Source organism: Anopheles marshallii, chromosome 3, assembly GCF_943734725.1.
Source record: "Anopheles marshallii chromosome 3, idAnoMarsDA_429_01, whole genome shotgun sequence".
Classification (NCBI taxonomy): domain Eukaryota; kingdom Metazoa; phylum Arthropoda; class Insecta; order Diptera; family Culicidae; genus Anopheles; species Anopheles marshallii.
In genome coordinates, this window is record NC_071327.1 from 25,645,865 (window position 1) to 25,717,953 (window position 72,089).

Genomic DNA, 72,089 nt, shown 5'->3' on the forward strand with positions numbered 1-72,089 from the left:
AAAAGGTTCTGGGTTGCAGGAAGGTGCAAAATTTGTGTTGAGATGAAGAATACCTGATAAAGGTAAAATAAAGCACATACTTGAAATATTTTTTTTATGTATTTTCATCGTAATGTCAGCCCCGTTTAGGCATAAGTGACAATGTTCACAAAAAATGTCCTCCTGGTAACCAGGATCCTGGTCAGTAATTCAATCTTTGTATAACAAATTTTCCACATTGCTAAAAATTCGGATCTATTAGATCTTACTGTGTTTTTGGGCCACTATTGTAAAAGACAATTTCCTTTTGAGTACACATTCAAATCAGAGTACATACCAGCTAAAACCGGAACTATCTCAAGAAAAAGTTAAGTTTTCCCTTCACACAAGACATTCGTGCAAAACAGCCACACATGTTTGCTGCTGAATTAACGAATGTGATGGGTTTTCTCCAACCTGCGCCATGAAAGAAACATACCAGATCGGTGACTACACGAGTGGCCTTGTCGTACGTACATTGTTGTGTTGTTTCCTTCAATTAGTTTGCCTCAGCTCTACACGGAACGGATCTGGCCACCCTAATAAGTTGTTCCATTCTGTTGGCAACACTTCAGCGCCCATCATTCTTCCTTCCACCAGGGAGAAAACCACTTGCGCCAGTGCACGTAAGTGCACGTGCGACCCACTGGAAGACGCTGCACAACGAGCAACGTTTAACAGCAACGGCCCCCAGTTCCCGTCGACCGTTGTGCCGTGGTCGGAAGAGGAATTGCAATTAATGTTTAACCTTATTAGAAAATCACGAATGAGCAAATGCTTGCACGTGGGACAGAGTGTGCGACCCGCGGATGAATACCGCAACGCCTCATCCCGACAGCCAGTTGATTATGTCGCAAAAGAGCGGAACCGTATCGTCGTGGCAAGAGACCTATACCGCGGTCCTCTCCCCAAGCGACGTACGGGTTGCGAACGAGTAACTTTTGATTACCTCGCTCGATGAACACACAGGACCGCTAAGACTTTGAACTTCACACGAGTTAATCGACGGAACCGGTTCGATCGTCCAAGTTTTGGCAGCAACGATGCACACCCGAGATCGATTCTGTTCGATAGAAAATTAATTTATTTCTCATAAACTTCCTCATCCTGCGAACAACGCTCCACAGTGGTGGCATTCGCGTGCAAGTTCTCACAGGTGTCCGAAATCTATGCAACGTGTCGCAGGACCACTTTGAAACCCTCGGACACTTCGTAGCCATTCTTCCATCCGATGATCGTCGAATAGAGACTAACGAAATGCTCGCGTCCCGGATCCCAGATTACTTCTGGGATTGTCGATTTTTTTCCGTGAGCCTGAGGTGCAACCATACTGTCGTGGAGAAAATCTTTGTTTCAAACGAAACACTTTACCCCGTCCCAGCCTTATCAGCCAGTATTGTGAATCTTCCACGGCAACTTCAATCAATGCAATGGTCTCTAAACGTGAAGACATAACAGCACTCAAACGATGTGCTGCACGAGCTGGGAGTGGAATCGGAAAACAAATCGAATCCCCTGCTCACGGCTTGCGGACGTGAGTCCCACGCGTACCACAGCAAACCGTGCAGGACTAATCTCGGGACGAATGTCGCGCTATCAGGAATCGAATCAATTTCGTTCCCATGACGGGCTTCACACGAACGTGCAACAACGGCACGTGACTGACAACGGTGATAAGTGATTTTATCGCACTCACGAAACGCTCCAAAACCGATCGTCCTCGTGGCACAAATTTGTGCCAGTTGCGCTCCCCGGTGTCTTGGTAATCGAGGGGGCGTGGGATACCCCGCGCGGCAAAAGGAGAAACTTTGTTTATCGCAACAAGATGAAACGCAATCAATTTTCTTACACTTTTGCGTCGCGTTTCCTGTCGTTTATATGTTTTAGAACTGCGACGATGCCACAACTGCAACACGAGGGCATTTGTGCATGGGTTCAGTGAAGCAGTGTGAGCCTGAAGCATGTTGCGTAAACGAAAATCTGTCTACGGAACAACCTAAGCAATTTTCTGTTTGAATTTTTTGATTTAGACAATATTTCCCTGAAACAAGAAAGAATAAATTGTTGTAAATAGTACCACGTTACAATATTTAAACTATTTATTTATTTATTTATTTATTTTTTCCAATATGACGACACTTTAATGCCGTTTATTAAGCGTTTCAGTAAGAGATTTGCCCTATTATCTGTTATTGAAACTACTAGATTTATGTCTTAATCCATAACTTAGAAACTGAAGTTGATATCCTTCAAGTTTCTTTTGATGACGAAGGAATTCTTCGTTTATTTACATAGTTAATGAAAATATGTACGACCAAGTACACCCGGGATAAGGTGACCTTTCACTGTTTGGAGAAGAAAATGTCTTCAACGAATGTGAATTGTATATTACATTAAGCTACCTCTTTAGTTGTAAGCAATACGGCCTGGCCCTTCTTGTTGAATAAAAAAAAACAGAAAATATGCGAAATGACAGATGTCTAAGCGATGTCTAGTGAAGTAGTTAATAATTCTCAGATTAACAAAATTCTCTATCTGACATGACTGGAATTAATATCTCAAATAGCCTTAGCAAATTAAGTTCTACGCAGTTTGGATAGTAAAAAAAGAAGAATAAAGATATTCAGACCAAGACCAAGTGATGACTTCCACAATATCCCAGATACTCTACCCTCACGCTTACGCTACGCTTAAGCACCCGAACAACTGCAAATAAAACTATTTAAAAGAAGAATATTAATAGTCATGACAGGTTCAATAAAGCGCAATTTGTTTTCAAACATTTACTTAACTTCACTAGACTGTGAACTACTGTTAACTAGAATAGTGGGCAGTGTGTAACCAAAAGAATATCGGATCTTGTTAAAATTCCTCATTTGGAAAAAAAAACAGTTCACTCAACAAAAAAAAAACATTGATATCATCCAATGAAACAATCGCATCCGTTATGACAAGCGTACCGCTTATAGAGAAAACAGTCATGAACATTCAAGAATGCCATTTTTACGATTCCACTGCCGTCATGCTTTCTGGCAGTGGCAGCTTTTTTGCATAAATGCTTCTACCTTCCTGCATCTCACTTCCGCTAGCGATCATCCATCCCCATCAACGTGGTCCGATTTCAGTAGTTAAGCAAATTGAAAATAACTACTTTTCCATTAACTTCCGGCAAACTTCGCTGGAATTGCTCCGGTCCTACCGACGGAGAACGATGGGCAAACTGTAGCAAACAGCGACAAAAGAACAATCTTCAGAATGACCCAACTTACGAAACGTGTGAAGACAATGTGCTTCTTATATCGCGCGGTCAGTATAATCGCAGAACAACGGCCAACGGTGGCGCCATTTGCAGCAATAGCCGGAAATCGGTGGACGAGCCGAACAGAGGGCCCAGCAGAACACCAGCCGACAGATACCAGCGCACAAATAGGCGAAATTAATCATTCAGATTGAGAAATGAGCATTGCACAACGGGCCAGTGTGGCCTGGTGCTGAATACGAAATGCCAATCTCTTGCCACCAATTAGGGGGCCTGGGCAGAAGTTGAAAAAGCGAATGACCACTTCGCATACCGCACTCCATTCTGTCAATTCTATCCATTCATTCATTCCATGACCAGACATTATAAATATTCAAGCATATCCTTCTTTCGCTGGAAAAATCATGTTTCTTCAAACAAAAGCCAGTGTTTGGCAGAATCGGTTATGCTCCTTCCAGGAAGCACCAGGCCAAAACTTGTGGAAATGTTATTGCCGAACAAACCACGTGCTGGAAGGGTCAAATCGCATATTTTTCCGTAGGTTGTTGGAAATCAAGAAATTTATTTCTTCAATCTCTGTATTTTTTCATATCTGCTTGCAAGAAGTTAATCGCATATACCTGACACAGTTTTAAGGTTCAGACCGTTTGATAGACTTCATAAGGTTTTTTTTCAAGCATAAAAATGTATTTTCAACGTAGAGCCAAAAAAGAAAAAAATAATAATTAATGAGCATCCAAAATCATTTCACAAATAATAACATTGTCAAAACACAAAATTTTGGACCTTTGACAGTTTCATAGCTTTACTTTAACGCGTACAGCTAACGTTTGTCCTTCTGCCAGCAGTGTTGTGTGCAGACAAGATTCACTTCGCTCTGTCTCTCGCTCGCGCGCTAAATTGGATTCGAACACTGATTGCAATCTTCCATATCGGGTTGAAACTCTTCTATCTGCAGTGTTGTTTCGAAAAATCTGTACTTAGCGTGAACCGTTTGGGTGGCCTCCCTCAGCACAAGCTCCGTGTTGGTGGTTGGCTCTGTAATGAAGTGATATTAAATTAAACCAACGAAAACATAAACAAACGGTACGTAAACAGAAGAAATAAAGAGAGGAACAGATTTGTTTGTGATTTGTATGTTAAAAGAATATCATTTGATCGGTAATGAATAACTTAATGCCCACAATAATGTAAAGATAAATAAACTGTTAACATTTTCGATTCATTTCTTGAGAAATAGGAGCTTCACGTATTGAATAACAATCTTTATTATATCCTTAAAATGGAAAACATAAATTTCAAATTAAATTCACAACGTTTTTAAAGGTATTATTAAACCAATGCAATTTCAAGACTATTTAAGGCAAATTTTTAACCGAATATCGAAACATAAAGATTATACATAAAAAACGACTGTGACAACACTTTTATTGTATTACAGCTTACTATTAAGTTAATTATAGTAAAGCTTAACACTAGAACTACCAGACCAGCCGTTTTAACTGATACGCTTTAGTTTAATCACATTAGGTTTTTAGAATAAAAATAATTCTATAATTGATACATGTCCAAATATTTTCTTTAAAACGTTCTCCGAAACATTTTGATACATAACCCAGCTTTTCGACATTGCGCATATTAAAAAAAATCCATTAACAAAAAACGCTCGGTACTTCTAGTGTTAAAAACTAATTTTATTTCACGCTCAATGGAAAACACACCCCCACATTTAATGAACAGTATTTGGTAAGCTAATTTGCAGAACACAAACAAACACAAAAACATAAACTTTCTGGTCGGCAAACCTCGTTTTTGATCGAAGAAATGCCATGCAAAAAACGGGCACAGTAACAAAAAACCCTTTTTTTTGCTACTAGATAGAGCACACAGCACACAATAAGGAACAGACGCGAAATACACAAGATCACACTTTGTTGTTGTTGTTGTTGTTGTTACTTACCGACAGCTAAATGAGCAGCGAGTGCTATCTTGTTGATACTGAGAGCCCAAATGCGCAGATTGTGTACTCTTACGACGCCCTCAATTTGCAGAAACGTTTGCATAACTTCGGTGTAATCGAGATACTTCGGGGTGCCCTCCATAAGAACCTGTGAAGGGGAGTAAATACGGTTTCAGATCAGGCAACAACAAAAAAAGGGGGAAGCTATGATAATAGCGCACTGTGCCCAACGATATCTCTCGTCACAAAACAAGCGTTGGCAAAGGGTGGCACCAGGGGCAGGCATGCCAGGCGGACAAATAAAGTGCGTGAGTAAGTGTGAAGTGTTTTCCGGTGCGGCTTGCATGAATGGAACGCTGCTGCTGCTGATTCCAGAAAGTGGTTAAAAGAATCATTCGTGTATCGCGCACATAAAAGCACGGGAGTGTATGGTTGCAAGGGTAAAAATAAGACCCCACCGACACTGGAGGCCAGTAAAGAAACATAACTAGGGCCGAGCGCGAAAATTGGTGAAAGAAACAGTTCCTCAGAACCGAGCGCGCGATGCTCCGCCATGCTTGTAATCATGCCCCGTGTGGAGGCGCGTGTTTCGAGCGCGTTGGCTCGGGGTAATGGAAATAAAATCAGTAAGTAAGTGTGCAACCTTAAATCGGTTCCCATTTTATTGAGCCTTTCTCCGGACGTTTGCTTTCCGACCGGCGGGCACAGGTAGCAGAAGGATGTGCTAAGGCTAAGGCAAAATTATGAAGCTTGCGAGGAAGCGCGTACGAAAGCCAAGATGGTGGCTTAACTGTTTCAAATTGAAATACAATATTCATTAGGATGGGCTGCTGGGTGTGTGTTAAAGTAATTTCAGACCATCCCTCGCGCTTTGCAGACGGTGCTCACTTCTATCTCAATTCCTGACGGCTTACTAACCGATTGATAAAATCACTCGAAATAATATACCAACCGATCGGAAAAGTTACGAACGAATTAAGAGATACAGTGTAGTGTTCTTTTGTGGCATTCAAGCCACGAAAAAGGTTGAAAGAAAGAAAGAAATAAAAGAGGCTTTTCCATGCGATTTCAATTTCAGTTGATTTTTCCGGTAAATGCTGTTCTAGCCAATTCAATCAGTATTACTGGAAATTGTTATGAATGAAAAATTTACTTAAGCTTTCATTTGGCGCGGATGTTTTTTTTTTGTCTGTTGTTGTTCATTTCAATTTTATGTTATAACATTTAAAACTATACGTCCAATTATTAACTAAAATTTCACTTAGTACTGGTAATCAAAATGAAAAGAATGAAAATAGTAAAAATGTGATAGGTAAAACATATAAATAAAACAAAAAGTGTAATTAAAAGAAGTACCTAACATTTCCTCATGACACGATATTAAATCAATTCTCAAAATGATGGAGGCGCCTGATGGAGAAATCCCGTGAGCCCACCCGTTACTACCGAAAACAAACTTATCGATGGAGACGCCTGGTCATTGATGAAATTCAAAACCACTATCGATAGCAATGTAGACATTAACCTACATAAAATGCTAAACATAGCGTGATTTATGTCTTCTTGCAAAACCATACTTACCACAATTGCATCTCGCATGATGGCAATCGTTGTGGCGAGCACTAGCAGCGAAAACACGAACGTGCAGATCGGATCAATGATGTTCCAGCCGGGCTTGAAATAAATCACCAACGCCGCTATAAACACGCCCAGGCTCTGCACGAAATCACTCAGCACATGGATGAATGCTGCCCGTACGTTGATGTTTTCCTCCTCGTGGTGTCCACCGCCCGCGTGGCTGTGGCCATGGTTGTGTAGCGTTGCGCCCATACTGCAAAAAGCAAAAAAAAGCGAGAAGAAATCCCGCAAAACGTCATCAGACCGGTTCGTCTAGTGAAAACCTTGAATCGTTACGAGGAATTAAGTCCAAAGCAAACTACACGCTGGAACACGTGCACCGAAAGGAAATGAGGTTTGCTTCGCTGCAGAGCAACGCGATCACTGCCGCCTGCATCAACAGGAGATGGTTGTGCTCAAGAAGGCGACCCTTAAGACTGCAGCCTTACTTATAATCTGCTCCAGTGGCAGAGAAGCGTGACAAAGGTTTAGATGTAGAAATGTGGCTAACAATTACCGAAGAAACGGTTTATCCGAAAGGCGAAGATCTCCTTGTCGTCTATACGACCCGATTATCGCGACCTTATTTCCAAACCGGGAAGTTGTGTGTTAGCTCGAAGCGTTAAAGAAAGCACGCCATTGCACCGTAGCCGCTGAGCTCATTACGTAGCTCACATGATATTTGCTACTTAACGACTCCCACACCTCTTTCCAATGTGGATTTTCTCTTCGGATGTGAATGTGGTGCCGTACAGAAGCACAGTCCAAACACGAACCGAATCAATAACTTACCTCTGCGACGGCGAAATTCCTGCGCTAGGAATTACTCTTTTCTCAAACGGATCAGTTCCACGTACACCTCTATTTCAATTCCGGCGGGGTTTCTAACGCTCTGGAGCGCCGCAATTCAATTATCTAGCTGACTACGGTGACCGTTGCCAACGAATTAAGGCAACCTTTTGAAAGCAGCTTAACTGAGTGGAAGAAAACCCGGGGTACCGGTAAGTCATTCAGCGCAATCGGTGTAAAAACCGCCCATAACCAATAAATTCCATTGCTTCTAGTGAAAACTCACTACGCCATTGCTACTATTGCGCCTATCGTCGAAACGAACTCGTGCGCATCAGCGTGGAGAGGAAAACGCTCTGCCTCGGCGAAACTATTTCCTGTCGCCTTTATCTGCAACCCGAGAAACCAGTTGCAGTGCTTCGCGCGGACAGATTGTACCGGCGAAGAAAGAACGCCACTGCGCTGGATTAAGATGGAGAATAATGCCACCCATTAATTCTACGAATGAAGGATTATCTGCCACAATCAAATGACACTGACGCAACATGGGATTACGCGGGTCTCGTCTTTGGCTGCGAGCACTTGCTCACCAATCAGCCGCCGTGCAAGAAGTGTACCACCGTTGCGAAGCACCGCGAATGCACTGTGTGTTCGCAACGTGAGTAAAGTCTTACGATAGAGTAACGCTATCGCGCTATTGCGATGGAGGTGGGAAAAAGGCGATAAAAATCGAAGACCGAGTAACCGCAAGACGCTACGGTGGTAGTCGGCAATGTATCTGTTTCTGATACCGCAAATGATTTAATGTGATTAGCACCAGCAAATTGATATACGATACGATAAGGGAACTAGGATTGCCACGGATTTATGGCGGATTATAGGTCCTATGGTGTATCATAGTTGGTTTTCAATCGCCATGCTTATATGAGTCAACTGAACCGATGTGTTCTTTTGCGTTACTTCATACACGTCAACCTACAAATAGGTTAATAATTTTATTATAATAATCAACAATCTGTTTTAAAAACTGGTGGCAGCCTTAGGGAATAAGATCTGAAGTAAAATTATTTCATTCGAAAGAGTAGAAGAACAAATACAGTTACCTTTACTCAATCAAAACATACATCTTTAGTATAACTCTATGTTTAATTTAATATTTTCAAAATTAGACATACGAGTCAAATTAATAGAGTAAGTGATCCAAATATTACTATATTTTGCCAATTAATTACAAAATGGGATTTATTTTCAGTTCTTAAGTATGACTCCAAAATGAATGAAAATTCTAAACGTTTTATTAAGAACAACACAGCTGGAGATAATCGATGTTGAGAATAAGGTCATAATTCCAGTAAAAGAGTTGTGCAAAATGGGGTGGCCCGGTGGCATGATGGTAGCGGCGCCGGTCTTCACACGAACGGACCGGACCGAAATCCCATGCGGGCCAATCCCCCGTAGCAAGGACTGACTATCCGGCTACGTGGATAGATAAAATAAGTCAGGCCGTTCCAACGAAAAAAAAAAAAAAGTTGTGCAAAACAGTCAGTGAGTTTCAAAGTTCAATCAGCACAGTAACAATCTGACGAGCAATTTTATTACCAATTGCCGATATTTAACTTCTCAAAAATGAATGAAACTATCTACACGTATACTTACACCACACAATTTCCTGCAATTACGGTTTACACAACAAATATAGCACACATATACTTACATCACATTCACCAATATTCCTAGGCCGGACGTTATCAACATTACTTCCCCATCGAGCTCAAAGTCTCTGTTGATTGTTCTCAGCACTGCGAGATAAAACAATATTGCCGTTACGACCCAAATCATCAACACCGATACTAGCGCGCCAATCACTTCCGCTCGATACCAGCCAAAAGATAACCTAAAATTGTACAGCAAATGAAACAAGTTTGGGTTGAAATATACACCGAATGGGTAAATTGTATGGGGAAAATGCTAAAATGTGCATAAACTGTCCAACAACAAAACTGGCAGCATTTGACAACTTTACAGCAAATATTTTATGGACCGATTCGAATCCGGAACTCATAACCCGGGCAAGAGATTTTAACTTTGGTGCAAAACATATTTCAATTTCAAAGTTTTCCTCTGTATAGACAATAAACTTTCGCAGCGTCTGCTTCACTTTATCACTGCCGAGCGGGTTAAATGCATCTCGTCTTGGCCTGTTGTTGTGCCTTTGATGTTGCGGGGAAAAAAAACCTGTAAAACTTCTCGCCGGTTGCATTCACTGGAGGCGCACCACAGTACAGTGCACAACCACCACGATCCGTATCATTGCTTATTACACCCCTGTTCCCAAAAGGCCACGGGAAGACTACTTCACCCTAATTATATTACAACGAGTTTCGGTCACTACGGCAAAATCAACCATGCAAAAAATCTATCACTTGCCCAAGATCATGCTCCGAACTGCGGTGCCTTGGCCGTTGCTATCCGCAGATAATATTCGCTTTGATCCAGCGGAACCGTCCGGTACCGTCAACAAGGCAGTCAACGCACTGGCCAGGCCGACGAAGGTAGCGCAGCGGATGGAAAGTTATTAAAAGTTTTTCCCAACTCCGACAATCTTTGCCCATTTGGGAGTGACGAGTAGACCCCAGCAGCGTTGTCCGGTTGATACAAGAGCCACTTGGGCTAGGAGCGTTTTTCCCCTCGCAGCACGTTGCTCCATGATTTTGCCTGTGCCTGGAAAATTACCATCTACCTACCGCTTGGTCGACGGCCTTGCCGCTATCCATAGGGCAAGCAGGGATATCATAAAGCTGGCCAAGTCCGCCATAAGATGGGCTGCATCTGTCGCGATTGCGAGACTGTTCGAGTAAATACCACCTGAAAATGGAAAACGAATGAGTCCAGTTGTACGGGGCTCAAGTAAAGTTAGACCAGCGTTTGCTGTTAATCAGGATGAAGCCAGAAGTGCATTTTGGAAACCTTTTCCTTTTGCGTCGAAGCTCGACCTCAGCATTGCGTTCGTTCGCAGGCGTATAGCCAGCGTGTTGGACAGAAATTGCGTTCAACAAGTGGAAACAATAAAGCATTTCCGTCGAACACAAACCATCGTCGTCTGTCGATTTGGGGTTTGGCTTGGGTTCGTAGCTGAGCTGTTGCACATTCTCCTTCGCCGCAACGTACATTCTTGCAGTAAAAGACTCCACCGTGTTTGTGCGTGTCGTGCATTGGGGGGGGTATAGTTGGGGTTTCAGCCGAGAGTCCTTTAAAAACGAGCTACACCAACCTAGTTCCTACCTATTATCTCGGCAATCATAAAAATGACGCAAAGCACACTCGCCAGCATGAGCTTCTTCCGTGCTATCTTATCGATCCCTTCCGGCCGTGGTTTGTGACAGTGCGCTGAAACGAGGAAAGGTTAGAACGGCCAGATAAGTGAGGCAAATGATGGTGGTTGTGCAATGATGGGTGAGCAATTAGCAGTGCTGTGCATGTGTTTGACACGGTGAATTAGTACGGATTATAAATCAAAGTTGAACTACTCAAGTATGCATATCGTTGCGATTACCGCTGCTATTACATACTAATTCAAGCTCATCTGTAACATTCGAAAACTTCAGTTCTAGCACAGACATAAATGCGCAAAAACTAATGCTATTTTATTACGCTACTGTACTATGTTATTCATTTCCTGCACCAAAAAAGGGCAGCTCTATTTAAAATCCTTAAAATAAGAGATACGCATCATTAAGCACTCAACTGATAGCCGTTTTTGTTTAGCCATTTAGCCAATTGATAAAATAGAAACAGAGGGACATAAAATTTAATTTTCTACTAAAACCACTTCCACACTGTCCCGGTAATTAAAGCAAAACCATCACATAAAACTTAAATAAGACTTGCAAAAAACTGCGATTTGAAATTTAATTTCCATCTAGCGTCACAGTGGCCTGATAGCCGGTAGAATTATCTCCACAATTCTTCACACCCTGAAACTGAAGGCGAAAATTTCTTTCTTCCACAAAAATGTGCACATTTAACCGCAATCCAAAGCTTCAATCACAGAATCTCGATCGGTTGCTGCATTTCTATTGCACCGTTTGCCCTTGTCATGCCACAGTTTGTGCGAGGGGTACTACTACTCTGCTTGTCTGTCCGTTCGGGGCTTTTGTCGTGTGCTGTGATTTCCACAAAACTGCCATTGCTACCAACTTTTGCTCCATGTCACGCTCGGTGATGGAAAATACTTTTCCGATCGTCTTCCGGCAGCGATTTTCCCCGATCAGTTTTTCTGCTGCTGGGGTTTTTCTTGCGCTATTCGATTTTCATTTGGGTAGATTTTTTTCTCCCTCTCGATCTATTTCCGTACGCTGTGTGTCGTGCGAAATCTCTTCTTGAGGCAAATAACCGTTTTTCCACCCCGGTACAAGTCGACAATATTGGTTCGAATGGAAAGCTCCACCGGTGTAGTTGAAATAGTCAAAGTCGTCGTCTAGCCGACTACCCGTCAGTCTTGGTTAGCCGGTAAAAAAAAGCATTTGACGAGTGGTAAGCAACGATTTTCCGATAGCTCGTTTCGTTTCGATAGTATAGCAACTAACAAAAAGTTGTCTACCAAAAATTGCATCACCATCTCACCGTGTGGCGCGGGAAGGCAACTTTTGCTCTGTTGCACTTTTTTTCGCAAGAAAAAGGAAACCAACAAAACAAAACCCCCCGATGGAAAGAGATAACCAGAAGCAAATTAACACTATTGTTGTCGAGTCAGCAAAGTTTAGTTGCGGAAAGTGTTTTGCCCTCTTGTGTGCTGTGTTTTGTACCACAATGCAGCTTTAAATCAATGCATTTACAGTTCGCCGTGGAAACCATGAAAACTTTCTGAACGTCCCTTTAATCCAATCAACTTGAAAATCTCCGAAAGCCGTGCTCGATAAAACCGTAAGAAGTCCCCATTGCACACAAAAACCGCCACCATAGGAAACCGTTGTATCGGCAGCTGAACTGTTGCAGCTGACAGTAGGACAAACCTGTGCATGCTACGTGCAACGTGGCGTAACGCTAGTATTTGCAACCGTCCGAAAAGATTATGCATGGATTATGTGCTTACACAAACCTTCGGTTCAAGATCTCCGAAGCCATCAAGTGATCTAACCAGCACTCAAACGATGGAGAATTCATTGGGCAAGTCAGCGTGAGAGATTAATCATAAGCTTAGGCTGGGAACCCCCTAGAGGAGCTAATAAACCACTCATTCAGCACAAAATAGGGCTGACTTGGGGGCATGGGATGATGATTATGATGCGGAAAGCGCTGTCCGACAAGTGGACGCTTGACTAAATCGAGAAAGCATCCCAAGAAAGTGGTCTGAGGCTGACAAACATTCTGTGTGCGTAAATATTTGCAAACGGCGTCAGTCTAGGGCTAGCTGACTTGTGCTAGTCTCGCCCATTCGAAGTAAAACCAATTTTCCCCATTAATCGGCCTCGTAGCCGTACAGAGCGATCGTATTCGGTGTACCGTTGTGGGTTTGCGGTTTTGCATCAAGCCAGCAGTGCGGAAAGAAAAGGGAATACTAATAATAAAGCAAATGATAAACTCAACGATGGTCCGGGTGCCTGTTTGCTCATCATGTCCATCACTCTTCCCATCGCGTGACACACCATCTCCTCTCCAACAATGCACGCACTCGACTAACAATAACTGTCCACTCAATACGCTTACGGAACACAGAGTTCGTCCTTCATTCGCACTCCGGCAGACATTTTTCTCTTACCCCAAACAAATCGAACCAAGAAAAGCACGAGAAAAAAGAAAGCTCATAAAACAATGGCCCAGACGCACGGACGCAGCTTGGATTCTGAAGGCAAAATGGACATTGTGGACCAAGAAATAAACAGAGAAACAGAACGCCCTGGTCGGGGACGATGAAAATTCAATTACCGAACGTTTAAGAATGAAATACATTTCAGAAGCATTCACTGCATTCCATCCGTCGGATGAAAGGTCAAATGTTGGCAGTCCACCTGCCCAAAACCATCATCACTCTGAGGATTTCGATTCATTCGCTCTATTCGCTGGAAAAGCTCTGTGCTTTTGTTGCATTACACACAAAGCAATGTGTTGAATTTTTCTAGAGATGTCTGGTGGGAAAACGTTCCTAGTATAGCGAATAAAAGCTATCTTTAAAATCTGTTTCTTTCTTCATTTTTTTTTGTTCTTCAAACTTTACTTCCTTCCAAAACACACACACACACTCACAGAAACACTTGCCAATGCCGATTGTGATTCCGCATTGCATCATGAGCTAAAAAGACAGGTTTCGTAAGGAATGGAAACAATCGTAAGTAGCATAAATACGGTGAGGGATATCAAGCACAATGAACGGCTAAAACCGTAAAGGAAGGTAAGTTAACGGTCAACTCTTACAGTCAATCTTTCTGATGCTGAGCTCGTTTGGCAGCTCACAGCAGGAGTCGGCCAGCTGTCCGTGCACGCAATAGATGATGGACCGCTGAGGTGGCAGCTGCTGCTCCGACGAGCCGGTCGGTTGTGATGCCGCGGGCAAGAACGGTTGCGAGCTGGCAGACGTCCCATAGTTTTTCCGGTACTTGCTGGTGAAAAGTAGAGAAACAGAAGCAGTAGCAGTTAGTTATGACGTTGCGACAATGGCGCCGAGATGCGCTGGCCGCTACGAAACGGGACAGCGAGGACACGGTATCTAGCGAATTAAAATCAAACAAAAAAGCGGTTCGCTTCCTTCCTGCGTTGCCGCGTGTTTTGTGCAAACGGTCTGCGCTCTGCAATAACGTTTGCACGAGGCAAATGGCCAAGACAGTGAAGTCAAACATGCCCCGGTTATAAATTGAAAATGAAGATGGTTGGCCTTACACTCTCGTGCCGTTCGTTGAAGACGCTCACTTTACACTTTGCATCGCCTAGGGAAAGGGGGAGCATATAAAAAAACACACACACACAAAGAACATGCTGGGACAAATGAAATGCGTGCGTAACGCGTAACAGCAAAGCAGCGCACAAAGGAAAATTTTAAACTAAAATCTCAAACAAAAAGCACACCCAAACTGTGCTGAGGCAAATAAACAAAAGCGTTATAATTGAAGCGAAAATATGCTGCATAAGCTGTGCGCCAAATTGGTACGGAATCGGCGTTTATTTATGTTAAGTGCATTATATTCTTTTCGACGGCGATTTCCGTGTTTCACCGAACCATTTTCCTGATTGTGTTGTAATTTTTTTTTTTGTTTTTTCGCTTTCCCCTTTTTTTTGTTTTGGACGTTCCGATGGAAATTTTCTCAAAACCTTCAATATTTTCGAAGTAAAACATTCTGCCAGGAATTTCGGCCCCGAAAACGAACTTTCGTCGGAATGCTTGCCAAAAATGGATTAGAAGAAGGGTTTTTTTTCACTAACGGACAGAGAAAAATTGAAACTATTTCATCGCACAGCGCGGACCTCGCTACAAGCCGATCGTAAATTTTGTAGCACTTTTTTTGCGCACACACAACCCAACCCAGGATGCGGAACCTGCCAACCGGTGCTTCCCCGAGAAAAAAACCGACTTCATCTTCCCGCATCGGATCGGTGGGAGAATGAATGGAAACTGCTATTGGGGTCCCTGCTTTCGTGCAGCTTTTCACTGCTGCCGATGAATTTGAGTGGTACCGGGTTGGGAAATTATGTTGTTATCCGCGCTCCTATGCATGCATGGTTGCTGTGTGGCCCACTCCACCGAATGAGCCACCGCACATGTATATATACACACACACAGCAGAGAACATCCCATGTCCCGCTGGGGGAAAACCCTGAATGCACTGTCCGGAAATGTAATGAATGCAGTTCGGCATACATTCGACAAACGATCCCCAAAACCCATTCCGAGGTGGTCGGATGGACAGTAATTTACTGCAGTGCCCATAAGTTTTCGCCAAATGCTTCGTGACCGTAGACGGGAGAGTGAGGCTACCGACGAAAAAACTCGCCTACCACCCATTCCGGTACGGCGGGCGGGTGTTCGCATACCGGCCTGCACGATCGAGACGTTTCTTTTTAATGAAATGACTTTGGCAGCGGATCCGCACAAAACCCTGGCCACAGCTGTGGTAATAAATGAATGAATTGTAAAAATGGTGCCACTGCTAATGGTATTCCAGTACCAGGGGCCGCTCACTGTAGCTGTAGGCAAAACTGCCTCAATAGCCGAACGGCACCGGGGAGCCCAGGGACATTTTTATTTTCTACGTCTGATTATTCCATCGCAACCCGATGCTGATGACAACGGACATTCCGAGTTTTAATTTCGAGCATCATTCCATTCCACCGTTCCCCGGGCGCGACTGCAATTCACCCAGTCACAGCCACTCAGCAAGCTCCGGGAGCGACGTTTCCGCAACGGACGGCGTGTGGTATCTCATAAATCATTTTAAAACATTAATGAGCACCGGTGTGGCATCGGAAAATGGGCAAAGAAAATCAAATAAATCCAATTACCAAATTCAAACAATCGTTTGAATTTTGATGAACTGCAACACGCAATCACAACAGGCGGATGCAACCCCAATATGTGTGCATTATTTTCCTGATCGTGTTCGTGACACGTTTGACTTGTATCAAGGTTGAGCGTTTGGCCACGAATGACACATTTCTGTCCAGACCGGTACACCGGCACACAAGGATTGAGCGGCTGTCGAGCTGTCAACTGTGTTGAATTCAATTTATTTTTGTATTAATGCAGGCATTTTTTTTTTCATTTCGATTCCAGACACGTTAATTTGCACACATTTATGACTATCTGGCAATCAGAAAAATAGGCTCGAATATACTGGATGAACAGATACACTTATCAAATGTAAACCTGAATGGTTGGTTCTGATTAATGGTGGTTGTAAATTTTACTTCTGAAGTTCCTAAGTGTTTTTTTTTGTTATTATTGTTATGTGAAATTTGAACTCAATACGTTCCTGTCCCTGTTTTATTATTAATTTCAGCCCTTTTTAATGACGATAGGGACATTCCGAATGCTGCCGAGATGTATTTTAAATAGAAGTTTTAAATATTGCATGAATTGGGCCAATCTGAAAGTTCCCCGAACATTTAAACATGTTGATAGTTTTTAATGAATTCTTGTGCTTCTTTTGTAGCGACTGAAAATAAATCAATAGTATTGTTTAATCGAATAGTTTGGTCAATTTTTCTCAAATCGAAGGAAGATGGTCAACTTTTTGCTTCATTTCTTGTAATGTTTTTGTCTTTGCAATGTGTGAACACTGGAAGAAACCAAGCGCATTTAAGCATTGTTTTATTATTTATCATTATATGTTTCCTCCACAATTGATCGGTGTTATTCCTTGCTTGTGTCTTGGTCGGTAAGGTGTTTAATTTTAAGCTCGGTACTACTAGTGGTAAGTCGTTACTATGAGGGAGTGATCTAGATGGGATGTTGTACCAGTTTTGTCAGGTGAAAGATCGGTGCCGCTACCAATCACATTGGGTCCCCAGGATCACCCCAGTGCTAGGACAAATCATTCAGATGTATTGGAGTATAGATGTAAAAAGGTCTGTTTATTCCTGATTAATAAAAGTGTATCAACAAACTCCAAAATGCTTTATTGAACTATTATAATAAATTTATTAAAACCATTACTCTTTACCTTATCAACAAATTCAAAGTTATTCCTTTTTAGCGCTTCCAAAGTTTTCCAAAGTCCGTATCAACTCAAATGAGATTTCTAGATTTCATTGAATTACCATATGCATTCATTGCACAACCCTCCATCCTGCGACTAACAGAACCGACCGAATAGGTACTATCCACATTGCTTCTTCATTTTCCTGCCGGCTTCAGGTGCTACCGTGCTAGATGAAATCTAATGCTCCGGTAATGAGGTTATGAGTCAATCCCATCAGTGTAATGATGCCCGAAACGCAGTGCGAGCACCATTCAAGTGTCGAGTGCGCTAACAAATTACGGCCCTCCGAAGGGTAGCCCCGGGATCAGGGCATCGTAAGTTCCTGCCGACCATAATCAGAAGGACCGGAGCAATATAGCTCGGTAAAATACCGAACCCTCCATAATCAGTGTGAATGTAAAACATCAACCGGCCCTCTGGGGGGCCGTTTGGAAATGGCTTTCAAATGATTCGCCTTGGAAAAAGGTTTGCTCCGCGCCTGATCTGCTACGAATACCTTGTGCCGTGCTGCTGCTACTGCTGCGTCGACCAGACAAAAAAAGGGGCAGCGCTTCGGTTCAACACATCCAGCAAAGGGTACTTCAGGTGGTGGTGGATTCTATGCCCAGTCCAGTGTTTGACCCAGAGTCTTATTAGCATTTGTTTAGGATTATCCGAATTTTATACCCTCCGATGGGTCATAAGCGTGAAGTCCGTGCACTCGTTCGGTTTACTTTCAAAAGAAGGGGTGTCATCGGTGAGAGTAATACACTGATGTCCTTCGTATAAGCGTGTGCAGTCCTTGAGAGCGTTGGAGGATCATATTTTGAAGTGTTTGATAGTGAAACTCGGTTTTACAGATTCATTTCCCTTCATTTGTGTTTTATTCTGCGAAAAGTAGGTAATTAAGCTACCAGTAATACATTTCACTAGAAACTTATAACTCTAAATCACGGACAATCGACAAAATTCCTGTGCACCACCGTAGAAAATGGCGCGCACACTTACAGATGAATAGAAACATTTGCAGATGCTCACGTTTTATGCTAATGTTTACGTAATCTCGTAAAATAGTAACCCATACGTTGTCCCTTTTCTCTAGGTCCTCACACACCGGAACGCATCGAAGCGTCACGTGCACCAAACCTTCCCCCTCCGTGCATCCGCAGAACCTAAATGGATTCGTACGGGCCGACGAAAGAGATTCACATAAGAGGGAGTGATGCAAACTCGGCAGGACTGGGCACAAAAACTCTTCAAAAACTATAAACCTTTTAGTATGATGGGAAGGTATAGATGGCCCTCTCGGGATCGAAAGATACGCCATCGCGTAACGTGTTGACAGCTGGAGGCAACTAAGTCTTGGAGCAGTTGTTTGGAAGAAAAGAAAGGAAGAACTAGAAAGAAAACTATCCTTCAGATGTTGGGCGCAGTACGGTTTACGGTGAAATGATCCATCGATACCATCCGAAGAAACACCCACCGAGGAATCCGACGAATGGACCGTCCAAGAAATCAGCGGTAACACTTACCGTGGGTAGCATATCGGAACCAGCCGGACACAACAGTGTGCTTGGTAAGCAAATTTATGAAAATGTAATCAATTTGTTGTAACACAGTGTAAACCGTGGGCGAAAGAAGATTACACCGAGAGCCCTCCGTTCGAACTCCGTTCGCGAACAGTCAGTAACAGATGGGAACTCACGCAAGTTCGTTGCAAATCGGTTCTGTTGCTCGATGCGCCTCGACCAACATCGGTGGCCATGGTTAGCGATGGAACGTGAGAAGAATGTTAGCAGCGAAGTGAAGAATGACGCGATTTGTTTAGTGCAAACAAATAGTTTACATTTACATTGTACAAGATGCCACTCGACCATCGGTCGGCTTAAATACGTTATCGGTGTTGAATACTGTTCTTATAAAAAGCTTTGATATTTCTAGGAAACAAACATCAATAAAGCTTTCGATTTTAAATGTACGTTTTGATTAAATTGCAACGTTATAATTTTCCACACATTTCACATTAAAAGAAAAGCCAAATAAACGAGCGAATTTACAGGAATTTGATTAACTGAAATTAATTTGAATTAAAATTCAATTGACTAGGATTTTTTATTCTCTGCGGCTGTAATATACTAGATCAAGAATTACCATTAAAATATATTGACGTGTGGCGATAATATCTTATCATTGTTTAGACCGCTAAGCCTTTCTGAACAATCACTACCACAGATCTAAATTTTGATACACACGTTCAGAATTATTTGTTTAACTTTTGGCAACTCTTTAATTTGATATTATTATATTATATTATTATATTATATTTATTATTATTATTATATTATATTATCAATTATTTGAGTTATTAAACCATTCTATCTGTACAAGAATTTTTCCAATTTTATAAAACGTGTGTTCATAGTTATGTTACGAACTGTATCACTTGTATTACCTACGTATGTAGGTGATATGCTTAAAGCATTAACGAAACCAATAAAACCGGATTGATTTAATCATAACAGAGATCAAATAAATTTAAAATGGTAGTAATTAAACTGGTTGCAATGTTCGTGTGACCGTCAATGAATTCCATTCTTATTAAATCTGTGCATAAATGTGCCTTATAGCCATGTTTCATCATACACGCATAGCGAAAATTAAATATCTACTCACTGATTTACCCATCATGTAATTCAATGTCCGTGAACTTCACTCCAATGCTTAATTGCTTTCGACTACGGTCCGATGATGACGATCGCACTTTTCCGCGAATGGAAACAATTCGCATCATTATCTCTACTCTTGGTACATTCAGCTAGTATTGCCGAAGCCACCGCCACAATCTCGGTTTGCAGCGGTACGAACCTGTGCCGAAGGAATGCCATAAACTTTAGCTAGAACAAACACTTCAACCCTCACCGCCAACAACCTTGTACCGTTAGTCAACAACTTCCGGGTGCAAGTCATATGGCCTTTAGCAGCAGTCCCTTTTCGATCGAACTGCTTCGCCAACAGTCTATGCATTCGCGAGCTACCAAAATTCCACGATAACCCGTTGACCACGGAACCACACGCTTGTTTTCGAGGGGATCTTGTCAAAAAAGTCCTCACTCTCAAACAAGTAACAACCACGCTTTAGCTGGCGTTCGTTAAACTTTCAATCCATCCTCGATCCCGAGAGTGTTCCACCAGTCAGCTTCCCCATCAAGTCACCGAAAGAAGTGCAAAAAACACCCCAACAACCTGCCATACCGAATGCGCTGTCATGTTCCGTGCTGCGTTTGTCCTAAATTAAAAATAACTTTGAAAACTTTTGCACGGTTCGGCTTACGCTCCGGCAATCTGCTCTAGCTTCTGCTACCGCGTATCGCTGTGATATCAGAGATCCTTGACGTCGCTAAAAAGGATTCTCCTCTGACCCATACACACACACACACGCACAGAAACACACAACACGGACACAGTGCCAGAGACGCTGACAGTTCGACCGAAAAACCGAAAACCAACCGTCCGCAGCGGTAAACGTTGGATAAACGAAACCGGAAGACGAGATCCGTTGCATTCGAGGTTGGCATTTGCCGCGTTTTGTGCCACCCTCTAAACCTACCCGTGCCGTAGCGTTGCTTTGTTCCCAACGGTGTGAACCGTGAACCGCGCGAAGAAAGCGTGAACCAAGCGAAGAAAGGACGAAAAGTTTCATTTTCATTTACTCATTACATTACTTTGGGAGTTTGGGAGCGAGGAAGAACACAGAAGGAAACTTGAGCGCACAGCGAACCCTGCCCCGAAAGCGGCCCGGGTGCCAACAGCCCCCGGGGCAGCACCAGATGCAGCAAAGTTGATTTTGCTTCGAGTCAAAAGGGAACAGCGCTGCGGAATTAGTTCCATCGAAGTAAGTGTAAGTACAATTTGTTGCTTGTTGGGTCGGTGTTGTACCACCGACCGCAGAACCTCCAAAATGCGCCGAACCGAAAGAAGCTCCTGCTCGTAGAATGATGGGAACGTGCATCGTACGTTCGCTCCATCGATACATCGAATGTGAACGACTAAAATGAGTTCTCGCTGCTTTCCCATTTCCCTTGGAGACTCGAATTCACTCAGCAAAGCTGATGCACTTCGCTGGAAACTGCATTTGCCACTTGGTGCATGAAGGCGCGGCGAATCAACTTTTCCTGCCTGCACGCTCATTCTTTCGGTTTGGCCCGTTTCACATTGCTGGCACAACGGAGGCACAGGCACTTAATGGATACACGAAACTGTCGTAAACCATTGAAAAGGACGTGTTTCGCCTTGGGGAGCAAATGTCCATTATTCGTATTGTTTTTTTACTCTCTCCTCTTATTTTGTGAACCACTCACCCAGTGCAGAAGGTTGCTAACCTACGGATGTTTCTCTGCCTTTTTTAATAACATAAAATTATCCATGTGTAACATGTGCAAAACGCCAAACATGCTAGTTTATGTAGCGATGCATTGTCCATGCCTTATTGTTGTTCGAGCTTCATCAACATTATTTTCTTTGTGTTCAACACTCAACAGAAAAGTCATACTGATTGTAGTTTATGTTTGCATACACACAAAAAAAACGCGCCACGAACAATGAAAGCGAACAATGATATAAAAAAGATTTTAATATGTTTAATAGTAATGTGTGAGAGTTGGATGTTGTTTGCCTAATTAGTAGCTCGGTCTGACAAGCTAGTAATGGATGTAATGAGCAGCTCAAGTGGAGCTTCACCGACTGTAACCGACCAGAATATCCATCCATAAACCACTCAATCAAGTATAAGAAAGCAACAATGCTGTTCATGATATCCAATCCGCAGGTTTTTGTATACAAACAATTAGAAATTTCTTCAACGGACATTTCAATAATTGTATTTATATGGCCTTCATATGGCACTACAACCTCAAGTAATCTAGACCCGCCATCTCTGGCTTTCTTAGAATTTAGTTTATTTATTTGTTAGCTGGGTAATCAGTCCTGTGCAGGGAGGAATTATCCAGATAGGTATTTTTACCCGTTCCTGTCATGCCTATGTGAAGTCCACTTCAACTTATTTTTTTTTTTTTTCGTTAGAACGGCCTGGCCGTATCGACTTATTTTACCACGTAGCCGGAAAGTCAGTCCTTGCTACGGGGGATTGGCCCGCATGGGATTTCGGTCCGGTCCGTTCGTGTGAAGACCGGCGCCGCTACCATCATGCCACCGGGCCGCCCTCACTTCAACTTATTAGAATATCAAGAAATAGTTATAATTTCCCTTACAACCAAGTTACCACCCTGTATTTTCAACTTTATTGAAGTACTGGGCGTCTCCATAGATGTCACATCCATAAAATGGCTATCCCTTCTAGGACTTGATTTCACTTTATGTGAATCCATTTATAGTTATTAATCTACTGTCAAACAACCGAAAAGTCACGTAATATTATAACAAAATAGGCTGAACTAGAAAATGTGAATTATTAATGATATGTCCAGATTGTTTTTTAGGCATTTAAAGTATATTTTCTTTTTTTCTTTCCAAGGGATTTATTTGTTGTTCTCGACCATCACATAAGGGTTATGGATATTATTGGTAATTAATATGAAATTGTTGTCTACTGTATACTGTAAATTCCATGAAATTTTCCACATCTAGAACGATTTACTCCTAGAACTACACAAACATAGAAGCATGTTTCATGAGAGCAGATCAATAAAGTTTACGGATACTTGGTGTACAAATTTTCTTATGATTAAAGTTCAAATACTTCCACCCACTTATAAACCACCGCATTTAAGATCGGTCATCCCTCTGCACAGCCTCTGGCCAGTGACCCGGCCGGGCCGGTCTGGGCAGCGCATAACTTGTGTGACTCCACGCCAAGCCGACACCGAGACCAGCGCGTGATGCGGTAAACCCGACTGCGCCCTGTCGCAGAACATAGTTCACAACTTTAATTAATACCGTACCGTGCGGTGTGGTTGTCGGAAATGTTTGACGCAGCCTTCGATGGCCGGTTCAATAAGTTTTAATGCGCCAAGCACAAAGACGAATATCGACCGGAAAGCGTCGACTGACGGGTTACGCGCGTTCGTTCGCACACCTCGCTCGGTGCGTCTCGGTGTTTGGGCGTGAGCGTGATTTATGTGGTGAGAGACTCGTGGGGTGACTTTCGGAATTGCTCCGTCTATTGTCTATTTGCTTGCTGTGGTCAGCAAAGTTTGAAACCCCGGCCCGGTGGTTTGCGTGCGTAGCCGTGTGTCGTAGTATGCTGAGGTACGCGCCGGTTGGCGCCATTCCTAACCTCAAGAAGAAGCAGCTGATGGAACTACTCACACCACATGGACATACCGGTCATCGACGAATAACAAACTTTCTAATGACTTCTTGGTGTTGTGCAGTGTTTAAAGTGGGTGCCGGTGTCTTTCATCCAAGTGGTTAGACTTAACCCATCCATCGGTAATAGGTGAACAACTAACAACGAGAAAAAGGGCTCGAAAGAACAATAATCTCCATCTACATTGCAGCATAGAATACAACTCAGCAAGGTCAGTCACGTGAATTATGCACAACACTCGCATATCGTTCTTCCCACACCTAGGCGAAACTTCCCGAAAGAAGCAGTTGATGTGCAAAATAAAGTGTGGCAAACAAAAAATAAACCATTTCCCATCTTTTTTTATTTTTCAATTCTCTATTCGACTTAAGGGCGTAGAAGAAAAAAAAACCAAACGCCTCTGGTGGGCGTTGCACCGCAGCCGATAGATTTACGAGTTCAGCTTTTGTTTTCTAACACCACCCTGACATCCTGAAGGTCTGCTGGTTGCTTTGAGAGCATTTTTGATGAACTGGTTTTTACCCGTAGCGCAGTGAGGTTGTTCCCATTCACCGGGTCCCATTCTGCACTAGGTGTTTGAGGAGGTACTCAAGTGCATTTGCCGGCAAGCTCGATAGTGCTGCGGTATTAGTGCCGCAGTACGAAAATCTCCCCCGCAAGGCGTTCCCCGGGCGGGTTTTAATTCTACAGCATAATTACAGCACGCGCATCGACATCGTGTTGAAGTGTTTGGATTTTCTCCGGTGCTCACACTATCGCTCTGCAGTTTTGCAGTAATTAATGCTTTGCTTAGCTCGTTCCAAGACCTTGACAGCGAAGGATAGATCCGGAAGCGGCACGGTGGTGCAATGATGGAGGGGGACGGTCGGAATTTGTTGATTCCCGGTTCCCGGTTGCTAGAGCGAAACGAACGGGCTCTAACTGGGCCGAATGAATGTCTGTCTTTCCCAACTGGAACCGATACACCCTGGGAAATGGTGTTTCCTCTACCAAATGTGCACACGATCCGGCGCTACTTCTACAAAACTATAAAAGACAAGCTGTACGAATGATGTTCCACTACCGGGCTACGTACCATAGGTCGGCACAGAACAACTGGTTTCTTGACTTACACCGATCGACCAAGGTGTATATAATTCGCCCAGTACCATATCACAGGTACGAGCTGTATATCAAAGGCTAATTTACTACGCAAGTCATTAATCACACGTAGAAATCCAAAAGGCGCATCCATAGGTAAAAGTTTTTGCTACGGAGATCACACATTGTAAGATACGGTAACCAAAAAAATACCGCAGTGCTCTACAATTCATCCTTCAGAATTACAACCAATACACGTAGGGCACCACTAAACCCTCACTGGAAACCAAATGCTGCAAAGGTAGAATGCTTCGTTCTTCAAACCGTTTGCGACAACCGTTGAAACAGGGAAACACAGACTGAAGACAAACCTAGCCTGTTTGTTGCCGGGGAAAAAACCCCATCCAGCCAAACCACAACATTGTCCTGGCGGACAGGTTTCCTCCAATGTGCCAGTCTTAACAGCATGGTGTACTGGAGGTTCTGGAAAATGTGATTGAGCGATTGGCCGGTTTCGAATTGGCCGTATTCGATACCGTGCCGTGTCGTATCGTAAACCCGGGAGAGCATCATTGTTTGTGATGCCTCAGGTTTACAACGATTTTCGCACACGATAGAACGCGATGGGGCGCTCTGACTTTTAAAGTGATTGCCTTCGTCTATCGGCATTTCCGTCAAGAATGTTTGATTAATCAATTATCGTTGATAAGGGTCCATTTGGATCGCTCGAATGCGGCCGTGCCAGGTGGAGCTTTTTTCTGTTACCTTTGCCCTTGTTTGCGGATCGTATCCTTGTCGATGTCTTCATTGTTTTTTTTCAAATCTTTAAAGATTTACTTAACGCTGGTCTTTGACGTTAAACACGCCGCTTTGATGGATCTTTTTACAATTGTTTTGTTTTCTCTTTAAGAATATTTGTCTTTCTGGAAAAGACTGCGTTTTGGAATTTCTCAAAAATATGAAATAGAAGGAGTTACATTCAAATAAATCTCTTAGAATACTAGCGAATTGTGCATCAGAATTCTTGCGAAGTAATTTTCAAAATGATAGGTAGAATGTTGTCCAACATCATGAATTGATTCTAACCTCACCATAACTGCTCCGGCTAGAAACTTCACCGCATGTGTTCCAAATTTCGAAGAACAAAACTGTAATTATACGACTTCCATATACTCTTTTCGTTCGTTCCACACTGCATTAGTGACCGTGTCCGGAGTGAATGAAAATTTCAAGGAATTTCTATTTATAAATCATGTTCCCCGAAAGCAACACACTATCTAGTACAACCTGCGCCACCCCCTATGGCCAGGTACACCCGGTTCACAATGTTCTGAACAACCATTAGTGATTGTGCTGGAATGGTAAAATCAAATCATAAACGCTAAGTCCAATAACGGGCAAAATTCCGCGACCCATTCCCATTTCGCCACCGCACCAACACATCCTCCTGTTAGTGCTGCATGATTTCACTCAGCCGCACACTTGGCCGAGCAACCGATCCATGAGCTTCACTTTAATGAAAATCAATCACCAATACCATCGCAACGCGGAACGCGCGAGCAAACGGAAACAATTTTCGCAACTTCATCCATTCGGCAGAGCCTTTCGGCGACCGCGGCGGTGTACACGGAAAACTTTACCGACCATCAAATCTGGAAAATCTACCTGCCGACTTTCGCAGAACCGGCGCGAAGCAAATCGATTGAAAGCCGCCCGTCCGAGTCCGAGCCCTTTGCTGCCTGCTGATCCCTCGCTCTACAAAACGCGCCTGGCGACGAACCCTTTGGGGGGTTTCGGTCTGGTGTAGAGAGCCAAATTTCCGCTTCCGAAAAGCAGCGCGGTCGATCTATCTGGACGCATTTTAACTCTTTATGTGCGTTCCGTGGAAGTGGACCGTTAATTAAAATTTATTTATTTACAACTATTCAAATACCGCTTGCTCTGCCGCGGTCGAACATGGGAAGGATGTGTGGATGAAGGAAACTTACATAACCAACGGTTGCTTCTGCTGGTCCTTGTCCATGCCGGTGTGGTCGGTCTTAGTATGTCCGCCTCTAGCTGATCAACCTTTGCCGGTGCTTTCCTCTAAATTACTCACTCAAGATTGAAGGCCGTAAAACTTTCCGGCGCGCACAGTCACAATCTTAAACTTGTCTCGTTCACACACACGCACACTACATGTATTTCAGTAAAGTCCTAAAAACCGAACGAAAGTTCAAAATTGATATAAATATTAACACATGTAGTTATTTGTGAGCAAGAGAGACCACCAGTAGGGCTTTATGTCGCACAAAGTCTCGTCGATGTTTTTTTTTTCTTTTAGTAATTCCAACTTCCTTGTGATGTTCGATACAAGTTACAGTGAGTTATGCGATCTACTCTGCAGTACAAATATTTTTGCTTTAAAATTTAACAGTTTACAGAGACATTATTCTTTCTTCCTCAAGATATTTCTCAAGAGACATTTAAAACATTCCTCAAGCCTCTTTAATATCACTTACAAAAAATGCTTATTGAATTTCTAAAGATACGTTTGTTTGTATTTTTAAACAACTCTAACACTCGAACAAAAAAAGCTGGCGCCTTTAATACGCCCGTCCACATCTGGTTCCGCATTACACACCTAGATTCAAGCGTTATTTACGGGCCATAAATTGCTAAACAGTAATAAATATTTAAATATCAGAACCGCATAAGTAATGACTGCAAGTGACCCATCCGGTACGCAATTTCTCCAGCTTTTGCACTACTTTTGGACGCAAAACAAAACACAGGAAAGGCAAAAACAAAACACACAACGTTAAGAAAGGAAACGAAGAAAAAAAAATTACACCACATTCACTTAACACACTACGAGCCCCACACCGGTCCGGGACGAATGGTTCACGCTCGTCCACTGAAATTTAGCACTCCGTCTCACTGTTGGTGCAGGTGAGAAAGATAGATCGCGTAATGGGCAAAGAACCCCCGGAGAAAACGATGGCCGGGCGGAAATATATTAGTTTGTCCCTTCTGTGCGCAAAACCTGGACCAACCTTGATAGTGTGTTTTATTGTGTTACTTGGTCTTTCGGAAATATTAATCTATTTTTAATGGCCCCACCCGATATTTCGGTCGCACCGCGTTTCTGCCCACGGCCGTCCTGCGTCCTGCGATGGAGACAGCGCCAAATCTATAACACCGGCACGGACACACGGACACGCGGCATAACTTTTTGCCGCATTTTGCAGACCAAAATCACAAACAAGTTTTACGATTGCTGTGCAAACATCTTTTCAATCCCAATGTGTCACCAGTTGGCAAAACGCACAAAACCCTAAACTTAATTGCTATACAAAAAACAGGGTACTAAAATGGAAACACTTTCGGCATGTCCACTCAGCAATTGTTACTGGTCCAGCACCATACAAAGCAAAACTAAACCTTATAGTGGATACACACAGCTTATCGAATGATTTTGCACCTTTTTTTACGTATGTTATACTTAACGAATTAACACAAACAAACAGGTTTTTATCAAAAAAAACACATGTACACAAGAAGCTGGCAACATTCCACCTCATCAGACGCAACAACAATTCGACCCGGGCGAACACAGTACCGTGACTAAGCCGCTTAAATGATATCGCTCAATCCTGTACACCGACAACGACGAGACGGCAGAACAGCATCCTAACTAACACTAGCGAACCGTTCCGTTCAGACCGTACGTGGGGGAAAGATTAGTAGTCAAATTTCTAAACCTTGTCAATATTTACATGCATCACGTCGTGACGTTGGAGATCGCCCCATCGTCTTACAGTGGCCGTGATTACCCGTTATACCCGCTCTTCCACCACCAAAGTGATCGTTTCTTAGTGTTAAACAATTTTGTAACAATATTATCGTACAGCAAATAAACTTTGCTCTGGAGCTCTGGTCAAAACGTTGACTATGGCGTGTCGTTTACCTTGGGAACATTCTACCGTACTACATCTACCTGACCTCTACGCTAAAGGTACATGTGTAAGCCACAAGGCATACAACCATCGTCACTCAAACTGGGAACGATTTAGCAGCACGCACTTTTACACACGTCCTCCTGCCAGACGCATTTCTCCTTCGGGCGATAGGCAAGCTTGCGCTGGTGACGCGAGAGCAAATATGAAGCGCTATCTGTAGGCTCTCCCGTCGGGTTGGAGGCTGTGGTTGAGCGTTTACGAGTTTTATTATTCAAAAGCGTACACGATAGCTGTTATCTAGAATCGTTTACGGTGCATTCCGGTACGGTACGATCGTAGGCCATCGTCTTACAAGGTGCAGAAAAACACGTACGCTAAACCATCCCCCATAGCAATACAATCATTGTTCGAACAACATTGGTACCGAGTGAATTTACACGCGGTTCCGTCGGAAATATATTCCTAGTGCCATGATATACACTGTCGGTAGCAGTTACAAAGACAAATGAACTATTATTATTATATTATTAATATCAAAATAACTTTACACATAACTTTTTCATGATATAGACAAATCACTTAGAATTGTTATTAGACAATCATAAAGTGTCTAAAATACTTACATTTTACATAACTTGTTTGGCCTTTGAACTCGCGATTGCAGTTGCATGAATACGCAGTGAAAGGTCAGCCAATTGTTTTTGTTTTTTGCATAGCAGGGTTCTAGCAAGAAATTCGATGGCAAGACCAGATGAAGTAGACGAGTAGATGTGGAAAGTCGATCAAGCATGAGATACAATTGAAACTTCTCATCGCTTTCACAACCGGGTCGTTATGTTCAATGACAGTTTGCCGCCGCGGTATGGTAACGGATGGAGACGTAGGAATTGGGGTGAGGTATTATGATATATAATGGCGAAAATGTCTGGCAAGCGGACCAGAACTGAGGAGTACTAAGATAAAGGAAGATTGTGCGATAGCAGGCCGCCTTTCCAACAGGTGCTGATGTAGAAACCTCGCTAAAGATGTAAAAAGTTCTTGTATATTTTCTGTAATATTAACAGCACTAGACAGCTATCGGAATGTTCCTACCATAAATCCATTGCTGTGCACTTTAATTCGTCATCCTTATCTTCGAACTAGAGCGTGATATTTTCGTGAATTTTATCCGATTCTTTATTGTTTCCGGCATTGCAATAGCAAGAGAAGTATAATCTCTTAAACGCCCCGTAACACTTTCGTAACTTTTACTTTACTTTTAGAAATATTTCTGTAAATCTTCACCTGTCACACGGCCAATTTCACGGCATGAATGGTGAACCGCTTTTTCAACGTCCTCATTATCGTCTTCCATCAGTTCCGCCAGGAAGGGAATAGTTTCCGGCAGCAGCGGCGCATAGCTTTCGCCCAGCTTACGCGCTATTTCTGTGCATGCCTCCAGTGCGAACAGTCTGCAATAAGAAAGAAAAAAGAATAAAATAAAGACGGTAAAGACTATTGCCCCACTTTTACGCTACTGTCGTGACGCGGACGAGCGTTCCCTTGCAGATGTGGCTCACCTCACTTGTGCATCGTTGTTACGTGTTTTCATCAACACTTGATAATTTAACTGACGCCACAGCGAATCATCCATCACCGCCACGGCCATTTGAGCGAGACAGTCGATCACCAGGGTGCGAATTTCTGGCTCGTCGATAATAAGTTCATTTGCCAGGTGATCCGTTACCGGCCCGAGCAGCATATCGAACCGTACCGCATTGATGAAGTTCTGGTTGTCGTACAGCACGATGCTGTACAGCGTCTTCAGAACGTAACGGACCAATGTCACGTTTTTCGATTCCACGTCGAAATGCAACTCCGTCACCTCGTTCCCGTCGACCTTGGCGCTGTTGGTTGCATTCAGCAGCTTCACTGCAATCGCTATCAGATCGCTGGCAAACAGCACGAACAGCGACTTTAGCGCTTCCGCTACGTGGCAGCACAAATTGAAGAACGTTATCGCACGGTCATTGCTGGACGTCTCGCGGATGGACCACTCGAACACTTGATAAAACAACGGCCGGAAGGTGCTTTCCGATAGCTTCAGAATCAGCACCACAAACGCCTTGATAACGTGCGCTTCGGCCGCATCGATTGCCGTCAGCGTAAAGGTATCCTTGGATGAATTGTAGCACCGGAACTGAAGCGCTGTCAGGAATAGGTCCGTCACTTCGGTTCGTATAGTAGCGAAATGACTCGACTTCATACTAGTGAACATGGCCGAGAGCAGTGCCATCAGTGGACCGATAGCGTTGAGTTCACCGGCTTCAATAAGCGTGTGGTAGCATTGCTCAATCGCTGGCAGCAACACACGTGGTGCAATCGTACTCGAAACATTATCCCAGATCATCGCCAAACGCGACTTCATATTTCCCAACCGGGGATCATTCTTTTCCTCGATCATGGCGGACAACTTCGTCAAACCGACGAGCATCGATCGTAGATAGGGAGAAATGAACCGCGCCAGCGTGTCGACAATCTTCATCGTTAACAGTACAATACTAGAGGTGAGAATATCGAAAGGATCATCAGATTGCAGCTGTGCGACGAGAAACTTGTTCACCATTGGCATAAACTGCGGCAGGAATTTAATAGAATAAGGTCCCAGATTGCTACACAACTCGCCAATACAAAGTATGAGCGAAGACAGTATCTGTGGGTTGGTATTTTTCTTATAACCGTGCAGCTCCTCCATCAATACCGCCAGCATCGACTGCACCTTTTTGGTGTCGTGTTGCGTCAGTATCTTCGAGAGATGCCGCACAGCAATATAGCTCAACTGTATGATCACCATCCGCTCGAACGACGTCCCGACGACCTTTTCTTCCTCGTGCATATGCTGCACTAGCTCCATTAGTGGATCGAATAGTTTCAGCAGTCCCGGATAATGGTTGCTGTTGAAGTAGTCCTGTTTGTACTGTAGCTTATTGTTCAACAGCTCGATCACCTTCCGACGTACCATCAGGAAGCGGTGCTTTAGCAGTCCATGCACGACAATAATCAACGTATCGGCCGAAAGCAGCGAAATGGTACTTTCCAGTATGTCGTAACAATTGTTCAGCATGGCCCTCCAATAAAGCGGTATTTTTTCGTCCGAGCCTTCCTCCTTTAGCTTGTCGAGCATTTTCGAAACCGCATTCACGTACGTTAATATACCAACAATCAGATTTTGGTAGTACTTCTTCATATTCAGCGTTTCCGTCTCATCCAACTGGGCAATTTTATTGATTACACATACCGACGACAACAATCCCGAGACAAACTGGACAAGCGAATACTTGAAATGCTTTAGCTGACGACCTGTGTGCGTTTTGAAATTGAAAATTGTAGAATCCACTATTTCCATCTCCATTATCTCCGTATCGCTCTTGCGCTTGTCGATCTCCATCGGGAGATCGCGCAAATAGTCGATCAGATTTGTGCACGTCTGTATGATAACGGTTGGTTCAAACTCGCTCGCTATCAGCAGAGCCACTTCCATTCGTTTCGACATCTCACTTAACGAAAGCTCGGCATCGACTCGAGACTTCGTTGCTTTCCGTTTTTCCGCCTTGTGACCACCTTTCATGACGTCCGACTCAATGAGCACGCCTAGAAATACCCACAGATATTCGTTCGCACCGAGCGTTTGCAGTAGCTTCACGTACAGCAGGATGCGACGGTGTTCTGGCACATCTAGTATGATGTCGGAAAATATTTTCAAAATGGGAATAATCTGCTCCATTGTGTTAGTAACCGTACCGGCTGCACCGCCCAGGGCGATCGTCGGTACGATGGTTTCTATGATCTTCGATATGATCTGGAAGCTGTACGCATCGTCCTGTCGTACGATCGACGAACCAACGAAGGTGAATATTTCCATCATGTTGTGCAGCACTTGGTCCGGCACGTAACGTGCAACGTGCGCCAACAGTAGCAGTGCATGATGATGCGTCTGCGGATTCTGTGTGCCTCGAATGCACTGGACAATCCGTTCCACCTGAAACATACTAGACGCTTTTGCAAACGGTGCTTCGTCACCGTGGTTACCGCTAGCCAACTGTTCTACCTTCTGTATGCAGTGCAGCAACAACGACAGTACGATTTGCTTTACGTATTCTACAGCCGATTGTTCCTCGAAATCGAGACAATATTTTAGACACTCGAACAGTTTCGGTACCAACAGATGCGCATTTTCCAACTTCTTCTTGTTCTGCAAATATTCCAGCAGCGTTACGCCACATTTCCACACCGTCGAAACAAGCACACGCTCCGATGGTGCCACGGGAATAATGGATGTACGACCCGTTTTAGCCTTCTCGTTACCTTTGCTAAGCGATTCCTGCGCTCTACCGTCGTACATGGCGCTCAGCATATCTACCACCAGTTCCGCATCGATAGTATTGTTTTTAAACAACTTATTCGTGATCGAGTTCGTTTCCGGGTGTTGCGATAGGGTAGCCGCTTCAACGATACGCTGCAACAGCTCTTTAGCATATGGTTTGGGAAGCAATTCGAACATTTCCCTTCCCAGCACTTCAATCATCATAATGGCCGGTGTGTACAGTTTACGTTCCGTCGGTAATACCAACAGTTTATCGCAACGCAATGTGAGCGTAACTAGACGCTGACATATTTCGCTCTTAGCTAAATGCTCTATCATGTCCACATTGAAGCGACCGATCAGCAATTGCAACAGCATCGACTCGTACGCATCGAACACTGCGCGATCATTGTCTTCGTTTACACGCTCCACAATACTAACGCCTTTGGAGGCTGAATTTACCAACACCAGTGGATCGTCGAGCAATTTCATTAAATCCATTATACCGCACACGATGTAGGTGGGTGTGCTGGGATCCGCAGTACGAGCGAGAAAGCATTCCAATGTTGGCTTCAGAGATTTCGCATCCTCTAGGGAAAATTCTGCAAACATTATCAACGACAGTTGCTCACCATCCATTGTAAGTTCTTCGCGACGTTTAACTAATTTTTCCAGGAAACTATTCGATGCTTTCGGCAGACCGTTAACTGTCCGCAACTGAACGATACGTTCGATCGTCTTCAGGCCACACTCACGCACAACCGCCGAATTGGAGGTGAGAGAAAGCATGATGTTAATGAAGGAATTGGTCGTGATCTTGCAGTCACTTTCGGGCAACTTTTCCAGAATGGCGATCAACAGCCGCTGGCAGCGTATCTGTAACATTGGATTGGTACAAAAATTTATCGTGTCATCCTTTGAAGCTGTTTCTATCAGATGAACCGTGTAGAAATGGGATAGGAATTCAATCCTATCTTTCGGTTGCGGATACAACCAAACCAGTACTCTCTTCAACAAATTGTGAAAAACTCCTCTCAATTCGTCGTGCTTCGCATCGATCGTACAGTAATGGTTGAGCAGTTCGATGAACATGCGCAAACAAAGCTTCAACGAGACGTTCTGGCGTTCGAAGTTCATCTCATGGATCGGATCGAACATGACGCGCTCGATTATGTATTGGATCGGGATAGTAATCAGATCCTGCGGAAGCTTATTTTCCTGCAAACACTGTATGTCAGAGGTTTGTGCGTACCGGAATCGATGATTTGCTAGCTGCTTTACCGCATAATCCAGCACGCGATCTGCCTGCTCGACGGTGCACTGTTTAGGAAGTGCGCTTGATAATAGCAGCACGTTAAAGCACACCTGCACGGGATTGGTGCATTGCCCGGCGTCCTGCAAAATGGTCAACATCGCATTGCAATTCGATTCATTTCCGTAAAACTGAGTGGCCAAATATTGTTTTCCAAAGCTAGATGCTAGCAATTCGGCAGCATTTTTCCTGCCAACAGGATTATCACCGATCGGGAAAAGTAGCGGATAGAGCGTAACGATCAGTCGGTTTACGTCCGTACCACGGTAAATACAGTCATCGGTTAGCAGTTGGATAAGCCGAGGCGTTACATACTTCCAGCTCGACTGATTAGAGGCACACTTCAGCACGAGATTGGCCAGCTTGTTGATCAACTCTTCAGCGCCAACTATGCTCATCAGCTCGGCAGCTGGGAGTTGGAGCAATTTCGCGACAACCTCGCAACTGTCGTCGTCTAGTCGCTCCCGCACACTGTCACGCAGCAGATCCATCTTGCCATGGCTTTTCAGCTTCAGAATACGTATATTTGCGACGAGATACTCTACCGCGTGTATGCGTCGATCGATGTTATAGTGGAACAGATTTTCAAACACGCTCGTCTCGTTCTTGTACGATGCTTGCAGGAGAAAGCCTGGGTTACGAAACAAAAAACAAAACAGATAAAAGTTAGCAATGGCAAACAAGCTATTGTAGCAGCTAATTCTATACTCACCCAACACATTTCGCAATGCGTTACGCTTTTTGTTAGAGTATTGACCCTTCATCACACGCTTTACGATCTTATCAAAAGCAATTGGATACTGTCTTTCGAAGCATTTCAAAAATCCGGAATACCAATCGATCAAATTTTTATCTTTGTTAACAAAATCTTCATCGTCGGTGTCCAAATCAATTGTTTCCTTATCGTGTTCGGTTTGTGCTTGTTTAGGTTTGTTATCCTGTTTAGCATCCTTGTGGAAATACGAATCTAACACGCACCTGCAAGTGAAAAGTAGTTATTAATACTTCAATACGTAGTGATTAATAATACTAAATATTAGACAGTAAAATTAATTTTAAAGTTGACTCTAAATAAACCTAGAAGGTCATACGTTATTGCCCAAGAAACAGAGTAAGGAATGAATTAAGGATCTTAAGCAGAAGTGTGATCCTTAAAAAGTGAAAGTCAAATAAAGGATACGACAAATTGAAATACCGCAGACCACCTACCAACGGATCACTACAACCTACCGTAGTGCAATGTCTGGTGTTGCAGAAAAAAATAGGAACAGGCAAAGGAATCGATTCAAGCATCGTGCGGTGCGTCAATATGATAGAGTACGTGGGAAGCAACGTACGGTGCGTCAATAGAACTGAGCAAAAGGGGAGGAAAGAATATGAATTGAGCTAGGCAACGGTGTTTTTGTTAGGGAACCTTTACGAAACGGACAACGGCTGGACTTGTTATAATCAGGAGGAAGTAAAGGAACTATCGATAAATTTACGGACCACAAAACTGGTCAAGAACCTTTGCACCAGCTCGATGCTGTAGATTACTCCAACAACGACCTAACCAAAAGCAGAACTAGACTTTCAAAGCATGCATTGGTTTTAAAATCACACATGCTGTCTCGGGCCAAAAACCAAAACAATTTTCCTCTACTTACTGTATCACATCTTCAGCTTCTGCGTCATTCAATTGAATCTCCAGCACTAACCGTTCGCAGAATTTGTTGAATCCGTACGATGTTTTTTTGGGGCAACATATATCGTTCAGACACGTTTCCAGCATCGTCCGGTACATCTTAATTATATTGATACCATCCAACTTCACGGTGGACAGTGTCGGTATTAACCATTGGCAGTTAATTAAAGAATACATCACACTCTGGCTTAAGGTAGGGAAAGTCAGCCTTTGGAAGATCAACACCGTCAACAGGGTAGCTTCGGTTACTAGTGCTGGATGCATCATATCACCGATACGACGCAAAATTTCCGGTAAAATTCTTCCTCTGAGCTTCGCTTTGGCCATCTGACCTAACACCATAAGCGATCCAGCAGCATAATCGACCGCTCTCGACGCAATGCCCTTAATTACAATTGAAAGTACAGCTAATACGTGGTTTTCCGTCACAGTATCGACATTGCTAAATACACCCAACGTCGTCGTAGTGTAGAAAGCAAACGAAGCCTGTAAGGCATTCGCTTTGCTTTCCAACTCATCTACCGCATGCCCGATAAAGTTACCGTATTGTTTTAAAAACTCCGGATGCCGAATGCAGTGATCGATGATAGTGCGCTTCGACAGTGGTACGCCCGATTTGCCGACTGCTGCAAGGAATGCTAGCGAATCGTTGACCTCCACGACATCCATCGTTTGCACACAGCGTACGAAAATTCGCGTCTCGTGGTAGGGCAGTATGAGATGAACAAACTGCACCCTGTTGTACTTGTGTATCTCGAAGCGCCGTATTAACCACTCCAGACACTGGTGTGCTGGTTGTAGCATAAAGTACGGCGTTAGGTGGTAGAAAAACTTCTCGATGTTGCTGTCAAGCTTTTCGTTCACCGCCTGGTTCTCGACCGATCGTTGGAAATCGATCGATTTCTTGTCGAACAGTGTGGCCTCAAACTGGGCAAAAGGTCCATGCATCTTAATGAGCTCGCTCAGCCCACTAACACCGATCTCGAAAATTAATTCCCGATCCTTGGAGGCTGCCTCTTTGGTGTCGAACAGAATTGAGGCACACTTGCGCGAATCCGGTTTCGCGGACGTTTGGGGTGCTGCCAAACGTTTCAGCTGTGCTGCTAAACTGGTGGTCATTTTGGTAGGAGGCAACCAGTCCCGTATATATTGTAAAACACAACCACAATTTATTCTACCAATTGAAACACTACGACCATGCGGTTTAGTAAACAAGCGGCAAATCTACGCACGTGCCTATTGATGTGATAGGTTGTTTGACGTTTACCAATATGCCCCACTTGACACATTCCAAGTAACAAAATTCGGAACCGTTCGGAATCGTACGGAAATGACAGTTTAAAAGTAATCCCTCTTTAAAAAAAAAGGGTTATTTTTTAAAAGGGTTATTTTTATAAATATTTCAGCACATGAATTTATTCTGACTCTTCGTAATAATTTTGATTGCAGAACTCATTATTGTACAATTTGTAATGCAAATTAATTTAGTACAGGCAGTCCCCGAGATACGCGGTTCCTCTTCTACGCGGATTTGGAGATACGCGGTTTTTTAGAAATGTGACAGTTGATTTAGTTTATTACCCAAAATCTAAGCAAAAAGATGTAAAATTGGTTTAAAACAGCTTACATTTACATCATATAAAACATTTGTTTTTAGTTGATTTTAATATATTCTGTAAAAAAGTAGCCTGGTTTGCTAAAGAAATTAAATACCGAGAAGGAAGTCAACTATCTAACTTAGCAGTATAAACAATTTTACTACCGAATTCGACCTACGCGGAAATTTGAGATACGCGGATTTTCCCAACAAGCAATCGGGGTGAATTTCGAGTGAATTTTGAGCTCTGGTCCGTCAGCGGCCCGATGGAAGTCATTATATGGCGAGATCCTGAGGGATCTCATTCATGCACACAGTGGGCCTTCCCCAACAAATTTATTAAAATTTATTTTTTATTTTTTTTATTATTTAATTATTTTTATTTTTCAATAATAAATATTAGTTTACAATTTTTCTTATTTTAAGGTTACTTTTACAATCATTACATAGCATAATTAATTTTAATACAGATGTTGTTAATAATTATTAATAAATAAACTTAATAACAATGTCAATTGTAAAAATTATTTGCTTCTGTCGATAGTTTGCAATTTGAAATTACGTTCTTTAAATGATACTTAGTAAGATTAGTGGATAATTGCAAATATTGTATGTAACATTTACACAATATATGTAATATTGTATGTACAATATTTCTATTATTATATAACCTAAATTTTCGCACAAAAGGTTTGGAAGCCGTGTTGAATGGTAGCTTCAAAGATCCTCGATGATCGGAATATTAACTAGAGCACCGAGTAGTTGATTCCGTCAATATGATGGATGACGGCATGAAAATTGTCCCAACACTCGTAATCGCTGCGCATTCGGTCGTACCACAAGTGGATCGGTTGGCTTTCCATATAGACTGTCGTACTAGTACTTTCAATGCAATTGGTGTCACACAAAATCACCTACAATAAACGAAAAATAAAATGGAGTGAAGAAAGTGCTTGTACTATCTCGAATAGCATAAATCAGAAGAGGTAAATGGTTACTTTTATTTACATTACCTGTTTTGAGTAGAGTTGTAAATTCCAAAAGAAAAAAAAACCCGCGTTGCTTGAGTCATCTTTTCTAACGCATGTACCAACGAAAGTCGCGCCGTATTTAATCCTACGTGGAAAGTGGTCCATGCTTCATTCTCTCTTCCTTTCAATGCAACCACAACAGCTGTTGTCGTATCGTGTACATCTACACTGAAATGAAAACAATAAAGAAAACATACGCATGCTCATCATCTTTAGCAAACACTTTTGGCACGTTAAATGAAACATATTACAAGCTTGAAGGTAACGATCGATACCATATCGGTCGATTACGTATGAAACGCGATCATTCCTATGTATCTGCCGGATGAGCGTGTTCGCTGTAATTGAAATTAATAGTAAATATTAATATGGTGGGTTGATGGGTTTTTTAACAACGCACGACTCTACCAGTGCTAATATTATTATCTCGCCTACCTGGTCATATCAGGCTACTTTTTTCAACCTGTAGCTGATGTTACAGCAAGCGTATAGGAAGCGTACAAAGTTTCGCATCCAGCAAACAGATCTTTCCATATCCTGTCTCGTCCATTTTGCACCCCTTTCTCTATTCATTCGTTCCTGCTATTCTACGCTTATTCGTAATTCCTGTCCTGTACCAATCGGGCACCCAGCAGCAAGGCCGAAGCTGGCAAACAATAATACGGAAACCACAGAAACTTAACTAGACAGCTAACACAGAATTTCCACAAGGACTGTCTACACAGCAACGCGATCCTCGCTGCGCTTAGTCAACGGGTACAAATCCTAATCCTCCTACGCTTACACTCTCTATGCTACTTCCGTTAACGCTTAAGCTACCCGAGACCAACGCGTTAATCCGGGAAATATACGAGCAAAATTCAGCCAAAATTCAGCTAAAACTGAATTTCCACATGGACTGTCTAGACAGCAACGCAATCCTCACTGCGCTTAGTCAACGGGTACAAATCCTAATCCTCCTACGTCTACACTCTCTATGCTACTTCCGTTAACGCTTAAGCTACCCGAGACCAACGCGTTAGTCCGGTATATATACGAGCAAAATTCAGCCAACAACAAAATCTATCTTCAAACTCCAGCGTTACGCCTCGTGTCCGTGAGAAAAGGATTATTCAAAAAAGTTGTAGCAACAGAGCTTCATGCTTGGTTTAAAACATTTCCTTAAAGTGTTTTGTAGCTATTGGATGTGTACGCTGCTAAAAAGTGATCGTGAATATCATTTTTATTTATGTTGTATAGTGCTCCTGTAAGTAGAAGTGAGAGAAGCATTATATGCTATGTTACATGATCTTGCTGGATTTATAAATCACCTGTTTTATAAACTGTATTTCAAGCTGCATCATGTCCGCTCCAAAGAAAGATGACCGAATGAAGGAGCCAGCTTCATTAGGAGATTCTTTTGCATTACTTTCTCCTACGATGTCATCGAATGCAAATGTAACGCGAATGCTGGAATATAAGGTACGGTATTAGAAATATGAAACATGACGGATTAAATTAACTACAACTAAAATTTTCTTCATACCAGCAATTCATATCTGCCAATGTCACTGTCTGTGTTGATCCTCCGACCCCTGTGCCAACGGTGGTGAATTTGCCATTGCAATCTAATGCTAATCTGCTACAGCACGTTGGTGGGAAACGTGTACACGCTGGGAGCTAAACCATCCAACAAGGATTAATTCAGGATAAGTCAGCGCCAACCAAAGGATTGAATGAAATGCCACAGCAGTCCCTCACCCTAACAGAGGGAGAAAAGATTATATTGAAAGAAGTGTTGATAATCAAGCGTCAGATACACGCAACTAGAAAATCAATAAGCAGTAAAATTGTATACATATTATGAACAGATCAACCAAGGATCTTTTGTGTTCACTTACTAACGATTGAAAAATATAGTATTCACTTACCAAAGCATATGGTGCATCGTCATTGGGCAAGCCACAGTCTTGAACCAGCAAGCAAGTTCCCAGTCTTGAATCACATTGTGCCACGTATTGTCGATTTTACGGTTGTGGCCTTGGTCGGTTACCAGAAGAATCTGCAATACTTTATTTTGGCGATACCATACTGGAACCTAAAAAGGGAACAATAGTTAACAATAGAGTAAACATGTTATTAATTCTAATGCCACGTAATCTTACATGGATGTGAATCCTATTAACACAATCATTACCTTCGTCAAAGGACGTACCGTAACATTAATCCGTATGGTAAGAAAAGATGGCTTCGGTGTCCATTATATGTTTTTCTATGCCATATCCGATCACATGATTCACAGTGCCGAAACTTGCTTGTTCCAACCATTTAATTGGACTGAACCTGAATCATTCTTCACATAATTTAACTCCATAAAACCATAAACCATCGATCTTCACTGCTGCAGTTGCAGCATGGTAGCATGGCATGGCATCAGAACTGAGCTGCTTTCGTTGTAGGTGGTTTCGTTACACCTAAAAGAATAATCACAAGAAAAGAAAACAATGTTTAGCCGTTAGATGTAACAATTAGTCAATTGAACTACAATTTCACCTTAGCAATTAATCAAGGGACATCCGGAAACATACATTGTTTTGGTTGATCGCACCTGAATCATATTTCAGATAATTTAACTCCATAAAACCAGTGCATCGATCTTTACTGTTGCAGCTGCAGCATGGTAGGATTTTGACATCACAACTGAGCTGCTTTCGTTACACCTAAAAGAACAATCACAAGAAAAGAAAACAATGTTTAGCCGTTAGATGTAATAATTACTCAATTAAACTACAATTTCACCTTAGCAATCAAAAGAGGGACATCCGGAAACATACATAGTTTTGGTTGATCGTCGCTGGACGCTAATACTGCTCCGTATGTTATCCGGACTGTTCCGGATAGTAGATACTGCTCCACATATTAACCAGACAGTACAAGGAGGATAATTCGTAACGTCGGCAGCCACATAGTCATACTTACGTAAATTCTTCGGCCGGCAAGGCTAAAATGCGCAAAACACGGGACAAATCAACTAACAGGATCCATACATACCTGCAGTTAAAACTAAATACAAGGCACTAATCCGATTGGAAAAAGATTCCTGCAATGCACACTAGATAGATAATCACACTATAATTCTTTCCACTAAAATAAACAGCATAAACTACACTTTTTAACAAAAATATCACAACGAAACGATACGATGTTGAAGCGTCGCAAAAACCAAAACAAACAACATGGTTGACAGCTTAGACGATCAGCGATGACGAAGAAGGAGAATGAGAAAAACGATGAGAGCTAGGGCAAACGTTCATTCCGGGCGCAGTTTTGCCCAACACCTTCACTCGTCGCATGCTGTTCCACAGTCCGCATACCACCTCCCCATGCAGCGCCCAGACCTTATCGGGCTGAGAACCCAAAAGTTCACTCGAAATGACTTCGAATGCCGGTTGGGTTGTTGGGTCGGGAACTGTCTGTATTTTTTTCACCAGATACAACACCCAGTGAAAAGGGTTATTGAATCCACGAGTACCAGTTATAACCGACATGTCAAACTAAGCAACTGAAATTTGATCCTGCTTGCATTGGAACTTTCTCAGTGTTGTAAATGTTTATCAGCGTTGAAGTTCTAGAACACTATAGAACACCTATAAAAATGCCGAAAAAGAACGGATTCTTTTACTTTATGCTGGAGTACCAACAGCGTAAACAAGCGGAAGGACACCCAGCTCGTAAGATGGCCCTAATTACAACAGAAGCGGGTAAAATTTGGGAAGTAAGTTAGAATAGAACGCAAATTCCAGTTGCGCAGACGCTTCCGCTAAATAACATAAGCCATGATCTCATCACAGAAAATGAACGCCGAACAACGTGGACCATACAACCAGCAGGCAAAGAATGCCCAAAACCAAGGAGGGCTGGAGAAGTTAAACTGTTTAGGGATTGCTATTTCCGAGATTGACAACCAGCTGCGTTCAAAGGAAGAGCATGCCCAAATGATAACAAAGCTCGTCGCCGATCGGGTAGCGAGTGCCGAGTCTCGGAAAGGTAAGACTTTTGTAACCGATGGAAATGGTCTGAAACGGCTTCCCTGCTAACTCCAATCTATTTGCAGAATTGGCAACGGAAGTGGTGTACATTATTTCACTTTCGTATTTTGGCCATACGATGCAACATAAGTACATTCCGGCCGAGCTAGGTGTGGTTAAGTACAATCTGCAGAGTGGCGTAATGGATCGGCTGCATCTGTATTTCAATCCTGGTGAAATACCGCTCGGAGCTGCACATTCGATGCAAACCCACACGAAACAAACACATCAACTTCCTCTGCCTCCGAATGCCTGGGGAACAACGGACAAGAATGAAATCGCTGTGAAATTGATTAGTTTTTTGGGAGCGGACGATGAAATACCTCCGCTTTTTACGGATGAAGAAACGTTACCTATAGTGGAAGGCATGCTTCGTGATTTGCTGGATGATTGCATCGAGAACAAGATGCTGTACGTGTGCTCTATGGCAGAATTGTTCTGCTTCTTGAAACAAGCTACGGAACGGCACTTTGAGGGAACGGCAACCTTTCCATCCACCCTAATGGCGCAACATATACTTAAAATGGATAGCTATGGCTTCGCATTAGGTATCAGCTGCGAATATCACGAAAGAGAGCTCAATATGTTGAATTGTGCCTTGTCCCAGGCTACGCGTTGGGCGTACACACTTTCTAAGTATTGCTGCCTACAAATGGGCATTGAATGTGTCCCCGGAAAGCATATCCCTCCGGATCCTTCTGCAGGTGACGATAAGCTATCAAAACCACCGACTACAAGTGAATCAAATCCGCTGGAAAAGCCTGCAACTTCACATGATGCATCTGCCGGAGACAAAGTAACCTCTCCGAAACAGGGTCCAAACTGGTTCAACAAAATAAAAATGAAATCTAGATCTAAAGATGAGCCGTCATATAAACCGGTCGTAGGTAGTGTATCATACGCGCCGCAAAAAGGTGGTGTTGTTGCCTATACCGGCGTCAACCTAGCAACAGACGCCTTTTACGAACAGGAGCAGAACAGCGAAAATATGTTCCCCTCATTGCTCCAGTCCATGGCGCCTACTGTAAAAGAGCGTGGACACGCAAAACAGCGCGGTGGCAACTCCCGACGAGCTGTTCGTGGACGAACATTACAACAGTGAACAACAATGCGGAAATGAAGGTTGGCGATGATGTGTTAACATTTTCTCATCGCTTCTCAACCTTAAGCCTAAAATCAAAATGTAGTTAACCTTTTCTTTTACTTTTATTACAATGATCTTTTTTCCAGCTATGCGTTATTTCTTGACACAAACATCGTACAATATTGTACTGTTCTGTTGTCTTTAGGCACGAAAGTATATGTTTAACACTCAATCATTCTGATTGAAATCACATGTATTCACATATTTACAACTGATAATTCAACTATATATGATTTATTCTTTGTTATGCTTTCACGTTTGGGTTAGAATACAGCAAAAGTTTTCTTCAAACTAGGGGGGTTTCGTTGTTACGTTTTATTATTTTTGTTCAACGGTGATCAATATTGATATGATTTTTATGAGTATAATTATAACTAACGTACCTCCACATAAACTGCAAGTTCGAAAGCTGTGAAAATATTTACATTGGGGTGTTTAAATAGCTTTGTTCTACCCTACGTTATGCAGTGTACTGGTGTGTTTCATTGAAACGTGCGAAAAAGTAATTCGTAGAATGCTTTTAGGGGAAACGAACATAGAGTCCAGGATTTATTGTAGCTAGTTCCCGGTATTTTTTGGTTTTTAACTTATTAATTTAAATTTAATACAATAAACTTACTGAACTAGCCAGCTCCAAAATCTATTGCTCCCAACTGTATAGAATGCTCGGTAGCGTCCTCTAGCGAATGATAGAAAAAGAATAATTTATAGCACCGCTATAAAATTTCAACATCTTGGAATATCATTTTCTTTCTAGGCCAGTGGCCGTCAAACTGCTGGGAGCAAAAGAGCCAAATAAACTAGAACGTCGGTTACTCGGGCAACTGCGGACCGGTCAAATTCCGGTTAATCGATTTTCAGGGATAATATGAAATTCAGCTTTGTACGTGCAATAATTCAACAAGAAAATATCATGAAAATATAAAAAAATTCATATGCTTTTAATATTAGAAGCTACTTTTTATATAAAATTTTGCATTTCATTTCCATTTTACACCATTTTTCATTTTCCATGAAATTTAACTAGATCAACTCTTTATAGAAAACTCTCAAGTTACAACTCAACTGGTTAAATGGTTAAACATTCAAAACTATTCTACTAGCTGTCATTTGTTACCTCACGGATAACCAGCCCACCGGATAATCGGCGTTCTACTGTATTATAAAAATACACATTGTATGAGTTTAAAAAAACTAAAACATGAAATATGATACTCAATCTTCAAAATGTTACATGAGATGTGAGAATGAAACACAATAGAAGAGCCACATACGGCTTGCGAGTCTGACTGACGTACCAGCTTGCCAGCGAATCTCACCATGGTAGAATCTGCCTGGGAAGCAAGCACGTTGACGCATACGATCTATAGGTTGTGCAGGTGACGTAATTTTAGACAGCAACTTTTACATCGCTTGGAATCTGAAGGCAAATTGTCAACTCCAACGATCTTGAAGAATCCACCAAGACTTGATAGATGAGCATGATGCTTAAATTATACAAGTGATGATGAATTTATAAAAAAAAACGAATACACTTCTCTTTCAAATTATGTAAAGTTTGCTTGGTTTGTCATCAACGATTTGTTAAAGTTACAAATAATTTATGTTGAATCGAAAAATAACACCTTTTCAACTTCTTACAAACTTAAGCTTCTTGTTCACTTCAATATAATGACAACTTACCGTTTATTACGCCCTTGTCAATACGGCCCGGTTATTTCCCAACAGTGCTTATTTCCAATCAAACGTACATTCAATCAAGTTTTCAAACCGAATGAAAGTCAACCATCGTCCTATCGCTTGAATCGATTAGCTTTTCGATCTGTTCTCCCTGCCAGTCATCAATGAAAATTGCACATTCGGCTATTTTATTTCAAATGTTAAACACGCCTGTCGATAAACAATTCTGTGCCATTCGCTTCGTTTTGTTTTGGCCAAACTGTAGTGATTATCTAAACCACAACAACGACCCACTATACGAATCGCACACGAGGTGCACGTGGTATTGCTTTGATATGCAATCGAAACCGTGCCAAATTGTTCCCAGGCATTCAATTTTCTAAACGATTTCGAACGTTTTGGGTTTTTTTTTATTATTGTACCGCACTGAACACACAGCTTCCTTCACACCTTTGCTGGAACGCGACACTAAAATTGTCCTGATCGTGCTGGGTGTGAATCGGTCCCTTTTGGATACGAACCGTCGGTTGCAAAAAAGCAAACGATGGCCATTTGCCAATATCTATAAAGCAATTTATACCAATTCGAATGGCGATTGTTTTTTCGTCGTTGCCACTTTCCATAGTGTCCTCCTCTCGACTCTCGATCATCATGCCAACATCAGACCAGGCAGTAACACTGCAGTGGACGAGGCACCGGAACATCAAGACCAACCGGAAGTGTTCCATTGACGCACGCTAGTAATCGGGAATCGGAGTTTTTGCCAGCCATTTCCATTCCCGTGAGCCATTATGCCCGAAAACCCCAGTCGGATCAGGTGTAAATGTTTTTGTTATTCACTTTGTTTGTTTGCTACTCACATGTTGTGAGCATCGATATGAGAACCATTTTCCACCGTCTGGTCGGTGCGGTTCAAAAACTCGTTCCATTTTCGGTATTGGGAAGCAGTACGATTGAGGGGCTGAAAGATGGACGAACCGAGCCCGCACATGGCATGTTGGTGGGTAGTTTTCCCAGGACACCGTCTCCAGTTTTCAATTGCGATATGTTTTTTTTCCCGGCCCAATTTGTGCAATATCTGGACACGCAAATTTACGAGGTGAAACACAATACGATACCTGTCCGGGCTTGGTCCAAATATTCTATCTTGCGGAAAATGGTGCTTTTGTTTGTGTTTCGTTATTATAGCGCAACTTTCGAATACTAATTCGAATTGATGAATTATTTCAGTCTATCTGTCTATAATAATGTTTAATTAATATTGTAGTCAAACTAGTAGCTCTATTGGATGTTGCGGTTTGAAGATTTCAATCGATATTAAAAAAGGAAAAAAAAGTAAAACAAGGCAGAAGAAGGCAATAACCCTAATCACGATTCAGACCAAATAACATAATAAAGGACCACGCTATTGGATGACGGAACATTACACAGCAACACGGCCGAGTACACCCGGAATGAGGCGACCTTTCACTGTTTGGAGAAGGAAATGTCTTCAAACGAATGTGGATTGTACCATAGATTAAGTCTCTCTTAGTTATTAGCAAAACGGCCTGGTCGTCACTCTTGAATAAAAAATGAAGAAAGAATTATTCGAATACGAAAGAACAATGTACAAGTAATCCCCTAGATACGCGGTTCCTCTTATACGTGGATTTAGAGATACGCGGTTTTTAGAAATTCGAACACTTGAACCAATTTAATTATGCTGATCGAAATTCAAAATTGATCGAAAATACCTTCGTTTGTTATTTAAAACATTTATTTTCAATTTATTTTGATGTTTTCTTTCAAAAAGTTGTCTGATTTGCTGAATAAATAAAGTGCAGGGAAGGAAATCAACTTTGTAACTTGGAAGTATAAACGGGTTTACTTCCGGGTTCGACTTACGCGGAAATTTCCCGGGTTGTGGCGGTCCGCTATAATAGCGTATCTCGGGGACTGCCTGAATTTATTTATTTTTTTAATTTTTTTTTTATGATAAGGATATTCAGATAATTGATTCAGACTTAGTGATAATTGAAAAAAGGAACGCCAATTAACGATATCATGGGACTGCAGTATGTACCTGACGATCGAGGAGTTAATATTTTATTAAACATTTAAATGTTTAATGTTCAGTTTACAAAAAAAAAAGGAAAATAATTTTGTACAATTACGTCCGAATAGTGCGATAAAGCAACAATAAATTGGTGGTACTATATAACAACATATTCTTTGATTAAATTGTTCTGTAACATCCAAATTCAAGCCGGAGAAATGTATAAGAAAATATTTCTAATTCGATACAGTAACCATGCCAAGCATCTTACTCGTGACATGTAAAAATGCTAAATAAATGTGCCAGGGTATATTTCTTGCTCCTGCAATTTTTGTCAGTCGCCATTTGCCTCGATCGTGTCAAACGGTTGTATGTGAAAAATCGTCTCGCAACTGTAAATATGCTGCACATGGAGAATAGTCTTTGGCCATTTAATATTCACAATTCTACGGGGTTAACCGCAAAAGCTTGCACAAACGAAACCGATTGAATATCTGCAACCCCGCAACCGTTTACCCGGCAAAACGTAAGTAAATGTGACTTCCAATATCAATTCCGTATCAGAACCGTTTCCTCAGAAATCGAAAAAGCTTTTCATGGTTGATGCAGAAGAAAAAAACCTACAAACGGTAAGGATACTGCTCCACTTTCCACGAAAAATTATACCATCTCAAAGACCTGGTGCTTTTCATTCTCGTAAGAAAAAAAAGGGTTCTCAACATGCCATAGCATCAGTTGGCCGCACTGCAGGGAATACACTCCAATGATTGGCAGGGGACAGTTTTCTTTAACGTGGCGTGATAACTGTGGGTTCGATATTTGTATCTTGCCGGCAACTTAGCACGATGGGCAAGGTGTCCCGTGAGACAGAACGAGTAAAGCGATGGAATCGTAAAACTGGATGGACGGATGGTTGTTCTTCTTTGTGCCGGAATCAAGTTAATCGAAGTGCAAAAGACGAAGAGCGCCGGTGCTAAGCACGATGAATTATGAATCCATCTCGGGTCACCCGTTTCTCATGCGGCAAAGGGGGCACATTTGCGATAAATTGAAATCGTGGCAAACGTAAGTTGACGAAACAGATCCGTGAAGGATTCCGACGAGCTATACTGCGAATCTAAACAGTCGGGAAGGGAACAGCGCTCGAGTGTTATTGCGACCACGAGGAATAAAGTTAAATTTGATTGGTTTTGAATGCTTGATTGAACACACACGTTCTGGAGATTGATATTCGCATTTTTATGATCGAGCGAAGGAGTCATCCATATTTTTCAATTCGCTCAATTCCATGTAACGTGCCACACTGCGGGTATATGTCGTAATGTCATTGGGTTTTCCATTTTTAGCATATGCATAAGAAAGTGTACGGGTTGGGCGAACGATCTTGAACGGTGATATGCCAACTGTCCATCAAAGGGAGACATATTACCATCCCGTAACGAGCCATGCGACGTGCGTTTGAGTTTATATGTGGTTACATACTTACAAAAGACATGGCGTCTCTCAGGAGATTTCAATCATTTGCAATTATGCTGTTGGTCGTAATTTTTGGATTTGAAATTTGAGAGAAAGTCTTTGACTTCCTTAAAAAGGGCAAAATGTCCAGATACTTTAAAAAAATTAAGCTAGTAAACCATTATGTGAAATGAATGTCCTAGTAAAACAGAGTATCCCAAATTGAACCAACTGACATACAACAAAAATTTACAAGGATGCAGATATTAAAAGCCCTAGTGTAAAAATAAAAATATTGATCTAGTTCTATTACCAGCCTTTGAGAATAGCCTTCTCAAACAATTAGAGCTTTCTTTTTTTTCTGTATCCTAGCATAGATGAAATTTGAATAGATTTGAAAATCTATTTGAACATAGATGAATTTAAATGGTTCAAGATCAACAGAGCATTAATTAACCGACGGAATAATAGTAGAGCTGATCAAAAATGGCATTTTAATATTAGCGTTTTAAGTTTATACAATTATTACTCCGTTGTGCAATGGCAAATCGATCTTTTGTGCATGAAATATTTGTAACCCTCAATCTAACAATAATCTAACCCACATACAAGAAAACCTAGGATCTAAAGAATGCTAAATACTCTTCATAATACATCGAGATCACCGAAGAGGGACAGAATACAACTTTATTCATCCGCAGCAATTTTTAAGAACTCTTGGAGTAAGCCAAACCTACATTACTAGTTTCTTTCCACTTCTTCCTCTTTGGTGGTTCTCTTTAGTTAGTTTACCGCTAACCGGGTTCTCTTTTCATACGTACAGGAGATTGATTCGAATAGGATTTGACATGCCGCTACCATATACACCACCTGGTCGCCCTTCAATTATTTAATTAGAAAATAATATTCCTATAAGGACTAATTTCTAGTGTTTTCGTGCGTTAAAACTGCATCTGCGTTGTACTGGTAGCAACAATATTTTTGGATATTCCTCAAACGTTTGAGCTCTTTTCTTCGTAACAAATATGTTGTCGGCAGTCAAATTTCGCAGTCGACAGTCACATTGCAAATCAAATTGTTACTGTTTTTATTGCTCTGTTGGAGTTTCTCTTACATTAACCATAGATGTACAATTCATTTCAACATTTTTCATGAACCACATTACAGGATTGTCATTCTCTTTAGCAACATAACATCGTGTTGCATTTGTTACAACCGTGCTAATGCCGTTTTAACTTGAGTTTCAAAAGTCCCCTACACTACATAATTGGCGGTGTTCTTGTTGAACTCTGAGGCTTTGGTTTGTCGCTCCCTTGTCACTAATTTGCCCATCTTATCCACTTTTGCGTTTTCTTGACAGGAGGCCTGGTTGTTGCACAGTTTTATTTTTTACGCGCCATGATATTCTCCATTGCGCCACCAAAACCCCGATGCGCTTGTGGCTTTTTATGGGACGAAACTTTTGCTTCACTGGCAGGAACAAATTCTACCTCATTGCAAGATGTTTGCTGAACAATATGCTGCCTAAGATGTGATTACTCTCAAACGTTCGCTTCGCTGGTAATACCAACACTGCTTAGGGACGAACTTCAAACTTTGCAACAGTGCGGGGGTAAGCAGAACGAAAATGGGAAACGTATTGCCGCTGGGGCCAATCGTAGTGTACGTAGCAACACCGGTTTAAGTTTATTATTGTGCTCTGAAGATGTCTTCATTTTCTACAAATTTACATTATTATTACCTGCGGAAAAGTTCTGGTTTGGTGTACGCAATACACCCTTTTCCTTGGAACAGACTTTCAAGTGGGTGGCTCAGAAAGGGGCATAATTGCAGGAAGATAGAGCGCGAACCGCGAAAACTTGGGGCAGTGAATTAAACTTTCTACCAGATGGTAATTGGCTCACAACAAAGAACCTCGGATATGGGTAAGTTCCGGTAGCGAAAAAGCAGATATCTCATCCGGCACGCACCCGTTCAGTAGAGTGAGCAAATGATATTTGAATGCGTAATGAATGGTTTCAGCCAATTGCATTCAGAGGCTGCGGTAATGCAGCAAAACAGATAACAAATAAGGCGACTATTTTAGATACGTAAAATGGAAGATTTGCTACTATTTAGTGTGCCTAAAGTTATCTCTGTTAAACATGAGTACCATGTCCAACAGTTGTCTTTAAATTCAACGGAAACAACATTCTGAGCTATTTTAGCGCTTAATCCTTCTGTTCTAATCTACACTGTGATCAAAGCTGCCCATTCATACTCCTGTCTGAAGTCCGCTACCATCCAGTAAACCTTTTGTTTGGTACGGTCGAATGATATCTATTACAACAACTTGGATTCCGGCTCCGTTCGTTACGGTGCTTAACTCTCGAAGATCTAAACGGAAGATGCTCCGTTCCACCTGCCGGTGATCCCAAAGGAAGGATACTTTGCTTTCACGTTAAATATTAAATTAATTGTACCAGAATATAATTTATTATTTGCATAAAAATGGATTCCCGCTCCGGGGTACGGTTAACGAAAGTTGTACGATACACACGAGCTAGCCTGCTGGTTTGTGTTGGCAGGTGTAGCTTTTCCGCCATCATTTCGGTACAATGATTTCCCAGTGCCAGTTTTACAACCGGTTGAGCTTGGCGGGAAGTATTTTATCCCCTCATCCAGACAGAATTCGTACAGAACCCATCGTCCGTTTCTTAGTGCGGTGGAGGATGATTGAGAAAAGAGGTCCGTCTTTTGGAATATTAGCACATTTTCCATCCAAAACAGTATCCGGTAGATGAGCACAGCATTTCATCGCTTTTTTAAAACCAATCCCACCCACTCTGGTAGCGGCTGCCGCATTGTTTTCCGACATTGAGGATTTAGTTTTTAGGATGGCGAAGAATTCCTTGGTAGTGGTTGTTACGTTAAGCGGTGTTGAATAAATTTCAAAATGATTCAAATGATAATTTATTACACCGGCCTAATGGGCTGTTGGTGAGGAGATCTGTACCGTGGTACTTGTATCCACCTGAGCTGGGTGGGTTGTTGAAACTATGTGAACAAATATCTGCAGTACGAAATGAAAACGGGCACGGGTAATCGAGTATCTGCTTGGGGAAGCAACTCCCACCAGGCGAACAAGACAACAGGCGATGCTGGTATTTATACAAAAAGCCTCTGATTGTTCCAAAACGTTTGGGGAAGGTTTTTTTGTGAATTAGTTTCAATTATCTCGCTAGTTGAATATGAATTAATATCTGCAGGCCGGTGTAGTTTTGTTTCATGTTTTACCCAACTTCATGTTTTGCTTTACGCTTTACTTTGCTGTCAAGAATAAATTATAACCCGCTTTTTGCTACGACACACCACACAGCGGTAGTCATGATCATCCCAACCTTCAATTACAGCATTGTTTCTTCCAACACATTCTTGCAGGATCGAGTGAATTAATTACTAGCGAGCTTCATTACTGAATACTTTCGTACGGAATGATACTCGTCGGTTGACAGACAGGAGGAACATTCCATGCTTAACAAAGCATATCTTGCATACAAACTGGTAGCATCACACTGAAGCTTGGTGTCATTTTTACTATGCAAATATTTCAAAAGTTAACTTAGATATGACCTAACGGAATCTGTTGGGAAGCGAAAGACGGGAAAGAAGTGCTTAATACGAATTTCAATTAATAATCTATTTCTGCTAGCATTTTTCTCGAAGAAGAACTGAATATTGGGCCCAAAACTGATCATCATCCTTATTATTAACAATATTTAATAACGCCCATTAGATTTACGTAACGAATGATTAATTTAAATCAATCAATGAGGACGAATCAGTGTCACATTACGATCATTCTCCTTCCACGGTTATGCTAGTTTCACTCAATGACACCCAATCAATCAAACATTCTTTCCCTCGCCGATCGCTCGTACACAGCAGAATCAATTAACTTTAAACGAATTTAATAAAATTCAATCATTACAGAATCCATTAAAATAATAACATTTTTCACCTATCCATCACACCGGAGCAGTTTCCGTTTCCATTTTGTTGATTATCCAGTCTCGACTGGAAGGTAAACTTTTCCCTGTGCATCCCCAGGATCGTCAGGGAATGGTTGGAAAACCGATCACTTCCTACCTACTAGCATGGACGAGGAGGGACCTTGATGGGTTGATGAATGATGGAGTCATTGCCGATGATGGAATGGAGCGGGTGATGAGTACGACCAAGGTAATCATACTGGGTGGTTGAAAGTATCAGTTTACGTACTAACGAAGCGAATACAAAGTACAATCAAGCAGGATAGGAAAAGAGACACAAGTTTCGAACGGAACAGCGTCTGCTGGCAGTTGCGTCCTTTGCATTCCAATAGCTCAGGTTCATCGCAAAGGATTGATATCAACTTGTAATGGTAGAAGTAGATCATGCTATACAAACGTAGACCTCACCTTCACGGCTTGAAGTGTTGTGTTGATTTTCGATATGCAGTGGAGTAACAATCAAGCAAATTGTGAAATTGGAAGACCATGAAAGATGACGCAATAATTTGTAATTCACGAAACAACTGACTGACTGACTTTAATGTGACAGTATCGTTCAATTTATAATCAATCATTTAAATTAATAGCGTGCAATATAGCAGTGTAAAAAAATAAACCTAAGTTACGTTCTTTGCTACAAAATGTCGTCCCTTTTCCTTCGTTTATTGGATTATTAAACTATATCATTTTCTCTAAGAGGTCGTCGAGTAGAAAATGCTTGTAAATGGATAATAAAAATTGGCCAGATAAATCAAACAAAATCATTTATGCTCCTCGGCAAGGCATTAGATAATTCACATTTCCCTTGTTCCCCTTTTCCCTTGAACACTCCTTGTCGTCAACATTTCTTTTGGTGTGTGATGGTCAATGAATTGAATCTGTACAACTAAAACTCAACCAATCAACCGTTGTTTTGCTCTCTCTTGAACAGTGATAATTTTATCCGGTACAATTTTAAAATTGTGGAGTTACCTGTAAGTGATCTATTCCGTATAGATATGATGTTATTAAAGTGTTATGTTAATTCTTGGAATTGTTTTAATATGTTATACCTTAACTAATATGTTTTATGCTATGCTATAACTGATGAATGTATTAAAAACTTCATATTCCAGAATCAAATCAGTCCGACTCTGCCTTTAACCATTTCTTCGCTATAGCTTGAGATTGGTTTCGCGTTTCAAAACCAATTTATCGTGCAATATTTTCCAGCTTCCCTTCGTTTGCCAGAATGCTGCCTAATGGATGCTCTGTTGGAAATCCTGTCTGGTTAATTTGTAACAAAACCGCGCACCATTTGTAACATTAAACCCCCTATCTCAACCTAGCGGCATTTGAACGTACATAATGCACGAATGTATGCGAGATATAGTGATTGCCTGTGGCCACATGGTAGTTGCGAAAATGAGATTACACTTGTTTCGAACGATTAAAAGCTTTACGTCCGCTTACCAGCGAATCCTTAATACACGAAGGGACCGAATGGTGTGGAATAATAAAGAATTGTTTCTGTTATGCTGTTCAGGATTATGCTCGCATATTTCACCCGTTGATGGGAATGGTTTTATAACAAAACCTCTTTGCGATGATGTTTGTCATTTAATGCAGAGTTTATATTTTTACAAGCGTTCTGTAGAATGATCAAGTCCTTTAGAGGTACATTTTTGGAAGATTTATTCAATGATGACTATGATAACACAAGGTTAGTAACTATGTGATAAATATATTAGTAATGGAGTTATTGAAACACTGTTATCTACTAAAACTTATTTGCAACAAATCCCTTCTCAAAAGTTTTGATAATAATAATGAACGGGGTTGTAGGATTGATTTAAGGCAATGAATTCTGATGTACTCTTGGTATCGAGATTTTTGTTTGTTTCTTCATAAAAACTTTAGAATCGTTCACGGTCGTTGGTCATGAATAACAACAATTTTAAAATACCAAAATGATTTATCACCCTGTGTTGGGCATGCGGAATGGCCCATAAAATGTGAGATCTTCGGTTAGAATAGAGACACGTACAGGTTTAAGCAATGATTGCGGATGAAAGAATTTTTACGAGCTATTTTTGCTAGAAATCATCAATGAAAGATATTTTTGAATGAATTTTACACACAACTTCAGAGTGTTCTTTTAACAATAACATATTTTACTCGTTCGAAATAGTGTCTTATTTGAGGTACCGTTGGCAAACATCTAGAACTCCGTACAGATATTGATCGTGTGCAGTTTTGTAATTTAACAAAATTTCAAAATCAACGATGTTATCACTCAATTCCACCTACGATTTCTATAATAAATCTCTTACATCACTCCGCCCGTAATTGATCTCGACGAGAAGATATCCCACAACTCCAACACGTCCTCATGCACTATTATCAGCCAGCTACGCACCTTTTTACGATAGCGGGAAATACTGCGGATCATAAAACATATGCCCAACGTTTATCCATCCGCCCAACAAGCAACGCACGATCCATCTTGGAAAACCATGTTCCTCGGAAACGATATGAGTCGACCCAAATCAGAGCCCTGCGATGCTGATGTGCCCTGTGATTGTGCCAGCCGAAATGGATGTGATTTTGTCTCACGTTTTAGTATCATTGGCCCTACGCCCTTCAATCGACACCATGCCTTCCACTAAGCCACTCCACCATCTAGTGAAGGAGTTTCGCTTGATGGGTTTCTTTCGCGCAATGATTTAACTGTGTAGTGGTGAAAAGGGACTATTGATTTTTCCATTAGGCCACTGCTCCATAATGCCCAGAACAGTGTACAAGGAATAGAAGCAGATGAACATCCATAGCCACGGCTTTTTTTTAATTTAACTACTCTCGAAGTCTTACTTGAGAGAAGAGAGCAAAATGCTTTGCACATAAGTAGAAAAAGTGTTGAAGCTCGCAAAAGACTCGTCAACATACATGGAAATCGTCAACATACATATAAACAAGTGCCAGAAGAAATGTTGTTTTTTTCTTGTATCCGTAATTCATGAATCAACTCTCGTCCGCTACATTCTGGGCTGGTTCTAATGATCAAGCTCTGCAGATCAACCTTTAAAAAAATCGATTTCACACTCATAAAAGCTACACGTATGACCATAAATATAAAATCTGAGGTAAAAATCCGGTATATTTTAGTACACAGACACAGGCAACAACACGTTGGCCAAGAGAAGAGGAGGAAGAACGGAACTTAGTTCAGAAAAGCTCAATCTCTACCAACTCAGTGATTGGATGCGTGAGAAGGGCGGACGTGAAAATCGAATCGCACAAACACAACCACTCATACGACCTGAGGATGCTGCGGACAACAACGAGAACATCGAGAACAGGAAGAAAGTTAGATAGAGAAAGCTTGGCGCGATTCGAGTAGTTTTATGTGGCATCCGAGCCATTATCATCAGTCTCCGTTCGCTCGGAATCACGGAACCCAATCTCATTCACATGACTAACTTTAATGATGGTGACTTAGCATGGAACATGGGGCAGAGCGAAGTTCAGGGATTTGTATATAAACAAGCGGGAAATCCAATCGCATTTTTGTTCTCCTGGCATTTTCATCTTCTTATTATAATTATCTCAACTCATTGCTTCAAAAGGATCAAAGTAGAAATTCATTTAAGGATTTTCAATATAACCTTGAACCAGAGAGATTCTTTGCCAACACACCAAATCTGCGGGAGCATGAAGCTTAAGCTTTCCCTTCTATCGTACTGAACCTATTTTATTCTCAATTTTCTCACCAAAAAAAAACAATCCAATTCGACAAAAAGTGTTGGCAGTAAGCAAAAGCGAAAAGCAAGACAACTCAAAGCTTGATCACTTTCTTGCCAGACCATGTCGCGACGCAATCTGACGGCAGCAATCTGATCCCAAACCGTAGCATAGTGTACCGTCAGGGGAGCATCATCGAGCGCCTACGATGCGCCAAGGGAATGTATCATCGAAGCTCCCATCGCAGAAACGCGTGCCCCATGAGCTGAAATGAGAATGAAAGGGATGGAAGGATGGCACACTGATGGCAAAAGGGATACCAGGGAGATACGGGAAGGGCAAGGGTGGGAAAAATCGCGTCACAAATGGCGAACCAAAGCTGAACCGGAGCTGAACTCTCGGTCGAGAATCAGAGCCACATTTTATGTGCACATCCGAAGCACGTGTGTTTGTGTGATAGCGATGGGTTTTGCACCGGAGAGAGGATTGGTATCACGCAGGACGGATGGATGAAAAAACGGAACGGAACGAAATACGCGCGCCCTGTACTCCCTTCCCAATTCTGATGATGATAACGAACACAGGGTGAGTATCCTAGTACGCGAACGTACAAGTGTGTAAGTTAACGCTTCACACTATCATCGCCAAACGCCATCATCGCACAGATGATTACTGCCACAGACACACCGATAGCAATCATCAATGCCAGGCACAATCTCTATAACAATTCTATTTCATTGAGATGGGATTTTTCCTCTTCCGTTTTTTGTTCATTTCCACCGAGTTGTGGGGTTGTGGCCTTCGGGGCGAATCTCTTCATATGAGTTTGTGTCTACGTTTTGTGTGGTTTCGCTGTGTGCGAAAGAAAGAAATGGAGTTTGCTTTTCATTCTCACCATTTTGCCATATTTTCCGTCCGTGAGGTATATAGCAATATGGCGGTGAAGGGAATTCTCTGGCCTGGAATGGTGGTGTGCGCCTCCATTGAAGAAATCACGCGCTCTTTGTCGATGCCGTTTCTTCGTACATAAATGTTCCGGTTCGGTTGAGCTCTCGTCACGCTCAGCATAATTGTGTTTGAGGATGAGCGTTGATTTCCTTTTCGCAATGTGTTTTTCCCGCTGCTACGGATGGGAAATTTCAACGTACCACAAGATCGGCGATCGGAAAGAACGGTAAGGGAAATACCGTCGAAGCGATCCAATAGAATCATCCTTGCTATGATTTAACTCCAGAAGTACATAGCTGCAGATATGTGAGAGCAAAAGAGGTAGCCTCGTTCTACATTAGGCACCGACTTTCCAAGCGGAATCTGTATTGTGTAAAAAAAACTGTAAAATTGTGATAAATAGAGACAGCCAGATTAAACTGAGACGGTCGAATTGGGTTTTCTAAGTAATTTCAAGTGTTGCGACAAAAGTTTTCCGACTAGTTGCACATGTGAATACGAACAAACATGGCAATCAATACCAAACTGATAGAATTACCGGCAGTCCACAACGTACTTCCAGTTTCTCTTTCACATGATTCATTGTTAGGCGGAGTAAGTAAGTTTTAGTCAGATGATGCCAGCTGGGTCCTCAAAAATCTGAGTTCTAAAACGATTCGAGTTTGTTCTCTTGCGAAGAACGCACTAGCTTCACTCTAATCTTTATATCCGTAGCATTATCAGACACATTATATACCTTTTTTTCATCAATCCTTGATGTTGTTTGTTAAATATCTTACGGACTAGCAGCAGACTAGCAATCGATTAAAGGAAGGAGAGAAACCACTCCTTCAGTTAAGAGTGGAGTTACATTTATAGAGCCAAGACAACTCTATGCAACCGATCAATATTTATCTGATAAAAGCCTTTCGACAAAAAAATTCCCGATTGCTCTCAAGACAGAAGACCTTCTGCTTGTATGCTGCTTGTTTTCAAATAAACCTATTTAATGAATGAGTGAGTGGGTCCTAGTACGGACAGATACCATAGCACACAATGCCATGCTAAAAATAATTTGAAAGAAATTTAGGCATTGAACGTTGTATACCGTGATTTACAATTAATATTAATGTCAGATAGTATATTTGAAACATCTCTGAGGTAATCGGGTTTCATAGACCTGGATTATTTGTACTGGTTTAACTATTGCATGTCTGAAAGAGTTCCACTTTATACAGCTGTAGCTTTTGCTTCTTGGTTGATTTATCTTGAAGAAAATGATAACGCTTCTTCGAGTTGTAGCATCTTTGTATCACTGAGTTTAGTTTCAAATCAAATTCAAACTTAATCCCTGTGTTCTATCATAGGTCATATCTTTCTGTTTCCTAAATTTATTTAAATTCAACATCGATGTGTAAAACATGCTAAACACGCTGTAATTGAGAATAGATTTCTGTAAATCACCGTCTCCATAGCCGCTGGGCGCTGCATCCAATGCGTTGAAATTAGTTCCCTGTTTAATTGATTACCGTTGATATTTTACGACCACCGAGCGTACCGCTTTCGGTGAATTTCCATGAAATCAAACGAATGCCATGAAATCTAATGACTTCTCACGAAACAGAATGACACTACGGCAAGTCAAAGCCGTAAACCAGACATGGATTTTATGGTCTTTTGTGAATCTTAAACAGAGCGCAAGGACTAATTATGGAAGATTGTAAATTTTACACTCCAATACCAGCCATCAGAACAAGAGATTTTGGATCGCATCGTAAAACGGAAACGATGTCAGCAGGTATGTAAGTTGTAATGCTTTGCTTTTTATTGTCAAAGATCCTTGTTTTCCTCTGTCTTTTTTGAGGTAATTAGTTTGTCAGAGTTTCAGATTAACGATCAATAAATGAGTAGCTGTGAAAGCAGTAGATTTAAATGTGTCAAATGCAATGGCAAACTTTACACCGAGTACCAACTTCCCAAGAGAATCGATATCGGTTTTTGTTTTTAACAATTGTTTCTGCACTCTCGCGTCAGGATTTTGAAAATTTTGATTGATTGAAAATGTGCTGCAGGAAACAAACAAAACACAAGATAGACAGTAGCCTAGGAACAGAAACCACAAGATATTGCGAATGTTAAATATTTACCATTCAAACATCAGAGACTTGGAGGTTGACTTTTGCGGAAGTGATCTGCAGCTTGAAGAATCTAGAACCCAGGAGTATCGAATGTCACGGGAGGGATTTTTTTCACGCGACACACGTCAAACGTTTGATCCCATCGGGGATTATGTTTCGCCAAGTAAAACAAACAGAAACCCGCACGAACGTTTATTGAGTGGAACGTTTCCGGCATTCATCGGAAGTGTGTGTTGATTGTAGTGCTTGGTGTCAGAAAGTGTTTCATGGTCAAAAATGTGGGTGATATTTTTGACACCATGTACACAATTGCATATTTCTAGTTGCTGTAAATTAAATTATCTGCAACCAGCTAAATTCTCCTTAATAAACCATTCGAAATAGCGAAGGTCTTATGTTACTAAGAAGTTGTCTAAGATGTCACCAGACAAGGAAGTTCTAACACAGAGTGTTCTTAATGAAAATGGTGCAATAACAAGGAAGACTATTTAGTGCAATAGTTCAAATGCTTCCCATGTATGATTCTGATGTTATAGGGACAACTTTCAAGTTTGTTTGCAGGTCATGGATTGAGTCAGCTACTTGTCCAACTCTACCCTATTTCATTTCTAACGTTGTTTAACTGGAATGGTAAGAAACAAAGATGCGCTAAGTGATTATTGACACTCGACGAAAATGGTTGCTCAGCAGGATACGAATTAGACTTCATTGCGGTAGGGGTCGATTGCCAGACACAAGCGGATATGTTGGTGGCAGTCGTATTTACGCTACAGATGTTAACTGGTAGCAAAAAGGTCGCAAATAGGTTGACGCTGCTATGTGCTGTGATTGCTCAATTGCAAGTAGTGAAAAGAGGAAAATTGTTCATTATGTTTCATAAATCAAACGATGTATTCATGGTTGATTGCTTATACGATCCTACACTGTTGTATCAAAGGTTCTGAATGTTTTTGTTAATTTATTGTTATCGCTACATTTTCAAAAAGTATAGTTATACGGATATACAAACTATAAGTACGATTACAAACTAAAACATTTCGAATACTCGCGTAAATATTTTTTCCGAATTTTTAACGCAAAACACAAATATCCACGGTGTTGGACATTATTCTCCGGAACTCATAAATTAGCAATCATGGTTAAGGATTTATTTGTCATGCCAAACCTCCAATATGCTCCAATCATAAGTGTCTTCAATCATTCACGAATCATTTACTGCAGATCGTTCGTCTGCCAGGCCAGGCTAAAAGCGAAACGTATTCTCCCTATGCGTCTATATTTATCTCCTCTGCTCTTCTTAGGCTGGTCTCCAACGCTCAAATGTTGCTGTTGTCGCCTAGTGTTTGTGTAATCTTTTTTCGATTTAATATCAATAATTCACCACCAATTTTCCGACGTTCCAAACAGATGCAGCACATCACATATTGCCAGATTTCTCATGCTTCCCGACAAAGGACAGAGACAGCGACCAAGGAAAATGCTTCATAATACGCAAGGAGACACACGAATAAAAGATAATTGGGAAAACAGATCAGGCAGACATGCTGTATAAATCAGAAGCTGTTCCACTGCTGTAACCACGAGCAACTGATAAATCCTTATCGAGTGTTTCGTCTAGCCTGAACGGTACATTTGACATAGCGAAATGATAAGCAAAGGAGGAATAAACAAAAAGAAACCAAATTCAATCAAGGTGCATATTATGTGCTGTCCTGGAGTGGTGTTTATTGATTTACCCGCTTACAGTTGCCAGGAAATGTGATACGCTTCCAAATTGATGCCCAGGCTTCTTAACTTGGTATCTGCTATCTGATTCAATTATTCCATGCTGGGCCATTCAGAAATAAAGCAGAGCGATTTGTGCGGAAATGTTTCCAACAGGATGTGTGAGGATCCGAACCCAGAGGCAACGATGCAATTAAGTCGATTCCTGTGGGATTTTACGAAAAGAAAATTATATTTCAAAGCTCAACTGAAGTAAATTTGATATTATATAAGTTATACACAAAGTTATAGCAAAAGTTAAATAAAAATCTATCGCTTAACGATTAGGAATTTTGGCATAAATCCGCATTCCATTCGGTTCTAGTGTGAGGTTTTGGTAATCATATTACATCATCATTTGTCTTTCCACGTTGCAGCAAATAAAATAAGATTCTTCACCGTACTCTCATCCTGTTCTACTCACAATCTTCATCTACTCTCTCTTTTCGGTAAAATTTATGGGAATAAAATTGCTCGAATTAATAAGGATAAATTAAATGCCGTCTGTGCAAGAAATGGAAAGGATGGAAGTGATTCTATTTTAATTGTTTTCGTTCCGCTCACACCATCCTACTAACTTAGAGTTCTGCTAGGACTTGGTAAATGTTTGCATGGATATTCAACCCTTGGAGGCGACGAGCAAGAATACTGTCTTACCTTTCATTGCAAAGTTTGGTGAGGATGTGGGTTGGTGTGTAGAATCCTTTCGAGCAGATGGTTAACCGCAACGTTCGAGAAAGTGGTGAAACCGATGTTGGCGCTAGAGAAAGCCGAAGAAAATCCGTCTGAATAACTGATGAGCGTATGTCTTCGAACGTGATGTGCTGATGGCTTAACCGAACGGGGTTGGGATGAAAATTTTGCTTCGAAATCACACCCCGGAAAGCGTTTCCTTGCGGAATGTAGCGTTGAAATAATATAGAATTTAACATTATCCTGCAAATGCCCCAAATGTGAGTGAGATGATATTGACTCAAGATTAAATTCAATTATTCGATCTCAGTTCTGTTCTATTCGAAGATTCTATCGTTTACTGCTCACACTTCAACAAGCATTGCCTTCCCTAGGCCAATGGGAAAAGGTTTTTTTCGTTAGTTAATTTAGCCAAACTGCCGCAAGCACTGGCACAGTCCCAAAGGCCCATTAACACATTTTCCCTATGTTTTGTTTCATCACTTGCATCTTCATGAAGTTTTTTTTCCTTTTTCTGCTTTTTGACAGAGCAATTCCATCGTCCGATAGACCCAGATTGTGCCAGATGATAACCATTTGTCAGTTGGTTACGTTGTTTAATCTACTTATTTTATTACCGTAAACGACCCATCCGGGGCGCATCCGGAAGCCTTGCGCAACCAGCGTATGGTACATTCGTTTCATTGGGATTGATTTTAGTTTAGGGTGAGGGCGATTGAACGTAACTTTCCCATTCAACTTCGAAGTCAACATTCTATCACGAATGCCACGGGAACACGGATTGCCAAATCTTGTTCCAGAAGGGCGTAGAGCGTATAATCATTATTTTCCAATGATAGACCATGCGTTGTGTGCAACAGTGAGAGTAATATTAATCACATGAATATGAGAACGTGCATTTTTCTGTGTGATGCAAGATTAAACATAAAATCAAACTCCTGACCATCTGATAGCAACAAATCTTAAATCAGGCACAAAATGCTAAGAGGTTTTTTTTTTGATAAAAAAAACTAAAGCGAAAAATACGCTGTAAAATTGTTGGAGCAAGTGGATAGTTAACCAATATCCGATCCGGAAGCAATATTTGATAGTCTTTTCAACGGTTTTTGATTACATTGTTTACATACTATAGGTATTTGACAAATAACCTCTGTTCTAAGTCCACTTTACCATTTAAATATTGTATCTCGTCAGATATGGAAGAAGCGTTCGGTTTCAATCAGGAATATGCAACGTACATATTTACAAAACTATCAGGGGACGACAAACTGACCTGTGTCAAAACCTCGAAAGAGTAGTACGTATCAAACATATGTCAATGTTTCCTGGTAGGGGGTTTTACGATTTTAGTTTCATGCATAATACTGCTTGCGTTTAGCTGTAACAACACTGCATGAGAAAAAAACTAAGCTTCACATAAGAACATGGTTCAAGAATAACAATGAAATAATAATATTAATTTATCGAAGCTAAGGCAACAAAATCCTTCGAAGAAATCTTATCTGAAAACTAATATGATGTAATATTTATGAATGTATTTATCGAGAGTTTGTTTCTAGAATTAAATCATCCGTATAACAATGAAAAGACTGATAATACATTACATTTCTTGCTTTCATACTTTCAGGTGAACCGTGCACACGAGGGACACAAACAAATAGAATAAACAAAAACAATCCCACAACAATCCTTAATCACGATCCCTTGTTTGCTGCTGTCAACAATACACCTGCCAAAATAAACCCTTAATTTTCGGACATCTGTGATGAAACCAACATCAAGAATAAACCACCTCGCGATCACGTGGAAAGATGGCAATCTCGTACAAAGGTGACATTTTGTGTGGTTTTGTTGTAAAAACATAACGTTCAGCTTAAGTTTGAAAGTGGGGGAATGCTTCCGGTTAGCCCACAAATGTAGTCAAGGTGCACATTATGTAGCAACAATTGTTTACGAGTGAGCATAACTCCTATGGGCTTTTGGTAGAGCCTTGTCGTTGTTAAAGTTGTAATCCAACTTTCATTATGCGTATGATACCGTCTAGCCAGGTCTATTCTCATCACATGCGTTGTACTTGATACTACCAATGAATTGTAGAGAACGGTATCATCCCTTTGAACTAAACTCTGACGACTTGCTGTGCGTATTCCAGCTATGCCAAAGCCACTCTCCATTCTTCGTAAAACATATGACACGTGACCTACAATGGGTGGCTAATTATCTTGTTATGATTTTGCCGGTGCTTGCCATTCTGGTTCAACCAGTTAAGACACTGTTAATGTTTTGCGTGCGGTTCATCAGTCTTACAACTTTTCGCGTGTTCTGTTGGGCTCTTATTTCGTGTATGTTTGACGCATACACGTGTCTGTAAAGTAAATCGCCGCCATTGCAACTGAAGTTAATGTTGTTCTTAATTCGCTGTCAATGCATGCATAATGCGTAATAGAAATATTTAAAAGCGTTTAGACGTGATTTTTTTCCAATCAAACGGAATAATGATGATCCAAGCTATCAGAGCGGCGAAGATGATGGACGTTTTCGTTACTTAATTGTTAGACTATGCCTGTTACGAGGAATGCATAAGTTTATAATGCAGTTATGGCAGGCATTACCTGCCATTACTGCATTACAGGCCAAGAAATAGAAATAGAAGTAAACTTAACGTTTTGGTATAACAATGTTGCAACCTTATTGTCAGTTGGATAACATAAAACGCATTAACCAAGTGTGTTGACTGCAATAAGTGCATTGTCACCTCCCGATCGATACCAATCATACCGCACTGTACGAAATAACATTCTTCCCGACATTGCAATCGTTACATGAACAGTTGTTGAACCACTAAATGGTGCAATAAATTCTCCAAATATTGATAAAACGATAACCGCAGCAGTTGAACAGATTCTAGAGGCACTTCTCTAACAACGTTTTATGTAGGTTGTGTGCGTCGCAGCCGATCACGTTGATGTAAACAGTTCGCTGCGATTCGGGGACAGTCGGTTTGCCCGGAAAGGTGAACTGTAATAAGTAAAAATGGTTCGCTAGCTGTATTGATAAGCCATGATTTATTGTATCAGGTCTTAGTCGGTAGGCATATTTTATAGTACAGTTTGATCATTCATTAGGAATCGTTTGAGAAGTTATTCAAACAATCAGCATGGTTGATGGTCATCGAGACCCAGTTAAGTGTATGTCTGTTCGAAAACGTGTGACATTGCGCTACTGTCCGTATTTCTTATCAATCAGTCAAAACCCTGTGCAAATATCGTTCTTCAATGCGTGCTCTAAGCATTTGAACGTATGAAGTGTTTGTTTTCCAATTCTGCTTCTCGAAAGCGGGCTGAATCGCAGCAGCCATGAAAGGCAACAAATCTGTTTTCGTGTTGTACATATATTTGAAAGCGTGAAAGTGAAAGCGATCCGTTGCAATAGGTTTCTTTCGAAAAAGTTAAACTTCAAATACTTCAATCGTTTTTGCCACTAAATTATCATCCAAGACAAAGTAAAGAAGGATAATATAAGAGGAAACACACGAAAACTTGTAGCACAAAAAAAATGCATACATTCAGTATACCATTGGCAAAACCTCTAGATTTGAGCATAAACTGACATTTTGAATCTAAATTACCATAGCATCAGAACTGGCGGCAAACTCTACAGTTGGTCGCCCAAAACTAACAATTTCGCATTAATCTGAACAGGAATTGCTGTCGCTCATGTATACCGGTAAAGATTAAAATGAACGTGCACTAGAGTCACACTCAATTTAAGATGCAAGAAAAGGAATGAGGAAATAAACTCATTTATATTCCTTTCGCATATTCTACCAACAGGGTTAATGTACCAGAATAAATCTACTGCAGTACATCTCATTTAGTGATATTACCTTGGGGATAAACTTACCGGGTAACTAAATAAGTTCACTTTCCTTGGCAATTTTTGGAACAACATTAATCCTCTGCGTTTACCTGGTAGTTAGACTAGATTTTTACACTTGATGACAATATTCGAAATTCCTTCAGAGCCTCCATTGAACAGTGGTTAATTTTGTAAGCCTTAATTACCTTTTATCTTGTTTTACTGTAGTAACTGTAGGCAAATAAGGCAAAGGGATTTTTCATTTGTAGATGATAGCAGATTTACGATCTGCAGTGTTTAGTCATAACGCCAGCGTTTTAATTTAAAGTCCTTGTATCGCACTATAAAATTTGTGATCACATTAGCGCTACTTTGAGTTGGTCAAAGAATAAATCGACGTATTTTAGTTCAAGATGCTGGTGATATAATATTACCTGTTCATCAACCAGTCATTAATTAACGACATTTAATGTATGGGAGATACGAGTTAAGGTGATTGAACGTCTGTAGTTTCCACTGATAGATATTATTGATGGCTGGAACGTAATGGGGCGCTTAGCGATCACTTACATTGAAACCCAATCAATTATAAACTTTTTGGTAGATTCAATAACATTTTTAAATTCATTCCTCCCCCTTGTTGAGAGATAAATCCATCATGGACAATTTTCCCTTGGATCACTGTTTGGCTATGCAGTGTTTCTATTTGGTTTCGAGTTATTATCGGCTTTACTGCCAAAGGTCGTGACATATTTGCAATCTGTAATTTTGTGTCACCCCACCGTCATGAGAAATCGATTTAATCCTTTATCTTATCGTTTCTATCGCGCGTAACCCCAGCTGGTGTCGTACCGCCCTATGAATTTTGGTATCCATTCTGTCCAATCTTTATTCCAAGCACTTGATTTCCTCGTTTCGGTCTAGGAGAGTGAGGAGCGGGTTGTTATGAATAAGGCACACTTAATGTTATCTGTTCTGACATATCGTAAAATGTCGTACTAATTATAAACCACACTGATGTAAAGATTTCCTTGATGGTGTACCTACTGTCTATTTTGTTTTTGTTTCTTTTATATTACTTTTTATGCAGAAGTTAGAAGAATCGTACTGAAGCATGCTTCTTTTACATATGCAGGGAAAAGGACACCACACACAATGGCACTGGTATCATCCATCTACATTAATTGTTTATCAACTGTTTCCATTCCCAAAATAAATTTACTATTGGAAAAGAAATTAGTTTAGTTCAATTCGATTAGATTGATCACGCAACCAGCTAGAGCGAAACCTTCGTTTATGTAGGTTTAAAGGGCCAGTATGTTTTAACTACCAATAGTTGCAGTCACCACCAGAAGCGGTTAATTATCAGTCTCATGTTGATGTATTTATTGTGGCTAGCTAAAACCCGCATAAATTCAAGGAATGCGCCCCTTGCTATTGGGAATAGTGTTAGCGTCTAAGAGGCGCATGATTCTTTTTGACCATCATAATTCCAAACCATAAAAATAGGTGCAAGCCTGTTCAAATCTTGGTTTAATTAACACCGTGTCATTTTGAGGCTCTAAACTCAGTTTAAATCTAAACTAAACAGCTTTTTTGGGGCCCTCTAAACGACGAGGCCTTAGGCGACCATCTACTCCGCTCACCGTTAGATTCGTCACTGCATTTGATAAGAAAAATCCTTAAACCTGGAAAATTTTTGAAAATACTTCACGCAAACTTTACTTAAGCAAAGAGGAAATTCCATCGTTATGAAAAAATCGAAAAGAACATCCTAAACTAGCCGCGACACTGAAGCAAACATAAGCAAAGTCATACAACTATACCGATGAATTTTTCAAATAATGTTATGCAATGCTGCTTCCTCTGCAGCTGCGATAGAGACAAAGAGAAACTAATTTTAATTAGCCATTCCATCAGTAAACACTTCCACTACAATCATTTATGATATGTCCGTTGTCCGAGGGAGCGTATGAAAACTGAAATGAGTGATCAATTTTAACTATTCATCGATGATATGAGCTTGGCAAATAGCATGGTTTCGATTCCGGCAGAGGTAAAGTGCCCGATTCCGATGTCTGTTGTTTGAAAACCCAGCGTATAGCAAGCGAATGGAACTACCAGACGCATGCGATGTACTATCCAGGTCCGTTGTGGAAAATGTTTTAATTTGTGGTCATAATGAAACACGCTCGTCTGGTTATCTGGTCCACTCCTCATTCGATTGCCTTCCGATTGCCACGGGCGGTTGTTTTTCCAATAGCTTTCTGACAAACCGTGACCGCGTTAAGTCAACAAAGGTACGAACGGAACACCCCCATAGATGATCAATAGTGTGTACGTTGTTGGACGGAAGGTGCTGTATTTGCATAATATATAACATACAGTTCGAAACGGAGAGTAGGCTCTAGAATTAGTTAAACATGACATCGTCAACGAGGCCACAGTCAGGAAGGTCCATCACCGAACGCTGTGGTTGCTTCCTTTGGGAGTGCCAGGTTGATGGTGTTTTATACAAGCAAGAATGTTTGATAAAACAACCGAAAAAAGTTACAACGGCAGTGTAATGAATTATTGAAATTAATTGCTCAATTGTTGTTTCCATCAATTGATCAACAGCGATTTTTGTTGGGTTTTATGGTTTATAGTTGTAATTTCAACATAGTGGTTTTCAATAAAAATAATTTGAGTATTTTGTAATGTTTAATGATTTGTCATTATATTTATTATTATATTATTATTCCTAGACATGTAGCTCGGAAATATATGGCCAACGTAGGATGACATCATTTAATCAGATATGCGGATACGTCCTATAAGGTATGACTCGTAATGATGCACTTCCCATGGCAAAATGTTAACATGGAGCCACGTAAGCATTTTGACATGAAAAAAAGATAGTTTTAGAAGTCTTATTACTGAATTCCCTTCTGTCCCCAAATCTAACGGCTAGCATTAAGGTTAGTTGCTCGGATTAAAAAGGATAGGTTTATAAAAATAATATGTTTGAGCATGGCAATCCGAAAGAAGAGAAGAAAATCACATTAATTTGAGAAATTGAGGCTCCTAGTCAACAATGATAAATCATAAACCGCTCACAATCAGTGTCAGGTGTCTAGTCTAAAAATGGCCATTATTGCGTGATTGGAACTTATCCATTACTAAACAATACCATCCTACATCTGTCAATATTTAAATTGCATGCCACCAGTGATGATTCTTTGCCTTAAGATTAGTTCTCTCTTTTTATGGTAACATAGAACTAATCTTAAGGGAAAGTATCATCAGACTAAATAAATATCTAGATCTAGAGACTAGATAATAATCAGACTAGAATAGTACGTGAATTATTGTTGTAGACTGATGTGTATCAGTGGCAGTCCGGTGGTGTATTGGTAGCGGCGTCGGTCTTCACACGACAGGACCGGTAAAAAAAACCCATCCGGATCTACTAAGAGACATTCAAGTCACGGATACCCAGCCATTCGACGAGGAGAAGATGGAAAGACAAATAAAATTACTTCGTAGCGACAAAATATCAACACAAGCATTTGAGCAATACTCTGGGGATTGGATCGGATTCGCACAACTAAAACAATTTTCTTCGAAATTGTATTTTTACACCAATGGAAATGTAATTTGCATAATTTTGTCTCCACAAATTTACTGATACTGAACGCGTGGAAGAACATTTCTTTTTTATTCAATTCAACCATGTTAGAAACGGTTTGAGTTGATACAGAAAATGAGTTATCGCGAACTGAAATTGAAGTGAAATAATCACTTTTCCACAGGAGGGTGACATTCTTACGAAAGTTTGTCATTTTCACAATAAAGACAGCTGTAGAGGTAGCTATATTCACGTTCTTCAAATCGCGAGACAGTACACGAAGAAATTTGCGTGGCACTATACTCAGGATAGAGATACAGATTAAGCAAGCTTCGTGGAGCTTGTTTGATGTGTGTTCGTAAAAGTATTTACATAATGAATTTATGTAACTTTGCGATTTCACAAAAAAGCTAGAATGAAGTAAATTTAATTGTCCATGTAGGGAAGCGATAGGAATGCGTTATGGTAAAGCTGCTTTCAAGGCAAACTTGGACCATTATGAAAAAAAAATAATTAATTGTTTGCTAAGTTGAAATGTGTACTTCAACTTAGCAACAATTACAATAACTGTTGTGAAGTCTAAAAAAAAAACATTGCATTGCTAAACGTAATTATGAAATGTCACATGCATTTTAGAATGAATGAATTTAAATTGGAGACATGATCTTTTGGTTTGCAAGAATCACCGAATATTATCCTTCGAGGTAAATCAGTTACAGCTCATTAATATTTCTTATCATATACGATTGCCTTTCTTTACTATGATCTTGTAGTCCCTATGTTTAGAATCTGCACAACCACCGGTTCCTGAAAAAGTATTTCGTTCTAGATATGTTATAACTGGTGAGAACTGCAATGAATAACGTTCTAGAGAGACAATTTCAGAAAACTTCGCCTTCAAACAACCGGACGTATAGAAGTTTCCAAATGCCTTTGGTCACATTATAATAACCATCATTAAATTACTTTACTAGGTATTATTCTGACCGTTTTGCATACATTTAAAAGTGACCTCAACAGGGCCATACTTTTAAAGGTGACCTCAACTTTGAACCACAAGGCACGCTCTTAAAACGGGGATAGAATTCCCACAAATCTAATAAAGTCGGAGTAGAATGCACAGCAACGAGTTCTTTAAGCTTCGTTGCTACAAATACCACAAAGATATGAACACAGCCTAACAGTTGGTGCAACAAAGTTACTTTAAAGTCTGCTTAACACATTGTGCAACGAAAAGAATGAAGAAGAATGGGCTATTTTGCACGCAACATTAAGGGATTATGGGTGCGGTCGGCTAGGCTTAGTCAATCAACGAAATAAAGGGAGTGTGTAAATTAAACAAAAGGGCATTAATATCTACCATTTTCCATTTCTCATTTCCATTTCCCATTCGTAAATGATACACCCAAACAAACAAATTTATGAATATTGATCGATGATATTTATGGCCGAATTTGTTTTTGTATTTAATTTCTAATTTCCATAACATTTAACATCAACAAACAATTTCTTCTTTATTAAGATGAATGAGACGAAATTAAAAATTCCTTAAGACTACGCAGATGGTGCTCTAGCTGAAATCATAATAGACCTCGCATGGACGGCTAGATTTGTGATGTTTCCTAGAAAGCGTAATGATTACGATGGTTAACCTGTCAAACGTAATACAGAATTTTCAGTACTTCTGTGTATTTTATTCGATTCGCGAAAATATACCAAACAGATCGTATCGGTCGCATTCGTATTTAGAGATCGACCAGAACAGAACAACAGACTAACAGTAATCAAACGAAAGATTATAGAAGAAGCTTTTATAAGACTACAAGGCATAAGACGATAAAGTTGTATCGAACAGCGCTAGCAGTACATAGGATCTGTCCATTTCCTGAGATTAAAATTTTATTCCCAAATAAAAGGATTTTCCCAGCATCCAAATTCATGAACTCACTCTGGTACATCTTTCTTCGGGATTATTACAAACATAGCTTACTGCTGAACTACCCAAAACAGGAAACTTTAGTACCACGGTCGTAAAAGCTACACGTTTGGTTGTAAATATAAAATCAGAGAAAAAATGGTATACATATATTTTACTGCAGAGACAAATGGAAGCACAACGATATAAAGCTCAGAATAGGTAAGATCAAATGAGTCACAAGCAAAGGAGGAAAAACCTCTAGCTCAATCCTACCACTGAATGCGAACATCATAGAGTGGACATGAAAAACTGATTGCACAAATACAATCAACTATGCGACGGAAGCCTCCTGAGAATGACAAAGAGAGATAAATAACGAGAAAAGCATTATTCGATTGGAATAGTTTTATGTGTCATCCGAGT

The 72,089-nt window shown here is 41.1% G+C and overlaps 3 protein-coding genes across 3 annotated transcripts; 1 reads left to right on the forward strand and 2 right to left on the reverse strand.

Annotated features, from left to right (window-relative positions):
- Positions 1-4,172: 4,172 nt before the first annotated feature.
- Positions 4,173-26,739, reverse strand: LOC128711505 (proton-coupled zinc antiporter SLC30A2). The gene is made up of 8 exons (XM_053806384.1): positions 26,705-26,739; positions 14,055-14,239; positions 10,926-11,030; positions 10,388-10,508; positions 9,358-9,537; positions 6,819-7,068; positions 5,238-5,385; positions 4,173-4,315 (listed from the first exon to the last, which is right to left on the reverse strand). The coding sequence occupies exons 1-8, from the start codon at positions 26,737-26,739 to the stop codon at positions 4,173-4,175; spliced, it is 1,167 nt and encodes a 388-aa protein (XP_053662359.1).
- Positions 26,740-29,915: 3,176 nt separating this feature from the next.
- LOC128713422 (HEAT repeat-containing protein 1 homolog) lies at positions 29,916-37,114 on the reverse strand. Its single transcript, XM_053808282.1, has 4 exons — positions 35,958-37,114; positions 35,024-35,289; positions 30,217-34,942; positions 29,916-30,108 (listed from the first exon to the last, which is right to left on the reverse strand). Exons 1-4 carry the CDS (start codon positions 37,112-37,114, stop codon positions 29,916-29,918), a joined length of 6,342 nt encoding a protein of 2,113 aa, XP_053664257.1.
- A 5,143-nt stretch (positions 37,115-42,257) lies between these two features.
- On the forward strand, positions 42,258-43,792 carry LOC128712409 (protein maelstrom homolog). The gene is made up of 3 exons (XM_053807302.1): positions 42,258-42,377; positions 42,454-42,649; positions 42,717-43,792. Exons 1-3 carry the CDS (start codon positions 42,258-42,260, stop codon positions 43,790-43,792), a joined length of 1,392 nt encoding a protein of 463 aa, XP_053663277.1.
- The last annotated feature ends 28,297 nt before the right edge of the window (positions 43,793-72,089 follow it).

What these genes read in the sequence shown, in the direction of transcription:
- LOC128711505 (XM_053806384.1), bottom strand. Translation starts at nt 26,739, where the DNA reads ATGGACAAGGACCAGCAGAAGCAACCGTTGGTTAT. An exon ending in GGAATATTGGTGAATGTGAT is followed by an intron (nt 7,069 to 9,357) that starts GTAAGTATATGT and finishes TGCTTTTTGCAG; the next exon opens with TATGGGCGCAACGCTACACA. An exon ending in TCATGCGAGATGCAATTGTG is followed by an intron (nt 5,386 to 6,818) that starts GTAAGTATGGTT and finishes TCCCCTTCACAG; the next exon opens with GTTCTTATGGAGGGCACCCC.
- LOC128713422 (XM_053808282.1), bottom strand. Translation starts at nt 37,114, where the DNA reads ATGACCACCAGTTTAGCAGCACAGCTGAAACGTTTGGCAGCACCCCAA. An exon ending in CGCATTGCGAAATGTGTTGG is followed by an intron (nt 34,943 to 35,023) that starts GTGAGTATAGAA and finishes TTCGTAACCCAG; the next exon opens with GCTTTCTCCTGCAAGCATCG. An exon ending in AACAACGATGCACAAGTGAG is followed by an intron (nt 30,109 to 30,216) that starts GTGAGCCACATC and finishes TTCTTATTGCAG; the next exon opens with ACTGTTCGCACTGGAGGCAT.
- LOC128712409 (XM_053807302.1), top strand. Translation starts at nt 42,258, where the DNA reads ATGCCGAAAAAGAACGGATTCTTTTACTTTATGCTGGAGTACCAACAG. An exon ending in AAGCGGGTAAAATTTGGGAA is followed by an intron (nt 42,378 to 42,453) that starts GTAAGTTAGAAT and finishes ATCTCATCACAG; the next exon opens with AAAATGAACGCCGAACAACG. An exon ending in GAGTGCCGAGTCTCGGAAAG is followed by an intron (nt 42,650 to 42,716) that starts GTAAGACTTTTG and finishes ATCTATTTGCAG; the next exon opens with AATTGGCAACGGAAGTGGTG.